The sequence below is a fragment of the Apus apus genome, chromosome 11 (genome assembly GCF_020740795.1).
Source record: "Apus apus isolate bApuApu2 chromosome 11, bApuApu2.pri.cur, whole genome shotgun sequence".
Taxonomy (NCBI): Eukaryota; Metazoa; Chordata; class Aves; order Apodiformes; family Apodidae; genus Apus; species Apus apus.
In genome coordinates this window covers 17,022,439-17,094,527 of record NC_067292.1, presented here as the reverse complement: position 1 = coordinate 17,094,527, position 72,089 = coordinate 17,022,439, and the positions used below count along the sequence as shown (strand labels likewise).

Genomic DNA, 72,089 nt, shown 5'->3' with positions numbered 1-72,089 from the left:
CCCTAGTAATTTTTGTCCAGTTTATTAAGTGATCAGAACATTACTGCAGAATGTCATAAAAAGCAGCTTGCTGTCAGATAACTGTACTGATCTATATAAAGTATTTGACTCGTTTTGTTTTATGGAAAGTTGGGGCTGGGCTCTGTTAATTTCATGCCACTATAGGTCATACTGTCAGTAAAAACTAGACTTGAAATAGGTATTTATAATATTCCCCTCACTACAAATGCAAGTGTTTTCTTAATCCTAAAGTACTTTAGTACTTTTATACTTACAAGTGTTAAATTCAGGTGAATGTCAAGTGTCTCAAATAATGCAATGTTCAGCATACTCTTTGGGAGAATTTCCCATACCCTAAAGACAGTTGTGTATGTTTATTTCTTCCTCTTAGTGAAACTGTTTCTTTGGTAACCAGAATTTTCAATTTCTTAACTTTAATCCTTTGTTACAACTGAAGTTTCTCTTCTCCTGAATTTCCCCTTTAAATGCAATGTTATTTAATCTAAATACAAGGACCACACGTTTAAGCTTTTTGTGGTGGTAATTTCATTATGGGAAGCAGTATGGGATAGCAAAGTGATTTCTCTGTTTGTGTAGACAATTTTATAATGTATTAGTACACAATTATATTTTTTAATATTTGGATTTATTTCCTTTCACATTCATTGTCTTTCTTAAATAGACTCTGCTTTACATTGTATGGTAAGAATAATCTCAGGAGTTTTGCTTGGGATAAGAGAGAGAACAGCAGGTTCAGAATACCAAATTATTTTGTCTCTGTTGATGTTGCTCGAGTTCATTCCAGCTCCTGTGTTTGAAGGAGGTGGATTCCTTCCAGCTCTAAAATTCCATGACCCAGCCCATGCAATTTTTAAACTATCAGTATTAGAACAAATTCTTAATAATTTACAGTGTGGCCTCTGAAGAATTTTTATGCTCTGATGCCCAGTGTCTCTAGCAATACACTGAGGCTTTTGCTCAAGGTGTTAGTACGACATCCAACTGAGTTTAAGATGCTCTAATTATGTGACTTCCAATATATCCCTTAAAGAATAAGACAAGTGCATGACTTTTAAGGCTGCCACAGGTAGCCAAGACAAAAATACTTTTATATTGTATTTGAACAACTTCAGCAGCTTTTGGTTGCAGAGATTCCATCTTGCTTTGCCCAGGCTCTGATTACCTCAGGCCTGTGGCAGTAGTGAGCTGATAAAAGCAGGTCTACCCATAGCTTATGTATTTTGATATTATTTTGCCTGTAACAACCTTCAAAATTCACCTCCACCCACTCCTCACCCTTGGTTTCAGCAGGGGCTGCATCAGCGCAAGGGCAGAGTTGTCCTTGAGAGTGGCACCCATTCTCTTGCACTATTGGCAGCTGTAGTGAGAACAAGAGAGTGATTGGGCACCAAGTGGAGCTTGAAAGAGATGGAGATTGGAGTTTTGGGAAGAAAAGCTTTACCTTGTTCACTCTTTTTAAGTGAAATTAGAGTCTGCCCTGTTCCTTTCTTAATTACCGGTCAAGGTCTATGGCTTCTTCACTGCTTTTTCTCAGCGCCAGAGCCAAAGGGTTTTAATGGGTGTTTTGCCACAGACACTAGTTCCTAGTTTGGCAGCTCCACTTTAAACACAACCTCCTTCAGGGATATTCTCTTGGTACAGTCAAGCATTTTGGCTGTTTTCATTAAAACCAACATTGTGTAATAAAGCCTTGTGACTGTGCCTGTTGGTTTCCCATCAGGTTTCCTCCAGACAGCAGCAGAGTTCCAGGTGCTTCATTAACATGTTGTAACTAATTTTGAAGATGCAGCCCCAGCTCTGTTATGCATCCAAGGGTGGGAAAGTCTTAACAGGGCAAATTCAATTGTAAATATTATGTATCTTACTGTAATGTATAACTCATGTGTATCCAGCTAAGGAAAACAAACCCTTCTTACCACAACTATGCACCCTCCAGAACTCCATCCATATGTCAGAAAGATACTCAAGTCATATTTTTGTCATATTACTTAAGGTTTTAAATACACCACAATAGCAAGAGAGAAAGAATATAGATGGGCTAATTATTTTTGTATACTTGCAATAAATAAAGAGGAGTTGAGAGAGAAAAAGCAAAAGCAACATACCCAGCCAGCTCACTAACTGACTCAGCTTGGTATCTGAGGAAAGTAAGACATTGATAACTATAATTAAGGGAGGAAGGGAAAGCATGTGATAGACCTTTATTATCTAGCAAATGTAGGAGGTTCCCTCCAGCTGTAGATAGTTTTAGTGAAGTTTATGGTCTTCTTAGAGTGGGTAGGATAATAAAATAATAAAAACTCGCTTTAGCAGTAGAAAGCAGAAGATTCAGTGGTATCACTGACTGAAAAAGAACTAGTTAGAAGCCCAGGACACATCATGGGCTGTGTCAAACTATGAAGTCCATTTTACCTTCTGTGTTGATGTAAGTCTGGATATAACCAAATAGTGTACATTTTGCTCAAACAAGTTTCTGGATGCCTTTTAAAATGTCAACACTGAAACCACCCTAACGTTACTAATACAACGTGGCTGCAAGACTGTAAGAAGAGGAAACAAAAATCAGGTGTGAGAGCTCAACTAAGGCTACTGTAATCTGCTGTTGAATCACAGGGTCCTTTCAAAGGCTGCAGGTGTGTTGCTCATATTGAGGAAGTTGGGTAATTTAAAGCAAGACTAATGATTCAAGCTGTTTGGCAGTCAGGGCCCATGAAGACTGTGGCTGTTTCTTTTCTACACAGGTACTCACAGATATGGTTGCTATGATATAAGGGGGAATAGCCCAGAATTTTGCTATGAAGCACATAAGAGAGACATATTCTCAGCATTGGAACAGAGGTTAAAAGAATTTATTTTTTTTTGAGGAAGAGAGCAGAAAGAGTGGAAACAATGATAGTCTTGTAAAAAAGGTGTGATATAACTTGGTGGTATTCAGGGACCTGCTGTTAGTTGGACATTAAGAACAAATATTTTGCTGACTGTAGCCAGAATTGGTGGCAAGCCAAGAGGCTAGGGAAGCTCTGAGGAAGAGCATGCTTCTAACAGGGACATTTCACATACTGAGTACAGGTGCTTTGTCTAAGTGTTGGACCTTCTTATTTCAAAGAAACTTTGGGACTGGAAATGTGCTTTAGGATTAGAAACCCAGCTGGCTTGGAGAAGCTTTTGGACACTAATATGTGAGGCAGGTTCAACATACTGATATTAGGACTTGGACAGTAAAACAATAACATCTATTTCTCCTGTGGCATCAGATCACAGATGCAGATGTTAACAGAGGATTATGGAGCTGTACCTCCGTTTTTATAAAGAGAAATGGTGATTAGTTACAGATACTTGTCAGCTTCCTTCTTCCCAGCAGCTGAGGGGCATGGACCCGTAGGGCCTGGGTGTTGGAATTTCACCCATGCATCACTGAGCAAATGACAGCAACTCTGTACTGGTTTTCCAGGCTGTATTATGGTGCAGTTATCCTACTGAAGGGATTGAAAGGTATAACCAATTGTAAAATGCATTGAAACAGAAAGTGCTACCTCAGTGCAAAGTGATTTTCTCTACTGCCCAAAGGATTTAATTTTGAGGTGGAGACACATTTCTTAATGCCAATGATTTGTACCAAAATAATAGGAAATAATACAGCCATGTGTTAGTGTTGGATCCTTGCTCGTCTTGAGGTCAGTGGCAATTCCATCACGGATTGCAGCAGGAAGAGGATGAGGCCACTTTATCAGGAAACATTAGGTAAATACAAGAGTTTCTAAAATGAAGAGTCTGGGATTTTAGGAATGCTAAATTGTGCAGTGAAAATCCTCACCCTGGTAGTTCAGTGGTTCAGTCTAGACACTTTATGTCAATCATTTAGTAATGGATTTATTAAATTGAAATTTTAAGGAGCCCCACTAGCTTCATTGCTGTTCACAAACAAAACATGTAGAGTGAAGAATGTTTGAATACCCTAGGAATTTTGGCAGAAAGTGAACATAAGATATGCTAGCTGGACAAAGGAGGGTAATTTGAAAAGATATGTGTCATTAAAATGGGTCATATGATCCATGAAGGTAATCACAAATAAACACAGTGCACCGCTGTAGTGGAAACTGAAAAGTGACAGTAGGTGAGTGAAACCAACAGAAAGAAAAAAATACAGAAAATACTCCCCAAAAAGAAACAAAAAAAAGCCTTGTGGAGATCTGTTGAGATTTGCCCCAACATAAATCTAGTTTAAAATTTGGGATGTGCCTCTGACAGTTCTGAAGTCAAATGAGAAGCATGGCTTTTGCTCTGAAGAATTTCTGAGTGTATAGATCTGCAAACAATTTATATATCAAAGCAGTTACTAAATGGGGTGGAGGGGCAGAGCAACAAATCATTTCCAGAAGCTGCTATTATCAGGATTTAAAATTAATGTTAATCTCAGTGTTGCTACAAAAGCGAATGTTAATGTCTGTATTTTAAGTTAAATCTGATTTTGATTTTGGTATGGGGGCTTAGAGCTCCTTGGGATTGGTCTTGGAAAACTGTGCTGTAGCCCTTTCAGCTGGAGTATTTTGACATACAAATGACAGAAATCTGGAGAGTTTTCTAAGCTATATATACTGCCTTGTTAAATCATGGTGCAGTGTTTCATCTGACTATTGAAGACCTGGCTAGTAAGTAAAGCTAACAAGACAGGTGCATAGGTGACTTTCTTATAAAAATATCAGAATATCCCTTAGTTCTTTCCAATGTTTTTCTAAAGGATTTGTTCTTCCAGATGATTTTATGCTTTTTTTTCATTCAATTCTTATTTCGGAAAGGAAGATCTTTTAATAATGTTTAGCATCAACCTCCTCCACCCATGCAATTTGCTGCTCTGGTAAAAGTGCTGTTCCTCTGCAAAAGCTCATAATGTGCTATTTGAAATGTCAAGAATGATAAAGCAAAACAAAGAACCTGTGAAGGAAAATGTGCTGCCATGAATATCTGAAATCTGCTTTATTTTACTTAAATTTCAATAAACACTTTTCTGAATAGCTTGTGTTTCAGCAGGCAGGGAAATGTGTTTTCTATGTAAATAGCAGTGTTTGGCTTTTCTTTTAAAAATGTCTTTTCACCTCAGTGGTAAATCCTACAAGCAGGCTAATACACAATTTAGGCTGTGAGATGTGGAATGAAATCTCTAAAACCTCTCTCTGTGCTTGTTGGATTGCCATTTGTGGTCATGGAGCAAGAATGCCTTAGAGAGCTGGTTTTCTCCATATTTTTATGTACTTTCAAGTTTTGAAAACAAGGCAGATGTGAGCAAGCCAAAACCTTGAAAAGGACATTAAAAAGCTCCGTTTGCCCCTTCCATGTTTTATGTCTTGCTCCAGATTTTATAGCTGCTCTCTTAGCAGATATGGTGTGGTACAAGATTTATTTTGGAGTACTTATCACTCCTTAGTAGAAAGCATTTAAATTTTTCCATAAGAATGCTTTCTGTTCACCTCTTCCTTGCTAGCATTTTTATCCACTTTACCCTGAAGTATCATTTAGAAAGCTGCTGGGAGGTTGGCAAGGTTACTGTAACCATTAATGCATTAAAGTTGGATGCTGGAGGTGTTAATGTTTTGCTGCCTGTCGAGTTTCAGTGCTAGCTGTCTCTGGTGTCAAAGTTCCTTTCCTGAATGCAAGGCCAGCATTGTCCTTGTCTGAAATCTTCCTCAGTAACTCTACTAACTCTCCCCGTCACCACTTTTAGTTTCCCAAGAAATCAGGCTTAGAGCCTTGAAAGTTTGAAAATGTATCTGCAATTGTTTCAACAGATGTTTGTAAATGCAACTGCATTTCCTTGGTGGTCATTTTGACATGTTTCATTTGCATCTCTGGAGGGCCAGTTTGGGAATCAAGAGGGAAGACTAGTAGTAATAATAATTATGCCTGTATTTTATTGTGTGCTGTGGTGATGGATTAGTTTTGCACAGACTAGAAAAAGGCTGGAGTTGAAGTGCTATTAAAGTCTCCTGGTGGTTTATTTGGTCATGTTGGATTGGTTCTCAAGCTGGCTTAGGAGATCTGTTTCGCTTTGGCTAAAACTGGCAATCACTGACCTTATCCATGAAAGCAAAGTTCCTTGTTTTCACAGAGACCTAAGGCACATCTCTTGGAGGTAATGTTAGAGAAGAAAGTAGCTTAATGAAGGAAGAATGGTAACATTGGAGAATTCTTTAGTTGTTGAGATTTTTGTCTTCCTGTTGTCTATCTCAAAGTAAGCTTCCTGTCTTTACATGAATAAGTTGAATTCTATGCCAAGACCTATAAATATGCTTGGATAACTTAAGAAGAGGCTATGTCATAGCGTCGCTGAGGACAAAGTTTGTGGATGAGTTTAAATGCTTCTGAGGAAAGAATAAACATGTTTAAGGAACTTGGAGATAAAAGGCAAGGGATTTTAGCATGCATAGTTGAGCAACAGTGTTCCAGCTTGTGCTTCACTGAAGAGAAAAAAAGCCATGTGCAAGTTTCCCAATGTCCTTAGACACAGTGGTCTGTGCAAATGCCACCAAGCAGATTCTTGGTACAGCTGGGGTTGAAGTCTTACTGAAACAAAGAAAAAACTCATTGCTGTTTTGGGCCACACTGTTGCATGCTGATTTGATTACCTGAGACATTTGGCAATGTCTTATGGAAGAAGCTAGAACGTACTGCTGCAGGTGCAGAAGTTCCTATCATGTTTTCGGGAGAGCAGTTAATAGTTCTACAAATTTTGTAGATAACTCTGAATACTGAGTCCTCTGACCTGGTCTTCCTGCAAGGGGGAGACTGTGTTCTGTTGTTCTTGTGCGTTCTGGAGAGGCAGAGCCATGACACAGGCTGTGTTCTTTAGTGCTGCTGGATTGGAAAGCTGCTGGCTTTTAGGCCACTAGTAGTCTACCACTGCCTGCCTGTAATTGCACCAAGACTGAGAAGCTCAATAATTATGAAAAGTACAGTCATGCTTGCTTCTACCCTGCCCTGCTCACCATACTTTGAGGGGAAGGGATTAGCAGCTGGCTGTGGGTGTGCTGCAGTTCTTCAGAGAAGGTGCTTTTCTGCATCTGTTGCCTCCTCCTGTGGTAGCTCAGACTCCTCAGCTCCACAGCAAACTCCCCAGTTCCCAGAAGTGCCCCATGAATTAATTAGTCCATGTTTATAATGTACCTGGATGTAGAATGTGTTGTTATTACATAAAGCTTTTAAGCTACTCCTTGGTATAAAGATGCAAGACTAATAGATTTTAATTACAAAAAATGTGTATGCTAGGAAACACAACCCCACTGTCTGCATTGTTTTAATTTTTGGCTTCCTGTTGCCATCCAGTTGACTTTTAAGAACATGCAATTTTTAATATTATTTTTTATTATGCATGTTGCCTGATGTTAAAGTATTTAGATTTATTCTGACTTTCTTTTTAATTACATACAGACCTTTGATTAAAAATACTTAGACTGATGAAACCCATGCCAGTAGACTGTATTTGTGTTTGTGCTCAGCTCTTCAGGAAATTGCTCGTCTGTCTCTGATGCTTGGCTATAATGCACGTAATGAAAACAACTTGTTGTTGTTTTTGCAAGTAAATCTGGTGTAGAGACTTTGGAAAGAAAATGCTGCTGACTTCCTAAATAATTATAACAAAAGTGCAAATCAATTTCTATGTGAGCTGTATTTCTTATTGTATTTCTTTGAGTCACAAGCCTCGGAAAGGTTAGAAGTAGGTTTTGCTGTGGGCAAATTATGTAACTGATACAATGAATAGCAATTAACATGGAGCAATTGTCAGTTCACCAGTTTTAAAGTTATTTTTCCATTATCTGTTGATCACTTGTAACACTACAAACTGATGAAAACAAAAGCTTCTTTTTACTTTTTCCTCTAATGAGGAATCATTGCCTTGACTCTGAGCCCCACTAGGGGTTGACAAGTCCAGACCTCATATGTGTCTGCCTGAAAAGATGGTTGCAGTAATATGGTGGAAACACATTATTTTATTTTAATTTTTTTAAAAATTCAATATTAATAGTTGTGCTATTTTATTTATTTTAACTTGTGAAAATGTGACGTTAACCTTGTCAAATGCTTTGGTTCTAGTTTGACCAAGTAGTTGTAGCTTTTGCTTAGGGCGCCAGGGTTAGCCTGAGTTAGTGAATACTATAAAACTGAGTTGCCATCCATGAACAAACCAGAAGCACTTTTTAAGAAACACATCTGCAATCAATAATCATGAAGGATAAAGAGCATTGTGGACAAATTTGTTGAAAGCATATTTTATATGGGATATGAAATTCTTGTGCACATGTATGAAGAGTGTACTTCTCGGGCTCTGGAGGTCTGACGCAGGGCTCTGGATAGATACACAGCTACCAGGGTTTGTCTGTTTGCACAGAGTTCGTAAACAGCGTGATTTGGAAGCCAGTCATGTCCTGTGGTTTCCTCATATCCTTCATGTCACATGAAATAGAAATTGTCATTCACGGCATTTTGGAAACAGAACTACCAAAAAAGACAGCCATTGGATGTGGTAACTTTTCCATTGTTTATAGCATTTGAATCAAGAGTTGTTTCCTATCTAAAAGTGACTGTGACAGATGTAGTAATCAGTGGCTGAAATTTGAGGGGACATTCAAGGAGATCAGGCTAAATTATCACAATGTTTCTTCAAGAGTAAAAGCTGCTCAAGCAATACTGAACATATACACAATCAGAATATTATGTACACATTTATGTTTAAATGTTCTAAAGCACTTTGGGGGAGGTTAGGGGGGGCCTTCACTTTAACACTTCCTTGCCTGAAGTCAGCAGGAGGATAGAGTTTTTTAACATTAAATGCAAATAGCAAGGGAGAGACAAACATTCCTCTTCCATTCATAATGCAAAGCTGTTTTGTTTAATTCTAGGTCAATGAACAAGAGAATCCTGCATTTTGATAAACTAAAAATATGTTTGCAAATAGCCAGTACTGTGATACAGATAAAACCTTTTCACGTTCATAGTGTGCACCCATCCCATCAGAGAAATGGAGAGGTCTTGCCAATATAGATTAGATCATGATGGATGATGGACAGTAAGGGAGGATAGATTAATCTATATAAATGTGAAGTATTTAGTGGTATTCTTCATCTCCAGATAACAAAATGTCATCAAAGCACAGTTACATTTCTGTTTGTTGACAAACATCTGCTACAGTAAAGAGCCTGCCAGGAGCATGGTCTATGTTTTGAATTGATTTTATATCCTGATTAACTCTCTGTAGTTGTGTGAAACATGCCCAAATGCTGGAATGGAATCCAGTAGTTCTGTTTTTAGTAATAATTTATCTGTTGCCTTGTCTGTGATTATTCCTCTTCTGGTGACACACATACCCCACAACCACAAATAATAGCCAAAGGAAGACCTCAGCTTTGCCCCTCTAGTGACAAGATAGTTCATCTTACAGTTTTGAAGTGCTTGAATATTTATTTTATACAGTCAATACTTTGTTAATATTTGTGTGATGCTCAAGTATTTGGTATCTGCCTGAGTGCAGCAATGACTGTGAAAGCTGCTTGGTCTAGAAGAATAATTTTTTGGACTTTATGTTGCTACCCCTCAGGATCTGACAGCGAGTGGTGAATGATGTACAGGGTGGGATGGCATGGAGATGTGACCAGTGCTGGTTTCTCAAGGGTGAAACAGAGCCATAATCTCTGTGGAGATGAACCATATGGCTGCTTATCTCAGACATCCATATACTTTACCACTTCCCTTGCTCTTTTTCTATGATCATCCTCATTTAGGGCCTCTATACCTTTCATAATTCCTATGAAATTATTGGCTAGCAGCCAATAATGTACTTTCATTGTTAATCCAGACTAGATTGCACTGCCCTTCCTCCTCTGTTGTTTCTCCAGAGATGTTAAGGGTGTGAGTGTGCAGCAATTGTTGCTCCTAATTAACAGGACTTCTCTCTGTATCTATTCTCAAGCACACAAAGATATTTCAGTCTATATTTACATTGTGATGCCATAGTTGTGCCATACCTTTTATTCGTAGATGCCAGGCCAGGTCTGCCTAAATTCCCATTCTCCAAGCTGAGAAGTTGGCATGCTAGTCACATGCCAAAATCTCTAAATAATGACTTTTCAAAGGGAATTCTATAGTTAAATAAACAGCTTCATGTGTTGAATTATACTAGAGAGTTGCAATAAGGTGACCACTAAAATTATATTCAGCTGGTATCAGTTTAAAGAAAAAAATAATTTAACATTGTGCACATCTGAAAAAAAATACAGATAATGGGTTGGAATATAAATAGTGCATGGCTGAGATACTGCTGAGATGCAGGCCAGAGAAGAGGTTTACTGGCAGCACACTGTGCTGCTATAAAGACGATCTTTGCTCTTCAGGCTGGCAGGAATTGCTGTGGGGGACTTACCTCCTACAATGAGGAAATGCCTTGAACCCGACTCAATCACTCCCCACCCTCTCCTGGCCGAAGGCTGTGCGGCTTTGGATGACTTTCCTCCTTTGGCTTGCAGGGATAGTCGCTAAAATGCGGAGCCTGAGGACCATGGAGGAGGGAGGGACTGGCAAACTCAAGAAAAAAAGCTTCCCCTATAGAGAGTGTATATAGCAGAGTATTGATCATGTATAGGGTTGTGGAAGATGGTACAACAGTTCTCCATCTCTTTAAAGAAATGCCTTTGTAAATGCATTTCACACTTATTCCAAACAAAATATGCTTTCCTTTTGATGTTTAAATACCCTTTAATCTTTATGAAAAGCTTGGTATTACCCCAAAATAACTGACTGAAAGACAACAAAATCCTGCAAGCCTCCTGCTTGGCAGTCTCTTGCTCTGCATAGAGAGCTGAGGCGTACAGCTATTTTCTGCTACTTTTGGTACACAGGCTTGCTCTGGGGCCATGAATTTGCTGGAGGGGGGCAGTGGGTTTGGGCTTGATGAAGGCGCTTTTCATTAGTTGTCACTAAAGGAGCGCTCTATGGGGGGCTGGTGCAGTGATTCCTTTTAGCCTGCAAGTGGCATTGTTTGTCTGGTTACTGAACTCGATACTCCAGTTAATCTGAAAATCTTACCTGAAGTGAAGCATTTCAGAATCGCTTTTTCTTTTCAAATGTGTGTGTATGACAGCCTGTTTGCTGACTCTGGAAATAAAATCAAACTAGAAGCAATGCTGTGTCAACTGCAGTAACTCTGCCTCGGTTTTCTTTAAACCCATGAAATATTATAAACCCCCTTGTTGGCACTGCGGAGGCTTTTGTCTCCGTGAACTTCAGGATCACTTCCAGTTTACATCCACATTTCATAAATGCACTTTGTGTAAGATGCTTCCTTTGGGATCGTACATAGGGATCTAGTGGGGGTGCAGCCTATTTCCAAACTTAAGAGAAAGTAGGACTGCATGAGTGTCATGAACTTTAGTTATACTAATTTCACTGTAACGTCTGCAGGGGCTCCTTTGGTATTTTCTGTGTGCCATGACGTGTCTACAGCAGCTCAGCTCCTGCCACAGTTATTTGGGTCATACTCTGTTACTTAAACATGGTTTTCAATAATTTTAGCATTGCCAACCAAGGGAGCTATGTCTTCTATGAAGATACAGGTATTAAAACAGTGTCTCTATTTCTAGGAGCCACTTCTTTACCTGCTGCAGTTAATTTTATTCATTCATCTCCTCAATGAGAAAATGGAAAAGGAATTCTGAATAGTTTGCTAATCATGGCATTCCAGATACACCTGAAAACAGTATATTTCCCATGGGTCCATTTTGGTTGGTTTTTTTTAGGTTTGAAAAACTGGACTGTATTCCTACAATGAATGTGAAACCCAAGAAGGGCCTCTTTTCTCATAAAATGTTGATTAGGAAATGTGGGAAGGTGGTTCTCCTATGGGGCTCTGTTGTACTGAGGAAGGAATATGGAGCTGGCAGTCTGGATTATTTTATGGCTTTGAGAGATCTTTGCACTTAGATAAGAAAGTATTTATATATTAAACTCCATTATTCTGAATTCAGAATAAAAAGTAGATAATAAGGGGCTGCATAGAAGATTTGGTAACAGCCAAGAGGTGCTGAGATTTAAGTGGAAAATCTCTATTTAAGCTTATGTTTTCACTAAAAAATAATATAGCAAGTCAAGCACAGAATCTGCTTGCAACTTCTGCCATCTGATATTTCCCAGTTTTTCTGTCCTTAGTACAGAATTTCTATGCAAAAATAAAGAGTGTCTATAGTCAAAAACACCTGAAAGTGACATGGTTTTTCCTAGGGTGGGTTTGAAATAATTTACAGGTAATGGCTAACTCTCCCTGCATATTTAGGTTTTTGGTCCCAGTGCCTAGTTGTTTATGTTAGAAACAAAGCTGAAAGAACAAAAGCATAAAGAGGTGATAAAAGTGCAGTGAAACCAAAGCAAAGTCTAAAGGCCACAAGTGCTTTCATATATTACACATTTCCTCAAAGGACTTGCTTGAAGCAAAAGCCGAAATAAAATCTGCAAGCTGAAGATCTGCTAGGAAGGCCTTTTGGGTTAGGAACTTAGTCCCTTTTAGCTTCAGGGTGTTCCTAGTTTCAAAAATGCAGCCTGAAAGTGAGAGGAACTGGAATTTACCTATTTGAGCATAGAATCAAGCTGTAATTGTACACATATATAACCAGTGAAACACAAGAGAGAGAGCCTGAGGCAGTGCTATGCAGTACTACACAGCAAGGTGTCTAAGTAGAAGAGTGGATGAAAAGCATTATTCACAAAGAGAGTCCTACCAGTCCTACAAATGAGGATTTTAAAAGGACATAAATAGAAGCTTCTTTGACCACATGGGAAACAACAGAAAACTCTTCCTACTCTATAATTTTGAGTTCTTGAACAAGAGAATTGTCTGTGGCCTTGAAAAGTACATTTCTTAATGGGAAAAGAGAGCGTGAAAATGCAAGAATTAAATGAGCCTTACCGAGTCTTCAAATAGTGAGAAATCACTCTTTCTTTAGAGGAGTAGGTTCAGTGGCTAGTGCATTGACCACAGAGAAAACGCAGACTGATTGTCTTCCTTCTGCATGCAAGACTTGCCTCCTGGTAAATTGCTTCAACTTGCTTTGCCTACTACATCTAATACAGCTGCTCCTGTAGCAGTGAACTCTACTGCCTAAGTCAAATTAAGGGACTTGAAAAGGAGAGCAATGGTGAGAGACAGTGGCCAGAACTGTCTATTACAGGTACAACCACAGAAGTAACAATGTTTCCAGGGCTTAACTAACTGATGAGACACTGGATGGAGGCGTGTAGTTGAATTTCCTAATTCTTTGGTTGGTGGTGATTAGCCATTTTGTGCAGTGGAGACACTGGGTATTCATCATTGTCTGGCATCCAGCTGCAGGGATCAGAGACCCAAAAAACAAGCCCACTTGAATAGCTTAATATTGTGAATTCTTTTCCTGCAGGAAAGGGAGTCCACCTCCATATAACTCCAGGGACAGACTGCCAAGCTGCAGGCTGAGGTAAATTCAACTAATTTTCACAATGCTAGTAAAGTCTTAAAAGCAAAGGGAGTTAGTCACTCAGGACTGGTTCTGAGAACTCCCTGGGAAAAGCACTGGACAGTAACAGCTGAAATCTCAACACTTTCCTGTTTTGTCACCCTATGTTTCCTCATGCAGAGTCTGCAGCAGAGTTAGCAAGGGAAATGCAGATCTATAGCAACATGAGGCATTTTATTCCTATCTCCCTTTTTCAGAGTGCCTTGTTGGTTGTCTGGTAGAGTCTGAGCAGGCATGTGGTGAGGCTGGCTGAAGCTGAGCTTTAGCAGTATACTAGGAGTTTGGGGATTTGCAAAAAGAGGTGAAAGAATGAACCAGCAGTTACATTGGCAGGCAGTGTGTGTACAGGCCTCCTGGCGTTGGTTAGGCTGACCAACCTGGTGGTGTTGGTGGAAGCTGCTATGACTGAATGGTCACTTGGTCAGCTACAGCACTATGAAGAAATTATTTGTTGTCTGAGCAATAAAACTAAATAAACTACTGATTATCTAGAAATTCTTGACTGTTACCACTAGTGCTACCAATGAAGAACACCTGTGCTTTTACAAGAATACTTGTATTTTTATCTCACTGTATTGTCCTTTGCTCAGTGTGTGGTATATTTTATGGAGAAGGGAAAAACTGATGCAATGTCCTGAGCAGGTTAAGGTCAATTAGAATCCAGGCACACTAATAGAGTGTGCATTTTTTCAAATTTTGTTATTTTCTAAACAGTGGTTCATGTCATATCTTCATTAGAGTTCTGAGATAATAACAGGGGTTTTTGATACTTGTCTCAATTAAGAAAAGACTAATTGGAGATCTTATTAAAAAAACCTTGTAAATGTGATTATGAGAATGAATGTTACTGAATTGTCTTATTTATACTGAATATCATACACTTGAGCCCATTTGTTTTTGCAGGCAGATACTTGCTGTTGCAGTTGGGGTAGAGGGAAGCCATGCGCTCGACTTCCTGACTAGTTGTGTGTGAAATCATGACTATTTGTGTGCAAGTGTAAATCTCAGAGCTTGATAGTTTATCCTAAGATGCCATTTTGCTCTCACTTTTAAAAGTCAATGGCAGAAGGAAATGTATTTCAAGGGCCAGCATGTGACTTTGACAGGCTTGGTATGCAGGAACTTTGCTGGCAGCTTTTGAGATGCCTCCAGTTCTGCCTGGCTGTGTTATTTCTCTGATAGATTCTCAGAGTTGTGGGTTTTGTTGTGGTTTTCAGGGATTTTTCCTGGTTTTTTGTTTTTGTCCTTACTGCAGTTCCCTCTGTTGAAATACCTTAGTACTTATGAGTGTTTTAGGTAACCAGTGTGGAACAGACTGTTTCCCCTTGCAGGTATGAATCTCTGCATTTGCAGTGATCCCACAGAGCCCAGTGCCTGCTCATTTGTTGGCTTCATCTCTTCCAAAAGCAGACAAGTGTTCATTCACTTCGTCTTTGCGGCTCAAAACACGAATGTCTGGGTTTGTAAATAGAAATAATTTGTCCAAAATGGGCCCAAAGGGCCTACTTCCCCCTTACTTAATGAACAGCACATTTACAGTCAGTTGCTTAAATTTATGGGTAACTGGTGCTTTGTAAAATCGTGACAAAATAGCAGGAAGAAAATGTATTTTTAACAAACACAGTGTTAGTGAGACACAATCTGTTAAGCATGATTCACAGTTCAGGCTGTTATGTCTATTAAGAATTTAAACTGTGGAATTTCATTATAGCCTTGGCTGCCCTTATGTAGAGCCCTTATAGAGCTGTTACTAAACCACTGCCCTTTACTCCATTGGATTGGAAATGCCTTGCTGGGTGCGTGCAGGCTGCTCTGCTCATAACTGATAGAAAATTTCCTTCAGCTTGAGGAGCAGGAGTGTCTCATCTCCATCCATGTTGTAATAAGCCCTCCATGCTGTATGTGTGCTACTCTACCCTGATAACAAAAAGTCCTAAGTGAGCCTGACTTCAATAAATATTTAGAAGAACAAGTTACGAAAGGGTTTGCTAGAGTTTTTTGCTGGGTTTACATGGCTATGAGATAAACACATATGCTTTTTTTTCTTCCTCTGTAGAGAAGGGAGGTAAAAATCTTTATTCCATTCTGAAAATGTATTGGGAGAAACATGCTGAAGGCAGGAAAGGCAAGGGCAGTAGCCTTACTGACAAGGACACAGTGTCACAGTGCCTGAGAATGATGAAAAGAGAAGGCTTGGGGAGGATAATCTGGTTCAGTCAAGAGTCCAGGAATCACCAGAAAAGTCCCTAGTGCTGAAGCAAGTCCAAAGTCACACAGGAAAGAGAGTCAGATGGACTTCAGCCCTCAAAATAGTGGTCGTTAAAGCCGCAGAATATTTTCAGCATTAAAGTAGGAAGATGTTTATAGTCAGGACAGAACAATCCCTGCAATAACACAATAGATTCTGCAATCCTGATAAGGTCACCAGGTGTCTGTGAACTGGAACACAAACATTTTGCAATTACAGCTACTTTGTTGTGTGCCTTACTTTGTTGATTCTGGTGCAGGGCTAATTGAGAAGGAGATTAACGGTTTCTGAAGAGATGCTGTGTTAGAGGATGCTCAGAAGGAGACAGACATCTTGTCTTTTGGCATAGGTGAATATGGTGCTGGTTCATCCAGGTGAAAATTGTCAGTAGTAATCAAAAGCTTCCCAAAGTGGGATTATATCTGGATAGTGTGCAATGGAAAGAAAAATGATTTGACAAATGCAGCCACTTCAGAAGTGGTATCTTTTCATAATACCATAGTCACAAAACTCTGCTTAGAACAGTAAAACAATGAAAGTAAACATTAAATTGTAGAGGACATGGGAAGAAACCGAGTGATCTTTGGTTCAGGTATTAGTTGGCTACTAGCCAGTTCTATGCATCATGGGCCCTATGTGAGCTATGTGTTGAGAAGGGTCTGGGTTGACCACTTGCATGGTGCCCTCTACAGTCTCACAATGTTTTGTGCTCTTGAAGCTGGATAAGACCCTTGGCTAGATGGTGTCTGATTTCATGGGCAGGAATAAGGTTTTATGTCACTGTTTCCGAATCTTAGTGTCCCTATAGGATGCATATACCACTGTGACTATGCTGACTTTTTCTGTCTGCGTTACTATACTACTGAATTTCTAATTTCAAATGACAGAAGGAAGCCTGGCCATGAGAAGTATTGACAGTGTAATTTAATTTTATTTGTATTATTGGCACTTCATGTGTGGGACATTCTTTTCTGTTTTATTTTTTTCATGAGAAACATTCCTTCAGATTGTGAGAAGAACATTTTCTGTTGCCCAAGGCATAAGCAAAAAAATCTAACCAAACCCCCAATATTATAAAGAACAGAAAAATTAAACAAGTTGAACAATAATACTTGGCTTTTATGTATAAAGCATTGACTTAAAAAATCTGAGTCCATCCATATAAACAAGTTATATAGTAGTAACAAAGTGCATGAAGCAAATTGCTAAATTTAACTAAGGTATTAAAATAAAAAGTACTTTAAAACAATACTTTAACACAGTTTCTTGCCATGATTCCATCATGCATCAACACAAATCAAATCCTGAGGCAACCTGTGCCTTTGACAGTCTTTCTGTATCATTATGTAAATAAATGGAAGTAATGATCAAACTCGCAGTGGGTGGAAAAACATCAGTAAACCATCTATTTATAACAGAGTTGTATTTAAAAAAAAAAAGTCAAAGTGCACTGCTGGTACATCTCATTTTAGCCTATTTGGGATGTGTATAACACAGGGACATGGTCCAATGCTTTGTTTAAGCACCAGGAGAATAAAGAATTATGGATGTTCTGTTACTAGCATTACTATGACTAGCATGAAACTGACAAATTGTACCAGAGTATAGATGTAAACATCTTTTGTATGCTGAGGAGGCAAACTCTTAAATTATCTGATGTGTACAGTACTGGTACTTAATGTTTTGGTGCCAGTACCAGACTGGTCCAGTAATTAGCATTCAGATCTATTTCTAATTACAGATAAGGCATATAACAAAAAAGTAAATATTTGGTTATTAGTATTTCATACAGTTCAGCAACCCAACCAATCAGAATTTATCTTGCCAATTTTAACAATCTTCAAACTCTTGTCTTCCATTTGTAGATAGTACTGATCTTTGAAAAAGTAGGTGTACCCTGTGAAAGTAAACAAGAAAGCATAATCATATTATGGAGCATGTAATTCCTAATCAAAGCTTTTTTTGTCTTGTTTGATTTCATGAAGCTTAATGAACTGGAAGACTTTTTTTTTTCCCTGAAATACTTGTACACAATGAAAAAGATCAATTTTAAAAAAATACATAAAAATTCACATCCTGGAGAAGAGAGGTTTTGTTACATGGAGCCTGAGGTCAGGTTGTATTTTTCTGAGCCAGAATTTTCTGGGAAGAAATGTTTGCTGGCAAAATAGATGTTGAACGTGTAATTGAGTCAAGACTCATGTGATACCAGAAGTTCTTCCAGACATTTATGCATATCTGTGCAAAATATGAGGCCACTTAAAAACACAGGCCAGGCTCTAAGTAGCATTTGCTAGGAGGTTAAAAAAAGGGGGCAAAATACAACCCATTTATGCCTGTGATCAAGGAAATTATCATACTTGAGTTCTGGCTGTGCTAGAGCAGGATGATGCTGAAATGGTGCTGAGTGTGCATGCTGACACTAAGGAACCTATGGAGCTGGGAAGAAGGGAAAATTCCCAGGGACTGTCCTGGGCATGCCTTTGGGTGTTAGGACAACCTGACATCAGGCTTTGTGTGGCAGGAGTTGCTTCAGTCTCTATCTCAAACTACACTAGAAAGACAGTTTCCCACAGAGCTAATTTTTCCCCATGCCCAAAGTGGAAAACCAACACGAACCCAAATCTGAGCCTCAGGGACATCTTGACATAAAAGTGATTGCATCATGGAGTATTTTTCTCCATGTCCTAGCTGATGTGTACAGCAGGTTTCTAGACCTGTACAACATAGCAGTGGAAAACAATAAGATGCTTCAAGACTTAAATAAGACAGTATATAGCCTTTTTTAAAAGAAAAAAAGCAAGGCGAGAAAGGGGGAAGATGCTGATAAAAGCTGTTTCTTGCCTTGTTAAGCTTTGCAAAGTGTTCAGCATAAAGGAAGTGATACAGAGTAGTAGCAGATTAAAATTAAATGAGCTTCGAGAGAAGGAAAACTAGTATAGCCATTATAATTATTTGCTTGGATAAAAATATTCAGGAGAGATTGTATCCCTGAAATGCTTAATTTTAAAAAGTTTAAGCTGAGATTTGTAGGGTATTTATCAACTGATTTTTGATGGCAAAACAAAGAGACAAAAAAGTTTGCTTGAACCAGTAACCAGGATGATAACTTGGCTCAATTTGGTCTTTCTTATGAACCTCACGAAATTAAAGCCTGCATTAATTTTCACAGCAGAGAAATGAGAGAGTTTGTTAGTGACTTAGATCAGAATTACAGCTTACCACTGTCACCAAGACCCAGGACAGCATCGAGGTTATCTGGAACTCCATTCCAAGAGTCAGCAATGAATTTAGGGGACGCAAGTTCCATTTTCTTCTTTTCTTCATTGTACCTGAAGAAAATTATATCCCTGAATTACAAATCTGTATTTAATGTTAAAATTTAAAGTAATTTTTCAGGGAATTCCTCAGCTGATGAGACAATATAAAACAATCAAACAAGTATAATAACTGAGATTTGTAGCATTGTTTCTCTGTCGTCATAATTCTTTCCAACTCCTTTAAATGGAATCTTGCATCTTTCCTTTTGAAAATGCAATTCTTGCTGAATTAAAAATACACTTTCTAAGCAAAACCCTATTCAGAAATGTACCTTAAAATTCCAAACATAAATCTAGGAAAGGTAACTTTTTGAGGTGGCAGCCAACATCTGAAGATAGCAGATTTTCATGGAAAATGGCTGTATTTTTTAAATCTTACTTTGAAATATCCTTGTAGCCCATGTAACTGGTATTAAATTACTAATTACTTTCCGTAATGTTTCATTAAAACCCTGTAGTGTTTTTGCACAACCTCTCAGTGATGATCAAGTTGTATTCCCCTCTGCACGTATCTTTAAGGCTCAGGATGAAGTCCAGTTTGTGATAGGTAACACCTATTCCATCTCCAGACTGCTTTTATTATTGAAGTGCTGGGACACCAAGGCAACAAACTCCAGTAGAAATCAGATTTTTTCCAGCAAATAAACACAGTAAATGTCAAGTTTTTTTTAAAAAAAAGCTTTCTTTGGGGAAGAAGAACCCAAAGCTACAATGGCTTTCACACTCTGTGCTTTGAGGAGGGAAAACTCAGTGGATGTAAATTGACCTAATTCCATGGCAGTCAGATCTAGTTTGCATTGTCTTTCAGAAGGGAGTGGTTCCGTCTGTATTCACATCTGCAGATGATCATTTGTCTCATTTACTCTCTGGGCTTTCCACTGTCATATGCAAAGACAGATTTGTGCATAGCCAGTTTTACACTCCCACAAACAAGTAGTTCAGTATCTCCTTTTCCATATACAGAAAATGAATGTCCCAGGGATACAAGGTCCTTGAGAGTGAAGACAGAAGGAGCAAGATTGGCCTGGTTTCATCATTTTTCTGATTCCTAGGTGGGAGTCAGGGCTGAGCAGGAGGAGTGGAGATGTCCTGAGGAGCAGTGACATGGAATATAGTTTAATCCAGGCTTCCAGTGCATGTGAGGCCTCAGTCACCCTAGTAGCACCTCGTCAGGAGCAGTGGACTTCAGAGAGGTCATCTTTGACTAGTACTGGAAGGAAGGAAGCATTTATGTTCTTGATTTCTATTTATCCATATCTGTATGTATCTTGGGTTAAGTTTCCCCCATTTTTTTATGGAACTACTTGGATTATATCCACAGTTATACCAGCACAAATGAGCAGCAGGTTGGTAAAAAAATAGAATTTATTAATTTAAATTACTTACTATCATTTTCCTTGGATATTTAAAGAAAATCAATTTCTTTGCTGGTAGCTTGAAAGCTTCAGCTGTGGAGTTTGAGCCAGCTTCTCTTCCTCTCTCTCACAAAACTTTGCTTTGCTTAGCAATCTTGTTATAGTTATACCAAAATAGCATGGGGCTGGAAGGAGGGAGAGGAGAAGGCTTCCAAAAAATCCATTTAAAGTAAGTGTGATAATGGCACAGGAAGTATGTAACTATTTTGATTCCATGTGGCAGAGTCTTTGTATAAAATAATACAGCCACATACTTAAGGGTCATAGCCTGTGTGAAACAGACATGCTTTTTTTTTCTTGAAATATGTGTCAACTGGTTGCTCTCCTCTTTGCACAGATAGAAATGACTTAAGCTTACTTTGATTTCTTAACAATAAATTATGCATTCTGCAGTGACTGCAGTTGATAAGGTACTTCGATAGAAATATTGTCTGTGATTAGATTGATGGATTACTTGGAGGCCCTGGTGTACAGTTAATCAAAACAACAGTTGGTACAGAGACCAGCAGTTTAGCTAACTTGCAGTCTGTAGGTTTTGTTAGGAATCCAAAGTATTGCCAATGGCTGTATTAGAACTACTTGCAATTGTTTAAGATTATCTCTACAATGCAACACTAAAAAGTGAATAATATTCTCTAGCTTTTAAGTTCCTTTTTCTTCTCCTTCAGATAATGGAGTGCTGTCCTCAAAGTAATTGAAAGTTATGATCATGTGGCAGTTGTGAAAGGGTATTTTATTTATTTACAGGAATTCACAGCCATTAGGAGATAAGACACTCTTCCAGTTTGATCATAACATTAAATTAATGTTCGTATAAAATTGACTCAATTATATTGAGACCTCCTTTGATATTTTATATAGAGCATCTCTCAGAGAGAGCTCTTAAATCTTGGAGAATCTTTTAGATTTCTGGTGGGTGTTTCTGATGTTTAGCTTTCCTCTAAATTGTCAGTTAATGAATGGTTTTACTTTCAGCCTGTTGTGTAATGTCTGCATTCCTGGTAAAGTCCTGTTCCTGGAAGAGACCTCTGATGGTGAAAGCAGTTTTGTTCTCATGCTGTTCTGACAGGCAGCAAGGAGATAACTCACAAAGTTCCTCAAAGCACCAAAGTGCCTCTGCTTTTTAGGATGATCTTTTGTGCCACATCTTCCTGCCAGTTATTATAATGAAATTTTGTTAAATACAATTAGTAGAATCTTCATCAGGTGTAACGTAGGATATTTGTATCTACCACAGTAATAGCCTTCAGACATTTTAAGGACATTTCTTCCTAATCTAAGAGTCCAAGATCTTTCCGGGCCAGAGCTTGGTAGCAGGGTACCTGAGTTTGGTTACTTACATTACATCATATTTTGCTTCTCATACAGTCTTTCAAACAGGAACCTTAGTGCAAACACAGAGTGACCTGCATTTGCAGAATACCACATTTGTGGTGCTCTTTGCAACAAAAGCTTCTCTGAGCATGTACTGGAAACATGAGAAGTATTGTAGAAACTGTCACAATGAGTTGAAGCTGTAAATTTTTTCCCCAAAGTACTAACAGATATGCTTCCTGTGGTTTGTTCAGCTCTCCTGAGTACCAACTCTCTTAGTAGACCAAATGTGTTAGTGAGGAGCCCATCACCTGCTGAAAGGAATCGCAGGCGTACCAAGCACACTTTGCTGGTCACATTGCTGTTTCTTCTACATCCAGCTCTTCCAAACATGATGGCTTAGTGAAAGAATTTCGAAGGCAATCTGGTCAGTCTTTGGGTTCAAGTGACTGGACATCAGCCCGTTTTAAAGGATTCCTTTCAGAGTTTTGTCCTAGCAGTTGTGAGCTGTGACAGCCAGGATAGTCTGCCTCTCTCAGCAGCCTGAGACTCATGTGGGGCAGCTGCTGTTACACAGGGGCTGAGGGATGGGTTGTTAGTGAAGAGCAGCCTGAGAGACTCTCAGATACCCTCTTCACTTACAACCTGTTTTACCCTGTATTAAACTACTTTCCCAGTTATGCTCCTTGGTTCAGCACCCTCCCTCACCACTCCTGTCAGTGTGAACTTTGTATTCCCGAGGAATGGAACCCCTGTGCTTGGTTCCTGTCTCCTGAACCTCAGTGTGCATTCAGCCCTAGAGACACAGCTTGGCCAAGAGAGTACTGCTACCACTTCAATGCTTCTTACTTCCAGTATCTGTCTCCAGCAAAAATGTAGGTCTTCTTGTTTCTGTCCCAGTTAAAGGCTGCATCAACACGTTGCACATCAGGGGGTAGTCCCAAGTTGGTGAGTTTCTTTGGATAGCCCCTTTCCAAGTTACTGGCTGAATAAACCCAGTACTCATTTCCTAAGTAGGGGAGAAAACAAAGCAAACAAACACTGTTTATTAATCAGATACAGAGGAGAATTTCTTCCTTTATGCTCTATTATGTGACTTTTTATTGCACTAGCTGTACTAGTAGTCTTTCTAGTAGTTTACCATCTGTGAAGCACTAGAGTGCAGGTGTACTTGTGATTACAGTTTCTGCTTTTGCTTAAGTGTTGCTTACCTCTCAGCAAAAGACATCACCTGAGCATGCTCTTGCTTCCTCCCTTCTTAGCTGTCTCATCTGTGAGGCAGAAACTTAGTATAATTGAGGTTGTGTTAAATAGTTAATATTGGTAATTTTTTTGTATAATGAAGATGGTCTGAAACTAAGCATGAGCTTTTTATTTTTTTGTGTGTGGAGTGTCTTTGAGTGATTCACAGGAAGTTTCTGCCCAGAGCTCCTGCTTCTATTGCCCTTCTCATAAAACATTTCCTAATGTCTCTCCAAATATGTTCTTGTGGAAGATGTACTAGTATTCTGCATTCTTTATGTGGAATTATAATTGACTTAGTAAATGCCCTTACTTGATTTACTGAAAGCCACAGAAAAATTCATTCATAAAAGGACATTTCTTTATTATATATAGCATATGTAATATGTAAATTGTTTTGACTTGCCAGAAATAGTGGTTTTTTTAAGCTTCCCCCCCCCCTCCATATAAACAAAAGCAAGTAGCCTTTGAGACCTGGAATTGATTATCATTACTTTTTTCCCATCTTGTACAGAAAATGCACAGCAACATCAGCCATACGGTTTTTACATGATTTAGTCATGTTTTCAGTAGACACTGGAGCCCAGTTTTTGCTGGCTGTTTTTCATGTTTGAAAATAGCTAATTTGGCCAGTACATCTGAACCATATGAGTGACTGAGGATGGACAGAGTGGTGCTTCCTCTTCTCCTCTCCCATGGAGGCAGCCAGCACGGCTGCCTGTGTCTTCTGCTTGGTGAGCAACCAAGGCAGATGCTTGGAAACCACAGTGGAAGTTAAGTCTTTGACAAAAGAGGGGGAGACAAGAAAAGGCATGGAAGGAAATAAGGTCTGATCTTCTCAAGCAACATGTACAGAGACAAGAGCTTAAGATGAGAGTAAACAGAAGAAGAATAGATCAGTGAGGAATGAAACAGAGCTCCCACTCTTGCTGCTTTTTGTTATAAATTAATCACTCCTTTGATCTTGCTTATTGTTGAATGTATCTTTCTAGATGCCTATAGCTCCCCTTTGTTAGAGGTTGAATGGTGTTCAAAGTCTTCCAGATCCAGCCTTTGTTCTAAAATCCTCAGGATGGGATGTTTGAGAGATGTCACCCATATCTGCTGGCTATGCTCTCTGGTTGTGTTACAACTTAAAAGGAAACTTAACCTGAATGCAAGTTTTGCAAATGGCTACTTACATTTTTTAACTTAAAAACAATACCTGAAAAAAATACAGCCTTCTCATCCTGAGGGGCCTCATAGACAGCATCGATTTTCTCTGGCAGATCAGGCCAGAATGTAGCAACAAGAAGAGGACCTGTGGGTTTTCCTCGGGGGTTTACAGTCCTCCACATGAATCTGTGCAGAACAGAAAAATGTACAAGATTTACAATGAACTAATTCACCCACACATCTGTTTCTCATCACTTCTGGCAAAGGCTGCAACAGGCATGCATGTACACACATGCGCACACAGAAGGCTGCAGCAACACATACTTGTAAATATTTTCCTACAGTAAACATTTTCCTGACAGAAAAGCCAAATAATTCATTTAGAATCATGGTGCTTAAAGAGTTGCACAATAAGATGCATGCTAGACTGCAGGTGACATTGTTTGCACTGATTGCTTTGGAGTTCCTGTTGCTTTTTGTTCCAGGGTGAAATGTATTCTGTGCTTTGAGTATACAAATACCTTTATTTACAAGGCATTTAAACTGTTAAGAGTTCTGCTGTTGTGTGTGGGGCAGATGGATGAGTGCTTGACAAAAGCAGAGAATTGTATTCTCTGAATTGCTCTTACAATTACTATTGTAGTGACTAAAAGTTCAGATTTAATAACAGTATATCAAACTGCTTGGAAGTGAGCTTGGCTGTAAAAGAAACTGCTAACACTAAAAATGTTCATTAGAGAAATGCAAAGGGTAATTTATTGGCTATTTTATGTATAAGTAGGATCATAATTTGATTTAAGATTTAAAAAGCTGTAATTATCTTTAAATGGCAGAGCTTTGTGCTGAGGGCTTTTGGTACTAAAAAAGGCACTGTGATTTCCTCCTCCATGGAATGAACAGCTTCTTTCCCTACAGAACAAAATTTTGCCATGGTCATAAAATGGAAAGTCAGCAGGCTGGTGGAATCACTCTTGCTCAGGCTCTGACTGTTCAATCTTCAGGTCAAACAGCTTTTAGCATTGTTATGTTTGCTGAAGCTCAAGGTGCTGCTGGAATCTTTTTTGCAGAGTATAAATCGTCATTACCTGTTCTTATCTAGAATAATTATTAATTTGAGCAACCAGGGATCTGAAACTGAATTTTGGTTTTGCCCACAACCTGGGGGGGTGGTCCTAAAGTAACTTAATAAATTGCTATATTTTTATCAACACAATTTTGATTGCATTAATTCCAAACTTCCCAGAGCCAGCACAGCCTTAAGCACAAGGTTTTTAATAAATCACAAATTTCAAGGGACTTGTTGAAATAGTGAGATTTTCTTGTGGAAAGGAAAACTATGTCAAAGCTGAATTTTCTTTTGTTTCTGAATCAGGTAGGAGGGATTTTTATTTCTACTCATCTTATTGAGGAAATGGTGAAATCGGTTATTTGGCTTTCTTATTTCAATTTGAACATGTTAATGCGTTAACTCATTCAGATAAATTTTAATCCTGCATTCACAGACAGATTTAATACTTTGTTACAGTAAGTAGTTTACCTTATATTTTAACATAAGATTTGCCATTATTGTTGTTATTATTATATGCAGTTATTTAAAGGGACCAAATCAGTTAGTCTTTTTTAATGTCTTGGGAAACTTCAGAAGCTTGAATTTGTATTCACTTTCAGAAGCAAAATGTGTGTGAATGTTGTACTTTGACACTCTGGTTACTTGGAGGATTCTGTGCCCTGTGGAAAGGCTTAGCTGTTCTTTATGGCCAACAGCATCTCCAGTAATTCCCCTTTATTTCTCTGGTTGGAGATGCAATTTGAGAGGAGAGGGGAAAACACTTTTATGAAAAAATAAATCTAATCTGACCTAAATTTTGCTATTTAGTTCTTATGCCTGTGTAATAGGACAGTTGGATGCTATGGTAATTTTAATGACTCATAGAAGTCACACGACACGTGGCAGACATTTGGTTTTTGAATTACAAAAGTGAATCATAGTGCTGCTTGCTTGGTATTTGGAAAGCTGCAAGACTGACAGGCAAAGCCATTCCAGAGCAAAACAATTAAACAGTTGTCTGGGTTTGCTGCATGTTAGATAAAGCATGAGTCAGTTTGAATAGATTGTTATGGTCTTTGCATAGTTCTTTGACCAACACTATCTGAATGTGGAATGCTTCTGTTTTGTTGGTGTTATACAGACTACTGAACTGCTTTGCTGATTTAGGAATAGATTTAAGTTGTCCCTTGTTGAATCAAGCCTTGTGTGATTACCAGTTTACAACAGCAAAAGCAAGGTGGAGGTCTGGCTGAAAACCAAGGCCCACAGCTGAGCAGAAGGTGATCAGCACACATGGAGTACTGTGGAACTAGAAAGGTTTTTTACTGCTGTGAGATGTTTTTTCTTTTGAAGGCACTGAGCTGAGATGAACACTTTAGCTCTGACTCTTTATGAACATGGGAGAGGAATGGATCCTCTTTGGACCAGGACATCATAATGGAAGTTTTGCTAAAGCTGACGGTCTGCTAAAACAGTGTATTCATGGTGGAAGTAGCATTTTAGATTGCTGCCATCAAGTTTGGAAGAGCAGCTTTTTGGATGGTTGTTGTTAAAAGCAGAGATTGAAAATTGTCCTGCAATCAGATTTGAATCTTTCTCCCAGAGTGGAAACTCCATGGAATGCAATCAGAAAGTATAGTACCTCCAGAGCTCTACTCCACTGAAAGTGATGGAATTTCCATTCCTGAATTACAATCCTTGTAGGTTTTACTACGAAATGCATTGGGAAATATTTTATGGGGAATGAATCTTTCCTTGGCAGGCAATAGACTCACTAATGCATCTCTTCCATTGCTAATTATGTGATTAACATTACAGATGGGTAAATCTCTAGAGATTTTGGGGGTCATATCTGGCTTGCATAATAATTTAGAAGTTTGGATGCATCTCCCAGCAACTTCATCCTTTTCAGCAACCCTCACGTGACTCTGTAGGAAGCCAGAAGGGTAGACACCAGGGTTAATTTTAGTGCTTCAATCTGTAAATTTGGGCAGAAAATAAGAGAACAAGCTTTTTTTTGAGGTTTCTGGCATTTCCTTGTTCTGATTTTAGCTAGAATTATCACCATCCCAGTTGTCATAGCATTTTGTCATAAACAATCCCAGTGTAGGGCAGAAACCTGAAATGAAAAACCACCACAGAAGTGCCTAAAATGATGACTAAAGTTGAAAATTCAACTCTTGAAGTTGGAGAGTAGCTCTAAGAAGCAATTAATTTATGGCATTATCATCTCACCCCCATCCAGGGGGACCTCGACCTCTTGGAGAAATGGGGTGACAGGAAACACACAGTTCAGCAAAGGCCAGTTCCAAGACCTGCACCTGTGGAGGAAAAGCCCCAAACACCAGTACACACAGGGGGCCCACAGGCTGGAAAGCAGATTTGTAAAAAAGAACCTAGGCGTCCAAGTCAACCACGAGCCAACAGTGTACCCTGGTGGCAAAGATGGCGACATTATTTAACCATAAAACCAGAATTTATCATCTCTTTCCCTTAGAAGTTAATTAGGACATTTTGTCATCTCTGAACACATAGAAGAAAGGGCAGAGATTGTGCTTTATGCCTCATAATACATTTCTGGAATTTGATGAATAGGTCTGACAGATTCCTCCACTTGAGACCCCACTGGTAAGCTATTTATCTCACTTACCTATCTTTGAAGAAAAACGTTTCCCCTCTAATCTGTGCAACTCCATCAAATACAATGTCGTGCTTGCAGAGCTCTGGAGTGACAGGCCCAAGGGTTGGACGTGGGCCTGGTCCTGGTCCAGGTTCGACATCAGGTGATACTTCTGTAATAGTGAACAGAGAGATTCTGTGACAGTGAGATACAGCGCTGCATAGGTAACATAGGGCATGAGCTATCAACAGTCATAGAAGGGGAATAGTTGGGAGGCAGTGCTTGAAGGGGAAAGGAAGTTAAAGTAAAATCTCTTCAGAAGGGTGGTTGAGTACAGCTGAGAAGACTTTAGCTTCTAGAACTGCCTAAATCTTCTGTGTGGCCCCGTTCACGAGACTGTCTGTGAATGCCTATTCTTGTTGAGCTGCCTATTTAACTTGAAAGAAATTCAGAAGTTGTTACAGTGGGTTAAAATGTTAATGTTACAATTCTTATTTTACTGGCTTCTAAAAAGTAAGAGAAATGCATTTCAAAGTCCTTCTATTCGGAATTATCTGCAATTCTGCTGAGAGAGACATCAAAGCAAATTTCTTTCTAGAAGTGCTAATATTTTAGAAGTTACAAAGTTCTATTTCGAGGCAGTTGTATGATCTTTCTGCCCTCATCAAATAATCAAAATGTGCTCTTCAGAACATGCACTTTGCCATCTGTTTTTTTTAATTGTTTTATCATTTGGCCGCTGCTCTATTGCCTTATGAGGCATTTGCCTTTTTGTCTTAGACATCAGGTTGATTTACTGTACAAAACAAAGTAAGTGTAGCTGATTTGAGATAATAATGGTGGAAGAAAACAAGGGCTATTTTAATACTACTTTTATGTAGAAAGCAGATTGTAAAGGGTTATAGCAGTTATAAAGAGGCAAACAATAGTTTTGTCCCAGGTTTTGACTTGTGCACTGAAAGAACTGGGTTAAAATAAAATAAATAAAAAACCTGATACCCAAAGATGTGTGCCATGCAGGCTTAGAAAATTCATGTAACCTTGCCCATGTCTCAATTCCTAGTATTAATTAAAGCAGTCAAGAATAGGGGAAAAAATGAAAATTCAAATAAAATTTTTGATAAAAAAGTTTCTTGAGGTAATAATTTTGTTATATTCTCATTATCATTTTTAAGGTGTTGAATACTTTAGAGAATAGTCACGGACAATTAAGATAATATCTCAGTAGAAAAGTGAAAAGCACAGAAAGAGAAATGGCATAGATTTTCTTTTACTGCTTAATTGACTGTAGGATACTTTTGCCTCTGTAAGATATATAGGCATATACATAGGGGGAACTTTAATTGTAATAATTCCTATGCATTTCACTAAGGGTTTTGGTGGATAAAATAATAAATTTTAAAGATGTACTGACATAAAAATACTTAAACCCACTTTATTATCCTCAGGAGCTTGCCAAATACACTTGCATGGAAGTATCAACTCCCGTGCACTGTCTGGAAGTGTTATTGTGATGGTGCAGCTTGAATTGTTGTGAGAAGGCCATGTGAACTGTTCCCAAGCTGGGACAGGAAACAAAGCCCTTTCATTCTTACAGGAAGTTCCAATCTGGGAAGCTCAGTCTGATATAGACCAAAAAAACGCCCCAAATGACCAGGAGTTATTTCATGTTAGAGAAAAGCTTGGCATTCATTGTCCCAGTAAAGGCATTAGAGATTTCATCAAAAGTTTTGGTTATCAGGGGATATTTTGGTGCCCCTGTTAGTTCATTAAATTTAGTGACTCTGCATCCTTATGTTGTTACATTTATTTGAAATAGGAGCCCTGGCAATTACATGAAGAAAGCAAGGAAAGGAACAAAGGATGCTTCTGGCATTTGTGATACTGTGCAGGATGTAATTTACTGCAAGTTCTGAGTCCCAGATTCCAACCTGTGCTGCCTGCCTTTCGGATGCATACTGCTGGCGGGGGAAGACTTTACCATATAGCTCCTGGATCCCTTTAATGTCATCCTGAGAAAGTCTAAAGTTCTTGGTGTAGGTGTAGATTGGTGCCATAAGGGCTCCTGGGTCCTCGGAGTGCTCCAATCCCATAGCATGGCCAAATTCATGAGCAGCAACCAAGAAGAGACTGTAACCTGAATAACACAGCAGGATAGTATTAGCTGCTTGCATCCAAATAGAAGTGTACCACGCAGGTTATTCATAGTCTTATAATTGTATTCTCCCATCAAAAAGATCCCAATAAGAAATATCATCATTAACATTTACAGCCTCCAATGGTGTATCTGGTACATATAGAAATGACATTTCATTAGAGAGGTTCTGAAACCTCATCTGTAGCTGACGTTTGCTACTGTCTCACATGTGTGTGACTGTGACCACAGTTTGTTAATAATTCTGTGAAAAAAGGAAGTGTAATTAATTAAAAACAAACAAACAAAAACCCAAGATGACTTAAACTTGCAATCCAGACTTTAAATCTTTTTTTTTTTCCATCAGTAAATGGCATGCAAGTGGTAAACAGGTCTGTAGATCTGTGAGTCTGGGAACAGAGCATGAATCAGCACAGTTATACCAATTATTGTTAGGTTAAATATTTTCTTCCCAAGGGCAGCATTTTATCAATTATACCCAAGCAGTCTCTGAAATTTGGCAGTTATTTTCCTCCTAAAAGAAAAACCTGACTATAGCACCTGTTTGTAAATATGCAAAAAGCCTTTTGCTTAATTTAATTTTATTCATGTTACAAAAAGGTAGTAATGTCTCTCTCTTTTAAACATTTTTCGTCTTTGTCAGTATCAGTCACGAGCGTATTTGCTGTTTACATTTAGCATTTGTTCCTAATTTGGCCAATATCGGAATATAGTTCTTAGGTACCAGTGAAATTCTATAGTACGTGTGGGTTTTAGCCTTGGAAGGAAAAACTGAGGTGAGGAGTGAAGCATTTTTTCCTTGATTTTTTTTTTTAAGGTTTTTGTTTTTTATATTTTGCAAAGATACTTAATCGTTATGATTTTAGGAAACTTGAATGTTTCGGGCAGATGAGCTCTGTGACAGACTTCATGTTTGCTCAGGTTTTGGGCTGGGGACATGCCCAGTAGCCAGCCAGGAGTGACAATACGTACAAGAATGAAATAATGAGTGTGATGTTACCGTGTGGTCAGGGTGCTGCCACCCTTGTGCTGCTCTGACAAACTCTGTTACCTTGGTCTGGACAAAAACCCCACTTGCGGTCATCATCGTAGCTGCTGGTAGAAGCACACCACAGCTTGCCATCATTGCGACCTGCACTCGTGCAGGATTCATATTTATTTCCAAGGAAGATGAAGGGGAATACACAAGGGGCTCCTTCTGAATTGCCACCAACTGTTGACATGGCTGTGGAAAATGACAGAAAAGCACAGTGAGAGGAATCCCTTTTGTGAGATTAATCTGATGCGTCTTCTCCTAAACTACACGTTACAACTAGAAAGCAAGCAGAAACCCTGCAGTCCTCTTAAAAACATGAGGAGTAAGTTTATTAGTAGTATTTGACAACAAAATTGTATGGCACAGGAGAAAAAAAAAAAAAGGAAAATGTCTAGGCATTGCCATTGTAACGAGCTTGTGGTTAGTTTTGCGAAAGTAAAGTGTGAGCCCCAGACTCATGTTCACAGCTCTGAGAAAGCAGCTGTTAACAGCATTTTTTTAAAAAAGGACTGCATAGCAAGTATCTTTTTGTTGTCATTGTTATGGTCTTTCCTGGTAATATCTTAAAGTGTGTCTCAAATAGGTCAGAGGTAGGTTTAGTGTCAGAAAGGAGAAAGGGCTGTTGAGTATCCAGCTAGTAGTGTGACTTTGGATATATAGATTCCAGACATATTGGTGCTTTTGTTGAACCATCCTTTCCAGTCTTCTCTTCATAACTACATAGTGAGTTATCATGAATCGGATACTCTTTTTTAACATCTGTGTAGTAAAATTGAAGGGTTACATGTGGTTGTCAAAAGTAACAGGAAGCCAAATACCAATACATCAAATCCTTCTTACAAATGGTTAGGGTATTTTCAAAAGACTCCAAAACCAGAGTGCGAGTAGGTTTGAATGTAGCTTCAGGGTGCTACAGGGTGACTGCAGCATCATCTTGGCTCTGTTCAAAGCCTGAGATTTTAGAACTGCCATAACTAACATAGCCTCAATACGTGTGGCTCTGGTCTGTATCCAAAAATTGAACACTTGCTATACAAGGCTTTAAATTAATTTTTGTTCTTTTATGTAATAAAACTCAAAAAGTATAAAAAATTGTGAAGAAAGCAGAAATCTATTTTTCTGGCTAAGCCATTTCACTTAATGTCTTTTGAATTGCTGAAATATCTATTAACTCAAGCTGAACATACTAAACAGGATTTTGTATTTTCAAGGGAAACTAGTAAGTATATAAGCTTAAATAATATTCCTGCTTTCTTCTGTCGCATGAGTCTTCTCTTCCAAGGCCATTAACAAATGGTAATCTACCTGTAATTATCCTGCAGTGGTAGACATTTAGTCCTGTGGTTCCATGACATTTGTATATCCCTGATAAACTTGGTGTGCTCTTGCATACAGCACCATTTATATACCTCACTCCTCTTCTGGTAATTTCCTTGGTCCCCTATGCTGAAACTGTGCCTAACTCCTAACTTTTGTATGCTCTAGTGAAGGTGTAAAAAAGGAGACTTGTGTTACTTAAAACAATGACAAATTAGATTGTGTTATGCAAACCAAATTCCTCATACCAGTCTCTGGACAGAATCCATATTTCTTATCTCTGTCGTAGTCCTCAGTGGTTCCACACCATCGGTATCCATCTGTCCTGCCTTCTGTTGTACACTGGTCATAGGATTGGCCTTGAAATTTAAAGGGAAATTTGCAGGGCTGCCCATCACCGTTGCCACCCATCGTAAAAAGTGCTGTAGGGAAAATGAAAAACGTTAATACACAATGCTCAGTATCAATGAGGAATCACAGTGGGCCAATGGAAACTTGGGGGGCTCTTGGCAGATTAGACAGCCATTGTGCGTGGTGCTGTTCTTGTGTATAATCTCTATTTTACATCAACAATTAAATGCTTTTGCAAGATAGGGGATGTTGCCTTCTCACAAGTGTATGGAAAGGAATGACTGATCTTTATAAATGAACTGGGAACGAAGAACATTCTACCAAGCTGCTTGAATGTGGTTTGAATAGTGTGAATCCTTTATAGCCTGTCTTATAACATAAAAGTAATATCCCTCCTTGACAAAACATTTAGAAAGAGGATGCTGGGAAAGTCACTAATATTCCTTAGTGCTTTGGTGATTAATTTACCTTGCAACAAAAATGTTAGCTGGAATGGCCAAGTTAGTACAGAGCCATGGACAGGCCTGATCAGTTTTTCCTAAAGGCCATCTGTGTGCATTTTCAGTTTCTTCAAGAGGCTGATATACAGTAGAGGTAGTCAGATAATACCCTTTAGGCTTTTTCTCTAGGCTTTGCTTCTCCTTTCTGAGAACCCATGCAGCTGGGCTCAGGCACTCAATAAATAAGCAAGAGAGGACAAAAGTACTCCTCTAACAAAGCTGAGCCCTGGAGGCTTCTCCTGACTTTTGTTCTGTTAGCCTTCCTGAATGTGTAGTGTATTGGTTTTCTAGGGATGGTTTATACACAAACAAAGGGCCCCATGATTCAGCCCTTAGAAGATGATGAAAGAATATAGAATAAACCGAGTTAAGAGTTCTGGGATCTCATTTAGGTTTTTACTGAACTTTCTTGGAACATCTGGAAGAAGGTAGATACAATTTATTCTGCTGCTGTTTAAAAAATGCATGTCCAAATTGAATTATATGAAAATGCAGGTGGCACAGAGCATCTGACATCTTGTGAATCTGCCTGTGTCTTCTCTTGGCTGCTGTGTCCATGGGAATCCTCAATGGTTGGACACTGGTGAGTGCCATGTGCTGGTGAGAGGGAACCATGAAGGCTACAAACTGAGTTTGTAGCTCAGGCCTTGCACTGAACAGAGACAAAAGTATCTTTCATGCAGCTGTGCACCAGTTTCCCTTGAGATTAACAACAGCACCTCAGGATGAAACATGCCTGTTTGAATTCCATGTAAAGCATGCATGATTTGACCTTTATTCAGGTGCCCGAGGAGACACCTTTTTCTTCCTCCTTCCAACAGTTGCAAGCTAAGCTAAAACCCAAACGTGTGTGTGAAGGCTTGGCAGGCTATTTCTAGCTTTGCTGTTGTAATTTCTGATGACCAAAAAGCCATTGTAGCCTCTGTGCCTTATGTAGGATTTGAGGGGTTTTGCCTTTGCTTAGTCAATGGGAAGAGACAGTGTTTATGAGTGTGCTTCATGTTTTAGAGTAGTAATAAAAACCCAAGACCTCTCTGGCTGAAGGGTGAATGGGACCGGTTCTGACGATGGGCTGTTGTGACACAGATGACTCATTTTGTCTTTTCCACTTAAATCAGTAATTGGCCGCAGTATCAGGGGCATGAACCAGTAAGTTGCTGAGGTAAGTTCCAGTTCCACTAAGGAGAGGATCTGGAGCTTTGCAGGCCTGGCTCTCACACACAAGTTCACTGAACTTCTGATCTGCCCAAGCTGTCATTTGTATCCTACTACATCCTGGACATCTAAGTAGCCACACAGAGGTGTGGCTAGACACAAAGTGCTCATCAAGATAACTACAACACATGCTCTGCTTCCCCAAGTGAGCAAGCTGCAAATGTTTGTCTTGGATACTGTCATAAGTTAGGAAATGTGCATTAACTAGGACTGTAGCTATTGTGATTGGAGAGAGACTTTATTTTTTTTTTTTTTGGTAAGGAAATTATAGAATTGGAAGGCAAAATTAAACTGAGTTGTTTAGATGACTCATTTATCACATGAGCTACTTCAAGCTCTAGATCTGGCAAGCTCTGTATTTTAATAGTCTTTTTTTACTGGTTTAAATATGGCTAAGTTCCAAAAACCTTATGGAAAGTCAGTCTCTTGCTGCTTTGTGTGGAGCCTGAGTCACAGTAAAAAATGCCGTTTTTAATTTTGCTTGAGGTAACATCATGTGATGGTAACAATAACAGTTTATTAAGTTTTCAAATCCTCTACCTCCTCAGAAAGTTCTTGAATGTAAATGAATGTTAGAGACTAGGTCAGTTTCCCCAAAAACAAAACAAAGCTTTATTTACTTGTAAGTGGATTTTAGAGGGCCTGACTTGTGTTCTGCATCATGGTAAGCTCAGCAACTTAAAAATCAGTGAAGATATTCAAATGTGAGAGCAGATTCAGACTGGACATTGCTAATCTGTGAGGTGCACTGCAGTGTTTGCTCTTCCCAGAATAATCAGCCAGTTGTGATGTAAGGAAACTTCAGGCTGGAAGGCGGCTAAAAACCCAGGGCATGGATCCAAGGTGAAGGTAGCTGCAGCCACATGAGGTCTCTGCCTGGGAGAGCAGTGAAGCTGCAGCCTATGAGAACTATGATGAGCATGTGGAAGGTACAGGCTGTGTACAGGTGTCAGTAACATTAGATTTCAAAGGACCAAAGAATCCTGGACTTCCTGTAGTGTCAGTGGAGTTTGATAGAGAGATTAGATCCCTTCATCCCATATGGCAAAGGAGAGGTTCAGCACACCTGTTTAAGAGATTTGGGTAGTAGGTGCTTTCTGCTTTGACAAATTATAGTTGAATCAGTCTACAAAATTAAGGTGCAGATCTGGGATGAACTTTAGAAAAGCTTGTCGCAGTGTCATAGCTTTAAAAATGTTGCCAAATTTAAAAAGCTTCAGTGAACTAAATGAGGGAGAAACAAGCATTGACAACCAGGAATGTCACCCCCAGTTCACAGTCTATCGTGTAAATCCTTCCCTAGCTGAATTGATTAGCCAGGTTTTAGCAAATGATGTCTTGGAATAATGAGTGAACAATGCTGCTCTGGATTTAATAAGAAACATCTGTGCATAACTGTTCAAGGATCTTGCAAAACAATTACATCAGAAACAAAAGGCTGAAACCCTTCTGTTCCGTTTCAGAAACCCTGACACAAGCATTTCCAGGATCATCAGCTTCCAGATCTAACTCTCCATGAGAGTGCTTCACTGCTTAAATTTTTTGTCTTGTATGACTTTGGGATTTTACAAAGGTATCAGTCAGGATATGTGAATCTTGGTTTCTCCAGCTACCTGTAATCCAGGCTTCATCTCAACCATATCTGAACATTTGGGGTATTTTAAACAAGTAAGACTGCTCTTTTCCAGCTGGAAAGATTAACCTGAGGGAGAGGAGATGTGGGGGAAGGTGGAGAGTGAAGGAGATGGCAAAGTTTTAGGAAAGAATGATTGTGAGTATGTGTGCATGTGCTAGGCTGAAGAAGCAAGTTCTGAAAGTCATGTAACTAATGACAACTTTTATTGACTGAAGTCTGTTAAAAGTTAACACTTCAGCTTGTTCATCCCCTATAGTCATATAAAAGCTGTCACCATGGTAGATCCCAGCTCTATAACAGGCAATTAGGGTTTTGGTAATTAAATAATATTTTTTTTATCACATTAGGGCGAGAAGACTGGTATGTTCTACAACAGATTATCTTTGCAAACCACTAGAACCCTGATGCAGAAAACATGTAATCTTGGATTGGAAATGGTCTTGCAAACGAACTTGAGAAATCCCCCAAATTTGTCAAGTAGGAATCTGTTTAGTGCTTGGCTACAAGAGAATACCAGAGAAATCTTGAAGACAGAGTATCTGAACTTCATTTGCATGTATTTATCTGTGGTCTTTCAAAAAATTACTTAACTGACACGTCCATGTTAATGCACATACCTGTGTATTTACACAGGTTTTTTTAGGCTTAATAGGACACATTGGGATGTGCTTGTGCACTTGTGGCAAAACCCTGAACATGTCCTTGTTTTGTTAGCTTTTCATCATAAGCATCAATAATTTCCTTTCAGCAATCTGCATTGTCTTTCCTTCTGACTGTGTGTAGCCCTAGCATTATAAATAAGTTTAGTTCCAAGCAGGGTTAGCATGCATCCAACAAAAGCTCCATTATTGTGTTCTCTTTCATAACTCTCATATTATTTGTTATGACACAGCAGTAGCAGGCAGGAATTTTAGTGACCCTGTGGGTCCATTGCTCCAGACATAAGGTAACAAGAGTGATGAAACATGCCCCACTGCCAAAGGCTTGCAGCAATCTGTTCTGTACAAAGGGAAATAAGTGAATGTAAAGGGAAATAAGTGAATGTGGGGAACTGCAGTACTGGGAATGTCCATGAATATAGGTCCCAGCACTGGAGCTGGCAAACAAGAGGTGGAACAAGCAGCTAAAAGCCCCTTGCCTTCTTTACTCTCCTCACTACACAATTAGCAGCAGTAGGCTACAGGCAATTATACCTAATTGCTTCTCTAAAGCTTTCCTGCTGTGATATACAGGAGATCAAATAAACACTCATATCATAATAAATTGTCTGAAATCTTGTATCCAGTAGACTCATCAAAATTTCCAAGCATATAAATACAAGTTCCTGATGTTTAACAGGAAACATTGTCATAATTTAATTTGAAAGATGATAATAATATTATGTATATTTTAAAAAGTTATGGCTACATGAAAGGATTATACACATTGTTTAATTTATAAATGAATGTTTTCAAATATGAAGTAAATTGTTTGTGACACACAGGAGTCTGTTCACATTCCAAAGAGGTACAAATTGAGTATGATCTTAGCTTTCCTAGACCCTCTAACAGATTTGTACAGATACTGATACAGAGTTATGATTTCTCAGATATTGTCATTCCTGTATCTGAAGGGAGCTGTTGGAACTGCTTCATGAGTAAGAGTCTGAAGACCTGTGTTAAAATTGAAAACCTAAATTCTAAAAATGTGAGTGCTCTCCTCGGTAGCAATTTGCAATGTACCAACATATAAACAGCTTTGTACTGGTATAGATACAATTCAATAATTTTTATTTTGAAAAGTAGTACGAGGTCATTTTAAGGGTGATTTGTGACAGTAATTGTGCCATGTTGCACTGCCAGGCTTAGAGGACCTGGGTCACTAGTTGGTAAAATTGGTGTGCAAAAGTTATGGAGGTTTGGCTTAGTGGGTTTCATCCTGAACTGCTAGTTTTTGTCAGTTACTGCTTATAAAGGAGAGGCAATTGCACATGTGAGTGGAATGACCTGCAATATAGGGAGATATTTCTGTCATTTAATGTGTTCCATCTCCAAATGTGGGTCTATCCTTACTCTAAAAGTTGGTTGACTTTCTTGGATCATGAAACTGAACCTGCAGTGTCTCTGATGTATACATGGGGCCAACATTGTTTCTGACACATCTTCAATATATCCTTGTTTTTAGAGATATGCCTCTGCCTGGGTCATCATCAGTTACAAACTCTCCTACACTAAGGGAAGCATTTAGGGAGTTTTGTCTGCTTAGATACTGAGGAGATATTAAAGAGCAGTAAATCTAAATCTGCCAGAAAGGAAGTGGAAAAAGTACAAGGAGAAGTGGATGGACAAACTAGTCAAGGGACAGTTTACTAGGAAAAAAAACAGTAGAAACAAAAATGATCTGCTTACATTCATGGGGACAAAAGCCATATTTGCCATCCGCATCGAAGTCTTTGGTTGTGGAACACCAGAGGAATCCATCGTTGCGTCCTGCATCTGTGCAGCTGTTGTATTCCTTGCCATTGAACCAGAAGGGAAATTTGCAGTATTCACCATCTGCATTTCCATACTTCACTCTAACCACTATAAAGAGAACAAATGCAGTGGTGAAATAATCCACCAAGTGATATATAAAAAAATTAGCTTCTGGACATCCTCTTTTCCTGGAGGACATTGGTATAGAAATGCAGTCTGAGTTTCCACTTTGAAATTCAATATACTGCTGGTCTCTCTACTGGCAAAATGACCATAGCTGAAATAATAACTGGTAATTTTGAACGAATTACATGGATATTACTCATGGTGAAGTGTTAGAATGAACAGTCCTTAGAATCAGCCCAGAAAAAACATATATGTTGTTACTATGGCAATGCAGACTTATAAACATGCAGTTAATACATTTAATAATTTAGTTTCTTTGGTAATAGTCTAAAGTGTTCAGTATGGTTTGAGAGACTCCAAGCAGGAGCTGAGCATGAGCTGAACATGCTTTGTGCCTCAAACCATTTTGCTATTTCCACTTTGACTTAAATGAGATCTGCTGTAGCACTGGGGTGATAGGGTGGTAATGCAGGCACACCCAGATCCTGCTTTTTATTTCAGTTTGTCACATATGGTCCTGAGGCTACAGTGCTGATGCTGCAACATATGTTAATGTCTAGATAATTCACTTATCCATAGCCTTTCTTTTAATGGCAGTAACTAACTGGATGTTTGTGCAGTTAACAGAAAACAGTTTCCCCAGTTCATTGTTAATCTAAGGCAGGGATCTGCTCCACTTAGTACATGTGCTGGTCAGTCCTTCTGCTGAAGTGAAAAGCAAGCCCAGCAGAAGGAAGCTGACTATTTTGGTATTAAAAGTCAAGTGTTTTTTATATAGGAGCTGAGAAAACTAGAATTTTAAATGAAAGGCAAACATGATTTTCAATTTCTATTATGTTTTCCAAATTATTTTCATTAGAAGAATTATAATTAGAAATGTGATTTTGGCAAAGTTCAAGCAGAGAAAAGAAAAATTATGTTCCAAGCTACTAATACTTGGTTTTGTTTGTTATACTATGGACACTATCTGGACTTTAGTTGCCTTGTTCTAAGGGGTAAGGCAAACTGCCTGTTAAAGATTCTTGGAGATGTTCCTAATCCACTGTTTGATATCAATTTTGTTTCAGTCACCAGCATGAGGGATTTATATTCCATCAGCTTTTGACAGATATTGTGAGTGTATAAATCTTTGTTCTGTTTTTAACAACAGGATCCATAGCTTATGTCATCTTAAAAGGGTATGTCAGCAGAAATGCACGGGCCAGTCTGCCTCTTCCGAATAAACACAAAGATGATGTAGGCTGGGTACCTGAGAAGTGAAGCATTTGATGTCATAGCTGTGGCGTTGTACTTATCCCACAATTTATGAAGGTTGCACAGCATCAGGCCCTTTATTAATTCAGTTTTTCAAGAGGCAACAGTAGAGAACAGAAAAGGAAATCCTAGGTAGCATTTATTTAGGGATAGCATTGAAACATAGCAGCCAGCAGGCTATGTGCTCTGAAACATTAAAAACTCTGATACCTTGTCCTTCTCCAAGAGTCCACAGTTCATCATCATCAAAATGCGAGTCTCCTCCAATTCCTGGCCCTGGTGCAAAGGCATGAGCCAGGAGACCATCTTTGCCATCGAATGGGTAGCCATCTCCGTGCTCTGCGGGACGAAGCAGGCAAAACCGGCAGTTACCAGTGACCTCAGCTCTGTCAGAGTCTACACATGAATGATGATTATCACATGTACTTTCCCATCCAAGACAACAGCAGAACATGCCAGTGAGTGAGTGTATTGGTATGGGTTGTGCTGCCAAGGCTGAACCAGGAGAAGCCAGTTCTTGCAAAGAACATTAAGTGTCAATACTGCAGTTGTTCCGGCCTGTTATGTCTCCTAAGTATTGTGGAAAGGAATCAAAGACAGTGAAATACTATACATGAGCTGTATGACTGCATACATGCTGCTATTTCTCAATAGAGCTGTAAAATAAATATTGTAGATGAGAGGCATTTTTCAGATAATTCATATCAGTCTCCAACTCGGAGATTGGAAAGTAAAGGCAAATTTCTTTTTGAAGGCTACTCTTTTCTGCTGCACCTCAGACTGCTGTGCTCACTTCTTTGTGCAGGACTCTACTTTAAGCAGAAAAGCAAATCAGCTGAGTGTGTCAGTAGTGAGGCTCTGGAAAGTTACCTCCTATTCAGTTCTCAGAGTCCTGTGATTGAGTCTATTCCTTCTCCACATGAACCCCTCAGACTCAGGCAGCTCACAGGGCAACAGCAGGTTAAGTATCTCTCCTGTTATTACACTGTAGGCTTTTCTTGGAAGTACACCACATGTGGGCAAGACAGGCTGGCAAGGGCATAACCCTGGTATTCATAACTTTCCCACCACATTGACTTGTGCATCAAAGCTGGCTGCCAGCACCTCCAGTTGCATCATTTCAGGCCTTTTGGTCTGATGTCTTGCCATTTAACAGAAGCCCTAAATACACAGGCTTGATTTTCTACTGCCTTACACTGATTTCATGCTGGTGTCATTCTCCTGTTGCAAGTTCAGTTCATTCATTTTAGTAGTGTGTCAGTTGTCATGAAGATTTTGACATGTATTAGTTGTTTTAGTCCCATTTATTTCCAAGTACATCCTTAGCTTAAGAGAATGTTTAAAAATGAAAAAAAAAATTGTGGAAGTCCCAGCTCATGTGAATCTGACATGCAGTAAAGTCATAAGAATGAATTAACGTGGAAGAAGTTCTTCACCCACTGTTTCTGAGCAGACTATAACCAGTAAGTACAAAAACCAGCAGACACACTTGTGCTTTTGTGAGACTGCCTGGATGAGGATCTGAAGTTTTGAGTTCTGTACAGAATCTCTGAAGCTTTTGAGGTCAACTCATTGGTAGCTAAAGTAAAGAAAATGAGCTTCAAATGGAGGCTTTTATGAAGAGCTCAGTTATTCTTTGAAGTGTTCACTTCCAAAGTCTACCTCCCAAGTGACTGGCTGCACTAGTATCTTCATTAGTATTAAAAATTCTGTGACTGCCTGTAAGAAGTTTAAATGCCCCAGGTTTACTCTGAAAAGCTCTAAACATTTTTTCACAGGAAACCAAAATTAATTCAGAAGGCATGTACAACGAAAATTAATCAAGTCACCTATCATCAGCTGGACTCAAACTGTAATTCAGCTCGGGATCCATATTTTTAAATTCCTCCAGACCAAAGAATGTATTGAAAGCCTGCATTCTGCTACACTAAAGAACAGACACCAGCTATGCAGTCCACAGTGACAGTCACAAATCCATTTTTAAGCTCTGATGTGTTAGAACGTCCACCTCTATCACTGGGAAACTGAGTACAGAGCTATAAATAAGCAGTATGATGGTATTCTCTTCTCTGGCAGAAAGCCAGCTCATAATCTAAAGCTCTGAACCAATATTTCCTAGTTCTATTTAGGATTTGTAAATTTAAAAATGTTGCCTGTAGCGAGTCTCTTTTGGAAAGATAAATATAGTATAAGGATATTGTATAAATACTTTTCTCTCTCTTTCTCTCTCATATAAGAATGAAAAAAAAATCTTACTGAAATTAGATCTTAGCCTGTATAAGCCAAGTGCAAACTAGGACAAGGTTTGCCAGAAAGGCTCATGGGTACTGCTTATTGAGAGTAGATCATTCCAATACTAAGATTTAATGAAAGGAACAAAACCATATGTAAAAGTAGAAAAATATACCCCATCGGCCAAAATTAATCATAATGTCTGCTTCTCCATCGTGTATTCGGTTAAATCTCAGTGGTGTGACATCACTCCAGACTTGAAAGGCTCGAGCAAAGGCATCATCTACTGTCTCTGGATCCAGATCTGGGGTATAGCCTATAATCCTGAGAGGTAAAAGGAAGAGTTAAAGTACACAGAAAGCCCCTCCCCGTGTTTGTTTTTTACTGATCAAAATGCTGAGTAGACTTAGTCGTTAAGCTGGCTAAGAGGTAACACTGCTTCATGTGAGATCTAGACACTTTGATCCAGAAAATGTATTTAGAAGATGTGTTTAGATGTGGTGCTTGGTGTTTGTTTTCCTTGGGAACTGACATAGCAGCATGATGAAAATTACATAGCCTGAGGCTGCAAAGCCTGCGTGGCAGTGGGCCTTGTGCACCACTTTCAGGGATTTGCTGAGCTGCTGGCAGGACAGCACTTTATATTCTTCTGCCCTGTTAGATTTGAGTTTTAAATTTTTGTAGACAACCTAGTTTGCAAGTCATGCCATCACTTTAGACATGAATATGCGAGTACATCTTTATATAAGATTTATTTGCCAGAAAAAGAGCTCAATATTGTTCTGAAAGTTTCAAGTGTGGGTTGTTTTGCTCTTTTATTACAACAAAAAAACCAGCTCATCTCCCTCAGCTTTGTAGTTAGTCATACATTGTTTCATCCCAATTGAATATTAGTCCTTTACTACTGTGTTGATTATGTTGGCAATGGAACACATGAGGAAATAGGAGGGAAAAGCATGTAAGGTAGAGCCATAGGCCTGACATGAGAAAGGGACAAACTCTGGCTTTCTTCTTATAAATGTATTTTAATTTGATGACTTCGTGCCTTGTATTATAGCCAGGTATCCTCTGTGTAAAGATAAGTTCCCAATTCTTTGCTGCTGAAGCTGTGCATAGGGAGGCAAACTGCTAGTTACAGCACAAGGGATGCTTGCAGTGATAACTTGTGAGGAAGCAGAAGACCAAGTCAAGCAGCGAAGACAAAAACGCTGCTTGTTTTCATTGGTGCTGAATGTTTGTTTCTGGACTGTGTACTGTAAGTACTGTGGTCCCTGCTGAGCAGAGGGGCTGGTGAGATACTCCTGCTCCAGTTCCCTTAGGATGCTTGCAGCAGAGCAAAAAACAAACCCAAAATCTCTTTAGTCTCAACCAGAACTGTCAAGTTGAGCTTTAAATTATCATTAATGAAATGTTACAATTTGATGTTTCAAGAGGTGTTTGCTAAAGCCTCAATTACACAAAAAGAAATTCTAATTCCAGAAATCCTGCCTGGGCCTTTAAGCAGCTATTCCACTTCTAAGTGTCTTGCTTGATTGGTTCTTCAAAGGTTATGTAGGAGGAGAAAACCCAGCATCACCAGCCAGTACCTGTATGTTATATGATTCTTTTCCCATTTTGGCTTTCTTGGAAAGAAGTTGTAATTGGCTACGTCTGGGTTACCACAGCGGGGTTTCTTCATTGTCTCAATGGTATTTTGATCCAAATCTCCTGTTTCAGGCAGCCCAAAAAATTTCTGCATTTTCTTCAAAGTATCTTTCAGGACAAATAAGTTGCAATTGTCTTTTGGGCACCCATAGTATTTATTCAGATATTGCTTGAAACAAAAAAAAAAAAGCACAGAACAAAGACTTTAAAATTCATAGAAGAAATAGTTAATCATTACAAATAAATACTGTAATTCCATGTTAGCTTTCCATCTGTAATTTGCAAGGTTTCTTTTCAAAATTACTATTATTAGTAACTGAGAGACCAGCAGAATCTTCTTAATTGACATGAACCATCCTTGATCACACAACATTGCTAATTAAGCAATCATTTCCACTATTAGCTCTCACCTTTACTTAATGAATTGCTTGATTAGTAAGTAGAGCATGGAGCTTTAATGTAGAACTACAAAGTAAAACAGGGTTTATCTTTTCTGGTTTCTTTATGATGTATAAATCTGCTTACAGTTTTAGATTTTGTGTATATTTTTTTTCTGGGAAGACTCTGTGGATTATTGAGAAACTTGTCAAGGTATCAAAGCAACCACACAAATGAGACCACGCTAATTGAAAAGAAAAAAACCCCATTGTCTATTCAAACCACATAGAGCTATTTGAATTATATATGTGTTTGCTTTTGAGTCAACCATTGCAAATAGCTGAGGAAGCTGGTCTTTGGGAACGTGTCAGTTGCTTGGACACTGTGGTCAGTCAGTATCTGTAGACTAAAATCTCCATCAAACTCTCCAGCAGATTCTGGCTGACCAATCTTTCTGATACAACCATGTTGGCAGATCACAAAATTCTTTCCTTAGAAAACAGTGGTCATAAAAGATCAAAAAGGCAGCACAAATCTCTTCTTTTCCTCTCTTGTCTAGAATAATACCTACCCAAGTCTCCTCCACTTTCCATTGGGATCACAATGACCTAATTAGCAGGTGTAATGCAGTTTAAAAAAAAGTCTGTTTCTTGCTGCTGCCTATAATCCCAGAGGAGTAAAGGCTTGGTCTGTTCCCTGGCAGTTGTTCCAGTTTAACAGCCATGTCTTTCAGATGTGTGTTGAGAACTTATGTGTTTACATTAAGCTAAACTGTAGATAAAACAACTGTGGTCATGAATATCCATACATGGTCCCCACCTTCTATGCTATATACACAAGGGAGATACACAAACTATTTAGTCTTAATTCCTTTAAGTTCATTGTTGACTGGCAGAATAACTGTGAACTTCTTGGGGTAGGGATCAGTCCTGAGAGAATGCCTGGCAGTCTCTAGCATGTGATGAAACCTGCCATAGAAAATAGTCAATGCAATATAAAAGTATGACAAGAAGCAAATGAGAGAACCTTCAGTTCTATCTTCAGCAACTGTATAAAATCCCTCATCAACTCTGTTCCTAACTGAAGACTGACAAACATGAACATGGCCACACAACAGACTGCTGGCTCCACCAGTCGGTTTGGATTCAGCTTTTGGACCTACATTGAATTTGAGAAAACCTGTAGCTCAGGCTGCTGCCTTAGCTTGGACTATTGTACAGAGAGACTCAGTCACTCTGTTTTGATTATATACAGCTTTAGATTGTTGAATTTATGTAGTCTTTGAGGAATAGCTTAATTATGATGAAGATATTAGTTTGGATACTTCTCTACTGATGATAACCTATCATTATCTAATTATTTTCATTCACATGTTCTAAAACGCTTGACCAAGCTATCTGGAATTTTAAATTTATCCGTTAAAGTGAATTACTGGTTCTCTTGCACAGAGATTTCAGGAACTCCACACTCAAGTTTGGGTTTGCAATATTTCATGTCTAGCCCTGTCAAAAGGCAGGTGTTTCCAAACTGATGTGTAGGCCACCCACACAGGTGTTAGCATGGCACAGAGCTGAGAGATGCCCTTGGCAATGGTGTTGTTAGACAGGAAGGCTACAAGTTACTGATCTTTTTGATAAAATGGTCTGTAGCAGAGGAAGAAGCACCCTTCAGATATTGTATCCAAAATATTAACTGCAGATCAAAGGTAGAACAGCCTAAATTGGGTAAAGGGATATTTGCAAAAAAATGTATCAAATCTCTGGGACAATGATTTATTACTGAGGATTACAAGAAGCCTGACAAAATGACTGTACATTTTAGTTACTGTGCTAGGAAGTATTCCTCAGGGAAACCTTACCTTATGTATCTAGTTAATTGACTGAAGTTTACCCAGGAGACCAGGGAAAAGACCACTACATCATCAAAATATAACAAAGGATATTTTGATTTTAGTTGGTCAAGCCTGGATTTCACCATCCCTCCTCATTAAGTGCAGGCGTACCTCATCTTCCCAGCATAGGAAATGGGTCAGAGCTTACTCAGAGAAAGGATTTAATCAAGATGTTACACCATTTCCTTTCAGAAAGTCCTCCATCCACCTTCTCACTAAGTACAGGCTCTGCTTAGGTTTTGTGATTTTTATAACTTCCAAGATGGTATTTCTCCAGTGGAGACTGTGGCACTGGCAGATAATGGATGTAGAATGGCTTTGCTACCGCTGAGCTTCTGTCTATAGTTAATGAAGAATGAAGCCTGGTAAAAATTATGTTAAATTCATTAAGGACATAATCAGGCCAGCTTGGAGGATCTGTTCTTATCCCAGTTTTCATTTTAATGTAGTTTGATGTAATTTCTTATGCTTGTGTTTGCACCTCCCAGTGAGGTGCCATGATATTATATAGACTATACAGCAGAAATGAAGTTCACTGAAGAAACAGAATGCTGCTCTTACCACTTCAGATTTGGGAGTAAGACATACAACTGAAAATATAAAATGAGGCATGGTAAATAATTTTACTTCCTAGGGTTCTGAATAGAAAATTAGCCTTTCTTAGTTTTTCCTAAAATGGAGATTTTACTCAAGATGAGAAATGACCATAACCAGCTGTTCTATGAGAAGAATATGTAGTGTCTATATAAACCACATCTTGGCCTAGGCTGCAGAGTTCAGTTTCCCCAGAGTCAGCAGGGAGCTGTGGTGATTTGGAATTTTGATCCAGCCCATTAATGAAACACGGTCCAGCTGCAACATAGCAATTTGTGTTCTGATGCTGAGTGTTGGGGCTGTTCTGATGGAAGGGGTGAGGGGAAGGCAGCCAGTTAGCATTACCCAAGAATACTGCGAGAGAGACTCAGAGGAACTGCAGTGTTAAACCAGCTTGTAATTTTCCTCTGAGTACACATAATAAATAGGTTGTTAGAAAGAAACAGAGATGAGGGGAGATACGGGTTGCTGTTGTTGAATAAAAGCCTGACTGTGTCTAAGAAAATAGATTATTTAAGAGTGGTTAAATTACTGTTAGACACGTGGGGCCCCACTCTCCTCTCTCTCATGCACTGCTCCCCCATCCCCTGGCTCCTGGCTGAATTTGTTTTGTTAAAGGCTGAGGAGTGCCCTTTTTGGGTCAGTTTGTCTGTTTTTCCTAAACTTTCCACCACAGCTCCCATCTGGAAATTCTCTCTCTACCCTCCCCCAGACCTTCTTTAACCTGGCAAGCTTTCCCAAGTTGTATAGCAACTCCTAAAGAAAAGTGACCAACTTTCAAACCTCTGTGTCCTAAAATAAGAATAATTTATCTCCATCTTCCTTAAAATGGACTTACTGTTGAAGAAGAGAAATGTCTATAATTTACATGCTAAAATAAGGATAATCCATCTCAATCTCCTCTTAAATAGACTTTCCCATAATGTCATTTTTATGAAGGTCCACAGGGCTAAAATAAAGTGAGAATAAAATGCTGTACAGTTCTAGCTATAATTTGCTCATGTCATATAAATCCAAACTTTTTTTTTGTTCCAGATTGAATTTGGAAAGAACAAACAAACTTCTTTAAACCTCTGGTGAGATTTTTTTTCTTTTCGAAGTTAAAATTAGTCACAATGGCTCCCGAAACTGGAGCCAGCTTTCAATTGTAATTGTCCCTTAAAGCTGTATTTATGCAAAGCATGGTAAACAATCTGGAGAACAAACTTCTGAAAGTTGCAATACATGCATTGAGTGAGTCTTGACAGCCCTCACTTCTGCTTGATTTCAATAAAAAAATCAGATGGCTCTTACTTGCCTTTCTCCCCTCTTACTATTACAGTCTTTTGATTAAAGTCACAATGATTTAATGAAATTATTTAGTATGTTCTGACTTAAGGGAAAAACAAAAAACTTTCTCTGCTGACTTGAAAAATTTTAAGAGAGGAAACATTACTTGGCTCTGGTTTTAACTTTTGAAAGCTGATACCTTTGTTAGCTCGCTAGCACTTCCAGAGACTCTAGGGAGAGAATGTTACAGTCATTCTTCAGCCTCGGCTGAAACAAGAAAGAAACATCTGCTTATGAAACAACAATATAAATCTGAAGCAAAGATGAAACCAACACTTACCACTGCTAGTTCTTTGTCTGTTTTGGGAGTGCTGTCTCCAGGAAACTTAATGATTGGTGATGGTGCAGCTAAAGTTTTGCTAAAAAGATATACTTGGATTAATAGTACTTTAAAAACGAAGCCACAGACAATGCGAGTCTTCATTCTGACAAAAGTTGTGCTCTCCTCTTTGGAAAAAGCTTTTCCTCGACTGCCTCTCTGTTACTTTAGCTGCACAGTGCACCAGTTGCTTGTCTGCACATCTTAACTCTCTGCAGAGTTTTCTCTTTTGCTTGCTCTAGCAATTCCTTTGTATGTTTAAAACATCCAGATGCGCAGTCTCAAGCTACCACAAGAGGAAGTCTGAAAACTAGTGGAAACATGAGAAAAGGGCAGTTACCAGATGTGATTGCTGTGATTTTAAGGTAGCAACAGGCAGATACTTATTGCTGCTGAAAGAGGCCACAATTTCTCCTCATTTGCATATATGAAAGTGTTTAATTATGCCAGAGAGCAGAAAAAAGCAAAATCTGAAGGTGAAGTTTCTCAGATATATTTTAAATTAACAAACAAACAAACCAACTAAATCCTAAACATTATTTTCCTGGCTAAGCATTTTTACTGCTTTTTAGCCTGTATTTTGCCCCAGACATAATAATCTGCTTTAGACATGTGTGGTTACACTCCTACACAGTGCCTTACAGTGAACATTTTGATTATGGATTTTGAGGCAGACTCTGCATGAGCCGATGCAGCCAAGTGAGGCTTCTTGTCCCCCTCCTGCTCAGGCTACACAAACCATAGGACTGTGGACACAGAGCTCACTTGGTGTGAGTGTTCCTCCCTCCCTCCCTGGTCTGTGCAGAATGTGCAGAGCTCTCAATAAGATTCTTGTGGCTTGTTTGGGTTTGGAACCAGCTGGAGGCTTTGCCACCAACAGGCACGGTGTGTCACCTGAATCTGTGGGGTGAGGGATAATCAGGCAGATTCAGCAATAGAAATTATCCTCAATAATTGACGTCAGGGGAATTGTTCAAAAATCAAGATTTGTTTATGCTGGGGGTTTGGTATGCTGGTGGAGCTGCCTTAGTCTGAAATGTTAAGGTAAATATGGCCATTGTTGTGGACAGACTTTTATCATGTCATTCATCATATTGCCAGCTTTGAGATGTTACTACAAGCAGATTGTTGTTTTTGTTTTGTTTTGTTTTTTAGCTGAATATCCCTAATCTAGAGCCTTGGCTCATGACATTTTAAGATGGGAGGCTGGCAATTCTGCATGAATGCAAACTGTGTTCTGGCCAGCCAGGTGTCACAGAACAGTTTCTATTAAACATGAGTCCAGCCATCACAGTTCCTCTGAGCTGTGTGTCAGCATGAAGGTTGTCACAGCTTTCCACTGTGTGTTCAATGAAAGTTTTCCAGCTATGACTCCTGTTACCAAGTAGGGCTGTTAATGAACAGGAAATACTTTGCTGGCATTTGGTATTTACTTGTAGTATTTTGCTATTTGCGTGTAAATAGTTAATATTGATGGTTCTTTGATTTTGGCTAATATAAAGCTATTTTGCTAACTTGTCATCATCCATGAACAGTCTTATCTAAAGACAAGGATTTCAAAGGGGTTCAGAGGGAAAGCATTAGCAGGAGCTTTTGCTGCCCACACTGTTCCACTGAGAACCCAACACAGCAGCTGTGTGTGCAGCCACTGGGGGAACTAGCCATGGGAAGCAGCACTTCACACTCGAGAGAAAGGAGTGGCAGGAACCTCAGATATGAATGGAGCTTTCTTTATAAGCAAGTAGCTTTGTATTTATGCCCTCTCACCCTTTCATTTATGATTCCAATAGCACTTGGGTTACAGTTAACAACTTTCCCCTAATGGTTTGGCTTTGAAATTACATCTTTTTTAGCTTTTCCCCATCATCAGAATAACTATAGTCTTTTCTAAGAGTTGCCTTAATAAAAGACAGTTGTGAAATTATGATCAAGTTTTTCCACAGCCCTGCACTTGGCTGTGGGGAATGACTCTGCTGCTTTGTTTGTGATGACAGCTTGTATTTGTGTCCAGCCACGTGAGACTGTAAGAGAACAAAGGCAAAGAAAACCTTAACTAGATGTGCCAAGTTACTCAGCTTCTCTTCAATTAAGCAAGTAAAAATGTGTTTTGTAGTAATGTTCTGCAGTTATCTCAGTGCTCTGCATTAGGTCAAGGGCTGCTGTAAATCTAAAAGCATAAGAACCACATCATGTTCATAAGAATTTTATTGTAATTTATGATGGTTTAGTAGCTTTCATTTAGAAGGGCACTTCAGTGAAGCCATTTAAAGCTAGATGTGTCCTGGTGCATTCCCATTGCCTCATTGACATCTAATGGAAGCTTAGCCCTCAGTGTGTCCTAAGGAACATTGAATCAGAAATGGAAGAGCAAACTTTTGAATGGGCTGTGAGATTCATGCAGTTTAAAAATCTTGCTTTATTTTGTTTCTTATCTTCGCTGGCAGTGAGAGTAGGAGGAAATCACCTTCTAAACACATTTCCACAAAAACAATCACTGAAGTAACAGAAACCGTACAGAGCTGCAGGGAAGCCTTGTTCCTCACCTTTGGTTGCAGTTTTGCTGGGAAACACCTTTGCTGGTACTGCTTCAGCTAGTAAGCAGTTAAACAGTTAAGTTATGTTCAATAAAGAAACATAATACATACTGAAAAATTGGATTTATGGGTGCTGGGTCAGAGTTTCTGACTGTCCAGTGAAAAGCATTCTGTGCCATTAGCACATGAGATCAGTAGCAGTTTCTGAGATCCTTGCTGGGGTGATCTCTTTCAGACAAGCAAAGAAAAGTAAACACTGGTGACACTTCTTTGTGAGAGTAGAGTCCCTATTGCATAGTAACTAAATTTGGAGTAAAATGTTTGGGGTTTATTGTTTGTTGTTTTGGGGTTTTTTCATCTCTTTGTATTTCTCTTTAAGCCCTATGGGACCATCCTGTTCTCAGTGTGCTACGGAGGTGCTGCTCTTCCAGGCTAGGAATGCAGTGGTGCTAAATCCTGAAAGTGGGGGAATTCTGCTGCTCAGGCCTCTGCTTAGAGCCAGCAGCTGGGTAGGTGACTTCCTGAGGCCTGTTACAGCCCCACTAAGTCCATGATGCTACTAGTCTTGCTGAGTGTGGGATGACATGGTATGACATGGTTTCAGTTCTCAGACTGGATAGGCTGACAGTCAGCAAGAGACTCTGATGCATCGGAACTGATGTATTTTGGTGTTGATAGATTGACACTTTAACTGCTATCAATGTTTAGTGCATAAATGCTCCTCATGACTTCCTACTCTGAAGATTACCTTTAACATTAATTAGTGACTTCTGAACGGGTTCCTGAAAGTTAGAAATTAAGGAAAGAAGCAAAACAAAACGAAAAATCCCCAGGGACGAGATGGGAACATTAGGCCATCTACCAGCTTTATGGAATAGCTGAAAGAGTAACCTAGACCTCTTTTCACTTGCCTTGATACTCACTCTACAAGGTTAATTTGTCTATGTACATAGATGGTACCTCTGTTTTAGCTACAGAAAATGAGCATGGCTATAACTACAACTACAGCCTTTATGTATTTGCAAAAAAAAGTTCATTGCAATGCTGCCTATAACTTCCATATTAGTTAAGAGACTTACTTGATATATACATTAATTTATCTCTTCTCAGTAATGAAAAGCTCCTCTCTATTACTGTGTTGTGGTGGGTTTTTTTTTCATGTTAAAACCACTCCATACTGAAAGTTTTAAACTACTTTATGAGTAAGATGCCAGGTTTGATTTATAAATGCCTACTTTCATGCATTAATAGGAACTGCATGGCAGAAACCACACACTCTGAGATGGCAAATGCTTCTTTTGAGGACATACTTCAATAATAACAGTAAAAAGAGAATCATGATGTCTTGTGAGTTGTAAGCTATATATCTCAGTAAATCTGGCTATGATAAGAGAGACATGAGCATGTATTAACATGCTGTTTTTATCAAAGGATTTCTCTGTTTTCAGAAAATTATTTTTGAATTTATTCAGGAGCACTCGAGTTTCAGGATTAGACTACAGATGGTGTCCTGGGTAATTTGCTGACAGAGTAGTCATCCCTCCAGAAGTGCAGTGTAGCGATTCCTACTGTCATTAATTCCAAACTTTTATCAAAAGCTGATGATTTCCTGGTGGTTGCAGAGGAATACATTAGGCAGGGTGTTGGTGAGCGCAGTCCACAGGAGAATGATGGATTTATTCTTAGTGAGGTCTCATGTTTGAAATGGAAGCCTGTTCTTAGGCGGAAGAAATAATCATCAGCACAACTAAGATCTCAAGATAGCAGCTGATCCTCTGATTACAGAGTTAGCTGGTTGTAACTGGATGCAGTCGGATGTGTGTCTCCAAGTAAGCAATTGCAGTATGTGTATGTAACCTCTTCTTGTGTTTGTTACTTCTGTGCTGTCAGGTTATAGTTTCTAGTTTAAGAAGGAAAACAAAAGTTGGATAATGTAGATGGACTTGCATTGTTTTCAGCCGGATTAATGAAAAAGAAATAACCTATTAAAATTGTCAGAGCCAATGTGGTATTCTCAGAGTGTTTCATTCAGAACTTTGAAGAGACTCAGAAACCTGAAGCTCAGGTGATGGAAAAGTTTGCATGGCCTTCAGAAAAGCTGCCCATGTGGCTACCCTAGGTCCAGTTTAGCCAGGCCTTTGTCTCCTTCTCAGCTTGCCAGGGTTGCCTTGTGACTTACTTTCCTTTGCACAGATCCTGTTCTGTAATACCTTCTGGATCATCATTCCAGTGCCTTCTTTCTTCCTGTCTGAGGAAAATGAGTTTATAAGGACCAGGAAATGAAAGAGCTTACAGAAGACAGCGTGGGACTGGACTAAGCTGAATGAGGGGATTTGGTGCATTTTGCCACATGTGTGACTTGCAGGGCACTGCAGTAGAAAGTAGCAAGGCTGGCAGCATGGCGCCAGCCTGCAGCCCCACTGAACCTGAGGTGTATACAAATCATCAGTCACTGCTCTTTTTTAGTGGTACCTCTGGTGATAATGGAGTGTCTGTACTAGTAATAGTATTAATATACTAATGGACTGCATTCTTTCTGGTGTTTGGCACTGGCAGGACACTAAACTTCCAGTATCTGCCATTCAGTCCCTGTACCAGAAATAGTGGATGTCTGCTGCAGGTGACTGATGGAGGCACGTGCTCCTGTAGGAATGGAGAAAAGCATCACCTGAGCAGTTTATTTGTTCTAGGTTGTCTCCAGGAAGCAATGATTAGTCACAGTAGTTCCCACTGGAGTTTTAAAGGATTAATAACTTCAGCGAGAAGTCATTCATATTGCAGGCGAGTGAGCTCATCTAAGACGTGTGTTGAAGGGCTGATCCTCACAGAACATGAGCCTGAAACATCCACATCATTTATTATCTGAATATGCTCTCTGCCTGCAATGTGCCTGGCTCTGACTCTTGTGATCTGATCCACAGTACCTGACCACCACATGAGGGAGTCTTTAAACTGTTGGAAACCAGTGTCTGTGTGCATGCACGGAGGGGTGAGTGCAGGACAATGTACAAAAGGTCAACAGTTAGTACCAGATTCAGCCTTTAAGGTCACAATTATATTTTTGCTTTTATTTCTCTTGCCCCTTCTCTTTTGGGAAGTTCCACTGACACATGGATTTCATTTTTTAGCTTGCTGCTAAATTAGACATGAATTTTAAGTAAATCAACAAAGCATTTTTCCATTGCATTTGTTCATTATGCTTCTGCCTGAACCAGAAATTCCTGCTTGTGTCCACAGCTGCTGTTAATTGGCATGGCAAAGCTACTGTTGGATGAATTAGCTCAGCAGAAAGGCAGTGAGCTACTTTGAGCAAAACCCCAGGCCAAGTTTTTACATGTCACCAGGACAAAGTTCTTTGTGCCTTCTTGGCACAACCAGATAGTTTAGAGAAAGTTTAAAATGCAGATTCTTTCATAAATGTATCTCTTGTACCTTCACATTTTCTCAATGCGATTCTTACCTGTTTTAATTATTTTTATTTCAAGTATCTGGTAGGATAAAGTGACATTGTGTGGGTTCTTGTAACATGAATTTGGGGCTTTCTGATAACTCATTGTTGACTGTTCTGGTGGCTATTTAGTTCAGAAATCATAAAACCTTTGGGAATTTAGTTAGAAACTCTTTCCAAGTGAGACTGTTTGAAGTGGGTCATTGCCTGGTTGTGACCCCTGGATTTCAGTCAGAAAATGGATATGATAAACCAATATATTTTAGGTATGTCCATTTAGAGACTGATAGTAAGTAGCATATGCCTGACCTAGTAACTGTTAAGGTCACTAATTGAAGTGTGTCTTCAGTGAAAATTATCCTGGTAAAATGGAAAATATGGTGTCTTCACTAAAAATGACATGATTTAATAATCCACGGGATGTGAATGAGGAAATATTCCTAAAATGCCATAAATGGAGCACAATATAAAGCAGTTCCTTATGCTGAAACTGTGAAAATACTCAGAAGAATAGTTTCTACACAAAGAACAATAATAGAGATTAGGAACTGGGCAGTTAGTGTGGAATATCTGTTTTTCAGAATGAGTCTGAAGAACTTCCTTTTAGCCCAACTATAGGGCAGTTGAATTTACAGGAAATCAGGATGGTGTATTGGTCAAGAGAAGCTGCTTGAAGAAAGAAAAGCTCAGGCGAGGAGATGGCTCTGACTTCCTCCAGGCCTGGAGTTTTGAGTTACTAGGATTCTCTGAGGTGATGTATCTGTAAGGAGTACAGAAAACCTGAGCTGTTTCTGATGTAAACCCAAGCACCCGGCTTTTGTTTAAGTTTGGTAAACTCAACGTGATCTTAACTAGCACTGGGGACAGATCCTGCTCCCTGTAAGGATGCTGGTTCTTGCATCGCATCTTGTCAGTGAGCCTGTTGCTAGTAAAGTAGCCACTACTACACATGCAGTAAGAGCAAGAGCTAAGTTGACATGACTGTGTGATCAACTCCTAAGCCCCATAGTACAGAGCTATGGAATCTCTGCTTTTCAAATTTCAGAGACAGACCCTAAGGAGCTCCTCATCGAGTGACCCATTTCTCATATTCTGGGAAGAGGCACATTACTTACAAACAGTGCTGTGCCAAAGCTAGACTATTCCCCACTGCTGTTCTGTTTGTATTCATGGGAGATCTCTTTGCTGTAACAATTGGCAAGTGCAATCCTGAACGTGTCAGAATAATAGTTCTGCTTGCTTTGCTGCTGCTGCCATGCAGCTGCTTGTTGATAGGCACTGTACATCTCACTTGTCATTATAATGCTGGTATTCAGACACCAAGGGGCCTTAATTAATGACTTTGAAGATCTGGTCTTTTATAATTCATGACAGAGCTTTAATTAAAATCAAATATATAGCAGTAGAACTAGCAAAGGATTTAAAGTGCACAATCTTTGATGGAGATAGTGATTCCCTCTGACCACTAGTGCTGTATGCTGAATGCAAATTCCATTTCATTACTGCAGATTCAGAGAACAGAATGGGCTTTTGTTATAGACATGGGAGAAATTGTAAGGCCAAGGAACCTGCAGTTATTTAATTCCCTGTCCTACCCCCTTTTCTCCTAAAATTCTCATGTACTTAAAATGGCTGTATTGGTGCATCAAAAGAAGCATAGCCAGTAGGTCAAGGGAGGTGATTTTCCCGCCTTACTTGGCTCTCGTGAGACCCCACATGGAGCACTGTATCCAGTTCTGGAGCCCCCAACATAAGAAGGACATGGAGCTCATGGAGAAAGTCCAGAGAAGGACCACCAAGATGATCCAAGGTGTTCCTATAGTGGTTGAATTTGTTTCAGTTGGTTTGATCTTACTGTATCACTTGATTCACCTGCATTTCTAATAAAATATGTTTTTTAGCTAGGGCACTTGTACTGCTGTCTTTTCACTGCTGTGACTTCCATGAAGCTCTTAGAATCGACTTGATAGTCTTGCTTATTACTCAGCCTTCCCAGGCTGAGTATCAGAGGATATTTGTGGCTTTGATTTTTACAACTATGGGCTGTATTTTTAGGTTTCTCATCTGGTCTGTTAAGGGATGGGTCTTCCTTTCTATGGGACTAGGTGATTGATTTGGGTTGCTAAATTTCCTCATCCAGTGTATGGAGGCCAATCTATGATCTTACTATCAGAAGCAAACAAACAAAACCAACCAACAAGAATAACTACCTGTTACATATACAAAAGCTAATAAATTAAACAAAATTTACAGTTTAATAGAACTAAGGCAAATTGGTCAATAAGTCACATCAAGATCTTTCAATAAAATTGCCTTGAGAGGGAGATGAATAATAGGGAAAAAAAACATTTGAATATATTAGTCACTGCAAGCTGGCAAAAATTCAGAAATATCTTATTTACTGGCTAGAGAAATTGTTTAACGGTAGGAAAATACGATTCACAGTTTTTCATAAGTTGCAGAAGAAATGTTTGATAAATTTTTAACATCATTCAATCATCTGTAGTTACCATCGTTACTTTTACAGTGGCAATACTTAGCTGTAAATATAGAAGTATAACTATACCTATAAAATAACTTCCCTGGAAAGAAGTCAGTACTTGATTTCTTCTGTGGTTGCTGTTGCTCTTGGTCATGTTGCAAAAAGTTTGTTGGTTTTATATTACTAACTTTTCACACAATAATTTAACTAACTGCTAAAAAGTACCATTTGTAAACTCTTATAAATTGAGCTCCTGGGCACACTCATGGGGGAGTTTTATCTGGAGTCTCTTAATTTCTATTATTGTCAATTTGCTACAGTAAACTGTTATTCAGATTTGATAATTGAAGGCCATTGGCTGGCAGATAGATTTGGATATGGGTGTGAACAACACTGGGCTGTTCCTGCACATCCAGCTGTTAGGGCAGTTGGAGCTGGGCTTGGGTTGTTTGTGGAACATTAAACCAAAGTAAATGTCACCTAATTGCAGAGTCTCCTCTGGTTGTGCAGTATTTTGTGGCATCATGTCAGAAAAGCTCTGGATTATTTTAAAGCTCGGACGTGCAGAGGTGTGTTCTGTGTCCTTACCAAGATTGTTCAGTTCCCAGCACTGCAGGTGTAGCAGGAGCTGTTTGAGTGGGCTGTGAAAGAAATCAGGCTCGTGGCTTTCATTTAGTGCCTCCCTTTCTTGTGTAATTGGGTATCATGGTTGGCTTCCTTCCCTTGTTCAAGGCACACTAGGTCATCGGTCCATCACGGAGATCTTAGAAACAGAATCACAACCTCAAAGATGCCCAAAAGGAGAATAATCTAAGGGTACCATGGGAATCCCAAAGCAAAGCCTACCAGCCCTCAGTGGGTAAGGGAAAGGTATCAGGTTCAAAGGGAAACCTCCACTAGAGTGAAATCCTGCCCTGGCAGCACCACCTGCCTGCTCTCAGCTGCTAATAAAGGCAGCAATTTAATGGTCAGTGAGAATGTTTCTATAAAGGGATTAAATTCCAACTTTTTGTCTTTCAACATTTTTATTACACTTCCTATGCCTTTTATGAGCTGCTAATTTATTTCATACTTGACCATGATTAATACAGGACAAATAAATGGCTAAACTACTTCCAGAAGCAACTTGATGGGCCACATAGCATGTCTACATTTTCTTGTCAGGAAGACTGATTCTAGGGTCATTGGTGCAGGTTTTATACTGGTTTTTGTTCCTGATTTTAGGATGATATTAAGCAATAGAAGTACTGCTGCACACAAAATAAGGATCACTTCCCCCTCCCCATCTCAAATAATAAAGTGGTTACGGTTTTAAAAAAAATCTAAATGGAGATTTATTTTGCATTTATTTTTTGATTTCCTTTTCTCCCCTCTGCTGTGATGTAAGACAGAAAGATTTGAATTAGGAATTATGATCATAAGCAAATTAATACATGTTTTTTGATGATAGTAAAATAGTGGAAGCTTGTGTACAATGACAGATTAAAAGGCATTACTGAGAACATGCCATCTTCTATGGTGCAGCAGCATCTGTAGAGTATTACTATTGCATTTATTTTTTTAGCATTGCCATCTGTGATGGAGTCATCTTCCTGTTCCAGGAAGGGATATACTTGAAAATGCAGCAAGTCTTCTTCGTTTCAGCTCTTCATATTGAGGGTCTTTGCAACCTCGACAGTCATAGTTAATTATCTTTTTCTGCTTGGACTCCTGAGGAGCTTTGGGAATGGCAGTCCACATGTCACCTGAGATGAGACCTGATGTTTTACCCAGAACACTGGTTATGTTCTGGACACTGCTTTACTGAGGCTTTTGTCCACTCCTCTGGTGCTTGTGCCTGCTGTCTACAATTCTCTCTCAGGTAATTTGCAAATGAGGAATCTTTAACCTTAAAAAAAAAATACTTTCTGTCTCCCCAGGGGGAGGCAGGACATTTAGGCTTCTTTGCAGAATGAAATAGGTGATTTACCATTTATTTTGGTCTACAGAGATCTACAAATTAAAACAAGAAGCTTTTTCACAGTCTTGGTCCCAGACCCCGTTCTGTGTCTACTCTAAGCATAGTGATACTCAGCATTTGCTACTGCCAGTTGTGTGTAAGTTAATCTTCACCATATCTCTAAAAGAATTGACCCAGTACCTTTCCTAATGGCAGAATTTAGTTTGTTTCCAGGAATATTTGTTTATATGTTGCTCATTATTTCAACCTTATTATGACTTATCTATAGACTGTTCTATGCTAGGCTGTTTCATAAGTACATTAGCTTGTGTGCACAGAAACTGCCATTTTCACTTAAGTTCATTAGACTTCTAAAGGTTCCCTGATGCTGTGTGTAGAGCTGTGGCTACGATTCCTTGGCTTGTCAGATCTCAAGATTTCAAAGTTTTGATATGAGGAGGGGAAAAAAAAAAAAAAATCATCCACAGCCTTCTGGATTCAGTTCTGATCAAGAAAACCTGTTTATATTGAAGTCAGATGAAATCCTAGTAACCTGTACTCTTGCACATTACAAACTGCAGCCCAGTGTGAGTCTCTGTCCTGATACAATATCTCAGGAAAATTAGTCAAAGGAGCACTGTTTGTATTGCTTTCTGGTTTATTGCAGATATGAGAACTGATTCATAGCAGTCATTTGGTAGTAATGTGAATATACAGATCTGAATCAATGAAATATGCATGGATATGGCTCATTTCATTGCATGTACTCTAGAGGAATTCATTAATTTACACCTCATAGGCTGCACAAAACTCTTTATGCTCTGGATCAATTTTTTTATTAGGTAAGAAGTTCAACTGCTACTGATGTGTGAAACAGGAAGACAGCAGAAAGGGGCACAGACGTTGTTGGTGTGTCGCTTTTCCTGGCTTCAGGAACTGCACCACACTTTATAACTGCAAAAGGAAACCTGGTCCTTGTAAGGAATGGTGAAGGGAAGAATCTGTCTCTTCCTTCAGACTTATTAGACCTACATTTAGTGCTGATTTCCCCTTCAAAGCTGGAGCAAGGTGTAACAGGGAGTATTGCAGCTCTAGAGAAAAGTCAAAACTATTACGGGAATTATCGTTGGACTTTTTTATTTGTTTATTTAAACCTGTGTTCAGCTACTACACTATGTCCATTTTGTTGGGATAGCAACCAAATTACAGACAGTGTTTTCAAGATCTGGAAGAGAACTTCTTTACTACATTAGAGGGTTCAACTGTCAATTGCTGCTTATTCTTGCAGAAATTCTTATGGCCTGAATTTGATGAAGTACTTGAAGCACTTGTTTTTACTCAGTATTCATGTGAAACAAAAGAGATTAGTCTTATGCCTAAATGCTGAATTGGAATGTCTTTGCTTGAAGAAAATTAAATGCATTTATCATTGCAAAGAATGTAAATTCTATATTGTCAAGTTCGGATGGGCTGGAGTTCAGTCAAAAGAGTAGCACTACTCCTAAACAGCATGAAGAGGAAAGCAGGCATAATAGCAAGAATATTGAATACTTCCAAAGCACCTTTTACCCAATGAGTTCACATTGCTGTGTGCATAAAAATGATCAACATTTCAACACCTCTGTAAGCTAAGCTAAATATCTCCTTTCTCAGATGGGAAAGTCAAAGCACAAAGACTTTGAATGATTTATCTGCATGAATTGGTAGCAGAGCTAAGAATCAAATCTTGGCTTGACTCAATCTGCCATGGTATTATTGCTCATCCCAACTCTTCAGTCACTTATACTGCATAGAAGTGACAAGCTCTGTCATTCAGCTGGATAAAAATAATTTTAAAATATGATTTCTGTAAAGCTCTTACTTGCCATTCTCCAAGTTCCTTTTATAAGTCTGCCTTTTTTCTCTCATGTCACCAAGTCTTGGATTTAAATTTTACTGCATTCGTTCTGCTTTTCACTTCCACCAAACAGTAAGGTTGGGCTGGCCAAGTCATCTTGTCCAGGGTTAGTACCCTGCTATAATAAAAGTGTGATTAGGCAGGGCTGTGTGGAAAATTCATTCCCCTCCTACTGGCATATAATGCCAGTTGTGGTATGTCTCCTAATTGCTTTTCATTCAGAGAGCTGTGCAGCACTGTATATTTAGAAGATGTTGTGTAATATACTCCTCTGAAGCATGGACAGACCCTTTTATCATACCACCCAACAACGCTTCTCTCTTTCCCACCCCCTGTGGGCTAAAGGTGCTGCCTCCCCTCCCCATTGTGAGTCAGAAGAATGAATTTTTTACAGGCCTTTCTGTGTAGAATATCCTGCTAAAATTTTTTTTCTCTCCTTATGCAGTAAGCTGGAATTTCTAGATCCTAAGGAAAACTGCATAACTAAGAACCTTAACATTACAAGTTCTCTACAACAAAAAACTTCTGTTTTGACCTACAACATTTCAAATGTAATAAAACAAAAAGCTGGTGTTTTACTCCTGAAAATTTTGATGGTGGGCTCTTCTTCTTGCAGATCTTGGAAGGCTGGCTATGCTCATCATTGGGGAACAGGACAGGGTTCCTTACTTTAAAGATCTTTAGTTGTTTTAAGTTTTAATTTCTGTTGTATAGAAACCAGATGCTTTTCTTAGTCCAGCTGTCTGTCACACAATGCCCACATGCATATCCTACTTCCACTTTACATGCTGCATGTAAACTCTTAAATGCCATTACAGTGAGGGAAAGGGCTATAAAACAATGGGACCCATCTTGTACACCTACTCCCCATATGTCTGACATCTCTGCTTACTTAATGGAAATGAGCCTTTCTCATTGTTAACAATTAGAGATGCAGTATAGTTGTGGGAAAGTGAGCTGGTTTTCTGCTTCGTCTGGGATTTTTCTTTTGAGCATAGAGAGTTGTTAATGGCGTTTGTAGAAAAACTATGTCAAGGTATCAGAGATGGCATAATGGACTGTGGGCCTTTCTTTTTAAGAGGTGTGACATGCACTTACTCCATTGCCAGTTTTATGATGTGTTTCTCCTCCAGGACTTCAGCCTTGCTGTATCATCTGGTTGCACACACCCATTTTCCTTTCTGCCCTTTCAGAACACTCCAGTGTGGCTTTTCCAAGTACTATCATTTTCATACTATTTCTAATTTTTGTTACTTTACTACAAGTAACTCCCATGGTCAGCACCTTATTTAATTCAGGTTTTTATTATTAAGGTCATAGTCCAAATTGATTCAGAGATTAATTAGTTGTTTCTACAAATTTGGTCAGAATGTTGAGCACCAGCTGTAATAATGAAATCCAAGCTGGTGTGGTTAAATGCTGGGTTGTTGGTGATTTAAGTCAAAGACGCTTGCTAAATGCTTGTTGAGGTGAGTCAGAGGCTTCCTATTCCATGATTTAGCCCCATCCCAGACTTCTAAACAATGTGCACCCACTGCTTCACTCAGATGCAACATCTCCAAAATTGCCTTTCTTCCTATGTTCCTTGGAGTCTCCAGGCTATGGGAAGCAGACACTGCTGTATGCTTAGTGAAATACCTGTCCTCATTCTGAAAAAAATGGAAACAAACCATTTCCACATTCTGGATAGTCAGGGAAATATCTGCTGTACGTTTGCTCTTCAGCACAACTGCAATATATAGAGCTAGAATTGGAAGGTTTAGGTTTTGAGTCTTTTTTTCTGCCTAGTAATGCAAAACAATTGTCAGTGCCATTTAGCCAGCAAGTTCAGCTGAGATTGTGGTGGCAGAGAAACAAATCCCAGTGAAAATTGTCCTGGAGTGTAATACTGCCACCCAAACTTGTAGCTATAATACCTTGAGTATAGGAAATCTTACAGATTTTGCTGGACGTCACTGCCTCTTCTTTCCTGCACTCGAGGATTTGGGGGAACAAACCAGGAGATGATACTAACTTGACAGCAGAGGCAGGTTGGGAAGTAACCTCAGATGTGTACGTGTAGATATGAACAAGAGAGAGCAGAATGTGAAAACTCACATTTTTTACCTACCCATAACAATAACAAAGCAAAAAACAATGGTGCTGGGTGTTTTAAAAACACCCCTACATGGTTGGGGTTGTGATTAGGATAACAGGAGGTGCATTTTGGTTTGGTTTTGCTGGAAATACTGGGGAAAGAACAGTACATAGTCAGCAGGATGATAAAATACCCAGTGTACTCATGTGGCTTGTTTGTCTTCTAAGAAGGGATTTATCTCCCTTCATGAACTGAGGAGCTGCCAGCTCCAGTATTACTGTGTGGAGTGGTGACTGTTGGTAATCTCTCAGGAGGTGGCCCAGAATCCCTCTCAAACTGAACACTGCAGAGGTGCTGTTGTCCCCTCAAGATCACAATTGTATGGATTCTGTGGCTTGGGTATATTGTTGCATCCTCAGCGGGGTGGGCAAAAATCAGGCAAATAGGCAGGTCTTCATCTCTTTCATGAAGCTGTGACTTGCAATCTCAGACCAATCTGTGTTTGGGGTCACCTGTGATCAAGAGCACACAGCTGCTGTGTCCTCCTGACTCTTACCAGGAGCCTCAGCACATCTCGTGCAGCTGCTGATGTTACCTTGCCTTTTGAGCCCGGTGCTGAGGGGTCCCACTACCACCCCTCCAGTTCTTTGACATCAGCCTTTTAAAGTTGACTTTTAAGAAGTCCAAGCTGTTTTGTGTGTTTGTGTGAGGATGCCTGTGGCAATACAGTGGGTATGTCATTAAGCCTGGAGAAAGTCTGAAATGCAGCTTTGACTTCCAGTAGAGGCATGTGGGGTTAAGTAGCATTAATTTATATTTCAGTGGAGAGAGCACAGCATAAAAAAAACTCCTTAAAGATATGCAAAAGAAAGTTGTCATTCTTAGTGCTTTCATTTCTTCTCTAGCAGCACCTGTGATACTGAAAGGGCTGTACCTTGGGGGTTAGCCTGTTAAACAGTGTGTTCAGTTTCTTTGTAATGGACAGGGTTACAAGCAAAATGTGAACTCTCTGTCTCTTCTTTCTAATTCATGATATTCAGGAAGAAATACAGTACCCTACTAGTTAGCCTGGTGTCTGAGGCCGCTTCAGGTGTAAAGCAGCTGCCAAAATGTCACTTGATACAATAACAGTTGTCTGTGGACTACCAATTCTTTGCTAAGTATCAAAATTATTCCTTTAATGAGACATGAGATTACTGACTGTATGATTTGTTTTGTTATCAGTATTAGAATACTGCCATGCTTCATTATTTGCATAAATTAACTCGTCTCTTTCATTAATAGGATGTGCAATGCTAAGATCTTAACTTAGGCTAGAGTTGCTTCTTTCCTCATATTTTATGGAACACTTGATTTTTAAATTTTTAATTCTAACACATCTTGTTAAACGTGCAGGCAGAAAGAAACACCGCTAGTCAAAGACGACATTATTATATGCATGGAGGGTTATCTTCTGCCTTTCTACCCTCATCATTCATTACTGATGCAGAGAAGCTTGTCATTTGTCTTTTCAATTCTTTGACTTTATTTTATTGCTCATATTTTATGACACATGGAGAGCTCTCTAGCAAGCATTCATCATCAGCCTTACATATCTGTGGAAATATCACCTCTGTGAGGCCAGAAAGAGAACCTTTTGTTCTCTTTGAGTTTTGCTGATGAACTTAGTCTAACACTTTGATGCTGTTTCTTTCAGTCTTTAATTTCCTAAGAAAGCTGACCAAGCTCTGCTGTATGTTGAAAAAGAAGCTAGCCCACACAGCCTCACCTTTACTTCATTTCATAGCTGCTGACATACCCCACTACACACCAGGCACTTTCATTTGAACCTCAGTTGTAACTCCAGTTCACCATTCAGATAGTGACCTTAGATGCAATTAAGATGCTGCCTAGTCTTCGTAAAACTGCCAGATAGAAATCTCTTCTGCCAACTCTGTTGGGTGTGTGTCTTTGCAAGGCAAGCTGTGGTCCCCTGGGAACAGAGAGGAGACTATTAAAGCAGTTCTGACTTCTACATGTCACTTTGGAAAGCGCCCCCCAAGATACTCTGATCATAGAGTGTTTGGAGCTTTTTAAGTTTTTCAAGTTCAGTTTAAAGAGCTTAATCAAACTTTCTGACACAACTGGCACACATTAACATTTTTCAGCTGTAAACACACAAAACCAGGAATTTCTAATTGCCAGTAATTAAAGTGTGTGGTTGGTTCTGAAATGTTTTCCCATTTTCAAGAAGTCTGAAGTGGTACAGCTCCCCAGTGACGTTCCCAAGGAGACAGCGGCCTGCCTGAGGCTGCCTTGCTGCCTCCCAAAAGGTAATAGAAAAAACGGAGCTGTGTACTCATCTTGCATAAACATTTGAGCTGGGGCTACTGCTGCTGTGTGTGTTCATTGCAAAAATTTAGTTGGATTACTCCTTTTTATTAAAAAATTAATTAGCTTACCATGCAAAATATCACTTACTGCCCAGCGTGACATTTAGAAGGATCCTGGTGTGCAGCAGTTTTTGCTGAAAGGGGTCAAGAGCTCAGAACCACAAACCTGTACTGTCCGAGCAGCATGTGTGGGTGGCTTCCATTGCTTTATTAAAAACATCTCTGAATGAAATATTTTTTGGATCGGAGCTAACTTTGAATTACTCTGAAAGGATCCAGAGACCTACCAGTGAGTGGCCAAACTCCCTGCATTTCCTCTGAGCTCATGGAGCACAGAGGGAGGCAGTCCTGCTCTGATGCTTCAGTACCTTATCCAAGTGTTGACTATGGGAAACAGAGGGGAAAGGTCTCTGGGGGAATATGATATACTAGAACTGTCTCTGCTTCCTCTGGAGCATCTGGGGCTAATGACAGCTAAGGGGAACTTGACAGGGGACATAGCCTAATCTAATATGGTAATTTCTAGATTTTCATGATAGCTTGATGCTTGACAAAAGCCACTGCTGCTTTTCTCCATCCATGTGCTCACAGAAGATTCTTGCATAATCTAGCTCAATAAAAGAGCAGAGCTGCTGAGCCAGGGCTTGGCAGTCCATTCTCTAGGGATCCACTTGCAAGTATTTTTGCTTCTGAGAGTGGTATTTCTGGTGGCCACATCACAATTCAGTTTTGAAGTGCTTGTCTTTTATTATCTCTCACAGGGTTTCTTGATCTTTGTCTCTTCTAGTCAGTTCAGAAATGTGGTAAGGGCAGCCTTTATTGTGGTATTCTGGCACTTCTGTTTTCAGTTTCAGCTGTAGTGAGGAAGCCCTGAAAGAAAAATGCCTTTTTTAAAAAATGATGATGATGATTATTATTTAAAGATATTAACCATTTGGAGCCTGAATTGGTTCAGCAGCTCAAGAATGGTCATTGTGTTTTATCTTGCATTTCTCCAACAAGGGAGCATTGGGGTGACAGGTTTTGACACCCCAGGATCACCTCTTCTGGGCTAGTGGAGGACATACATTCTGCAGTGCTTTGGGACACTGTGATAAAATGACTCAGGTGTTAGCAATTCTGCTGCTTCCTTTGGAAGACTTGTTTCCCAGCTGAATAAATATTACTATGGGACTTCTTCCTGCTGTGCTTTCATTCAGAGGAGAAGTGAAAAGGATTGTGGTTCTCCTAATTCTGTAGGGCAGAATCATACTGGGGGCTTTGGGAAACAAGGTGAAGGTGTTTGGAGGGGAACATGAGAAAGTCGAAATACGTGGGAGAGAAAATGTGAACTGAGGATTTATGCTTTCAAAACTAAACCAGGCAGTAGTAGAATGAAAGCAAAATATCCATTAAAATGGAGTCAGCTGCAAAATATCAGACAGATGGCAATTGTGGGATGGTGATGTTTTAATTTATACTTCTGCTTCCAGAAGATCCCACTTGTAGGCAGAATCCAGTGAGTGGCAACAGTAAATACTCAGCTTGTAGTCAAGCAAATTGCTTTTTAAACAATAAAATCTTGGAAGACCAGGACTCTAAATGTCCTGCTTAGAGCTTTTCCATGGCATTTTTCAAATTCCAATTCTGACACTTGGAAGTCCAGACCAAAGTTCCCAAATTAGCTTTCCAGAAACCCACAGAATAATTGTACAGAGATTTACTTGGGAAGCAGCTGTGCATCTGCCCCAGCTCTGCACAGACTGGGCTGGAAGCAAGTTCTTGAGAGTCTGAGCTAATTGCTAGAAATACAGGATTACATGGTGTCATGGTAAAAGTTGCTTGCAATGAGGATCCAAGGGGTGTCTGTCCTGCTTCTCTTGTATCCCATGGTAATGGAAATTTTTCCACTTAGAGTATTTTAATGAGCATAATTACACATGCTTGCTGTATGTATTTTGTCATGCTCTGACTTCTCATCTCATGTTTGCAAAGCCACAAATCAGCATGCTATTTTTAGATGGAGACACTATCTTGGATTCATACTGAGTATAAATATTTATAGGAATATGGAGCCCAAATAATTCAAGAATGTTAAATTAATCTAAATACTGCCAACACATGGGCAAAGTTAGTTGGAAAGTAAGAAAAGGTGAAAGTTAATTTCTCCATTCTCTTACAACAGAATTTGCTGAAGTTACAGTTAATATATATTTTTCTAGTCTGGTATTTACACAAAGATCACCTATCCTAATGGCAGAAAAAGAGACACTTGAAAGATTTGTTGTTATAATCTATTGTGTATCCTCTGTGTCAACCAGTGCAAGATAGTTTTCTCTCTGCAGGCAGAAAGTGCTAATGAGGGCATCACAAATGTCTAAGGTGATGCTAAGATCTATCAATGTTTGTTATAGCTGAGGAGTGATTGAGATGGAACTGTGTGTAACAGAAAAGAATTAATGCTTCCAGTCTGGAAGTATCTTAGTCAGGTTTTGTTCTGAAAAAGTTCCTTGCTGAAGTGTCAGGAGAGAGGAACCATGTCAAGTGTTATCAGAGTTGGTAAGTATGCATGGGATTGTGACACAATGAAATAGGGTGAAAGAAGGAAATTGCAACTTAGTCTTCTTGTTCCAAACTTAAAAGTAATCCAAAACAAACCAGACCTTTACTCCACTAACACTGGCAGCAGAAGTACTTCTGGGAGTCCCATAAACATGCTGTACACAGTGAAGGGAACACGTTTGGAGGGCAGCTAGTACTGCCCCTCACTTTTGCAAGCTCTCTCGTGACCCAAATGCCACATTGGTAACTCTGTGCTTCCTTTGACTACATATGGTGAGTGTGCCAAATACCACATCACTTAGCCATACGAAGAAGATCCAAGAATGATGGCTGTTTCTAGCTGCCAAGCAGACTGTGTTTTCTCAGGTGCTTGAGTTGCTCATTAAAAGTACATGTGGTGATGAAAACTCTTCTGCTACAGGTCTGTGAGCTCTTACAAGCAAGAAAAACTATGAATTACCTCAAAATAAGGGTGTCAAGGTGAGCTGGCTGACTGTATATCATTCACTTGCTTTAAGCAGTGAAATGCAGCCTCTGGGATTCATGTTCACAGCCCAGAGATGAGGTAGGAAAGTTATTGTCAATGAATATGCATACAGTCATGGTGAATAAGGCCAGATCTGATCCTAACTCTAGTACTAAACTTACTGAGTTCATACTAAACTTACTAAGTTAATTGATCAATCATTTGCTGTCAAAGTGCTCCTGACCACCAGAGGCAACCACAACACAGCTAGATGGGACTTTTTCTTTGAACTACCATGGCCTTTCTTATGTTCTTGAGCACCCACTAAACTTCAGAGGGGCAGGAGAACCTCCCTTGACCTACTAACCACACCCGTTCTAATGCACCCCAGGATGCCATTGGCCTTCTTGGCCACAAAGGCACATTGCTGGCTCATGGTCATCCTCCTGTCCATGAGGACCCCCAGGTCCCTTTCTCCTACACTGCTCTCCAGCAGGTCAGCCCCCAACCTGTACTGGTACATGGGGTTGTTGACGCTTATATTCTGCTATACAAGCTCAGTGAAATTAATGGACAGGGCAATGTAGAATGAGCAAAAAATAAGGAAGCAAAGGCCTGGCTCACTGCTTGTAACTGGCTGTGAGGGAAGAGCAAGCAGATGAACTCCAGATATGCAGCAGAATGATGATCCCACTTAGGTATTCTGCTGTTGGGTACTATCTGGGATGCAACATCAAAGATGAAAAGCAGCAGTCACCACAAATAGATGATTGTAAAGTTGTTTTCTAACTGCCTATCATAGCTTTTAGTAAATTAGTTAGAGATCCTCTTCTTTAATGACTGGTAACACATGGCACAAAACCCTCAGCACATCTGATTTCTAAGGCTTCAAGTGTTGGCATGTGTTTCTCTGCCACCCAGAACATAAGTAAATATGAAAATGCCTCTTTATCTAATACTGATTATGGTCTCAGTTTTGTGCAATATGGAGGAGATTAAAGCCTGATGCTTCTGTGTACAGCCTAAGGCAGTCTCACAGTGGGAGGACTGCTGTCCCCATGTTCCATGTACTGTTCCAAATTCCACAAATGTCTCTGTCAACTGCTGTCACCTGCTACTATGTAAAGATCAGTCTACTTCTCTGCATCAACTTTGCTAAGTGCTTGTTCTTATTAGTCTGAACAGTGACAATTTGTTATTATGGACTGCTCTGGGATATTTCCCTCTTTAGTAGTAAGTTGTTTGCCAAATCTACATGTTATTGCATTTGTCTGTGCAGTGAAGACTGCTTATGAGGATAAAGCTAGATTTTTAAACATTAATACTTTGTAGCTGTAGGCCAAATTTTGTGCTCAGTTACATCTGATCAGATCAGGGCTAGCTTTTAGTCATGTTGTACAAATATCTCCACTATTTCATTTACACCAGGATAATTGTAAGTAGAATTGATCAGTCAGCCTTGGATGTCTTTTGTTTATTGAAATATAACAAAACATCTTTTTGTTAATTTGATTTGTAGAGTTTCAAATAAACATTAAAATCATCTAGGTGTTTGGAGCATTATTAGAGTCACTTAAGAAAATAAAGTTATTTTCTGTCTCAAGGATAGCAGGGCCATTTGATGGAGCAAATCAAATACTCCTGAGTTACTCCTTTCAGAGGAAGCCTGGGGCAGCTGCATTCCTAGTAATGAGATTTAGCTAGATGCATGGAACTGGACCAGTGAACCTCACACAGGTTTAGGTCCCCAAGAGCACTCTGTTGTGGGGTCTGCTCTGCAGCCTTAGTAATCAGTGGGGATGGAGATGTCCTTAGATGCCTTGTGTCTGCTTTGCTACCTAGTTATCTGGAGAAACAGAGCAATTATCTTACAATGCTTTGATTTTTAAGCAAGCAAGACATCTGTAAACCAAACAATAGTTGCTGGTAGGTTTCTGACTTCCAGCTGTGCAGTCCTCTCAGATGGACCATCATTCCCTAAATGATTTGCTGCATTAGATGCCCCTAAGTAAATGCATTTACAGGGATGTCCTCAGCTGGTGTCACTCAAAATGAGCTTCATTAAAGTCAAAGGGAATTGAACTCACTTGAGCTACCTAGATTTGCAGCAGCTGAAAATGTAAGTGATAATCTGTATTATAAATGGAGCTGAGGTTCCTTTTGCTTTCTTACAGAAAGGTTACTTTGACTTAGGAGCAGCCAGTCTTTCTGAATGTTGGAGTGCATTTGGGTCTTTGTTGAAAGCATTATTTGCTACAAAGTAAGTTTAATTCAGGTATGGGTAGTTTTTTGTGTCAGTTTTCCTGTGTGTTTCAAAATCAATATGAATAAGGAAGAAATTTGCAGAGTGGTTTTACTTTCCTCATTCTTTTCTCCCAGTAGACAACAAGAGCTTTTTACAAATCTCTATAAAATTCCATTTCAAACAGAAATACTTGATTTCCTGTTTAAATATCTGACTAGATTTTCTGTTGCTAATTGACCAAAGTTGTTTATTTGTTGTTGTGGGTTTTTTTGGGGTTTTTTGGTTTGTTGTTTTTTTTTTTTTTAATTTGGGAATATATTAGTATCAATACTTTGTATTGAAAAATGCTGTGAAAATGAAACTCCCTGACATACCCTCACTGAAGCTGGCAGCCCTGTGATAGTTTATGCTGTTTAAAATTCCAGTCTCAAATGTGTCTGGCAAGCACAGAAATTAAGTACTAGGTATTTTTTTTATGGTTTTGTCATTTGGTTGTGTTTTGTTGTTGTTTGTTTTTTTTAATGAGACGTTGCAAGCTTTATGGATCAACATTATAAAACTAGTGGTTAGCTAGTTACTAGCTTCAGGCTACTGAATAATAAACCGTGTTTGGGAATCAAAGGAACTTGTCTGTAATTTTTTTTATCTCTCTCAAAAAGGAGTATTTTGTTTGTGGGTTAGGTTTGTAGGTATCTTGCCTGTTTCTCTTATCTAGCAAGTCCTGTACAAACCTGTAGTACTAGAGAAGAGACCAGTAACAGTGCATTTTTGGGATATCTTGGTGAGAAACTGATCTGACCATTTCGCAACCTTAAACCCTAGAAAGTAAAATAAAAACAAATCTGAAACTTCTGATGTGGTGACTTGAAAATTTGCAGAGTTTTTTTTATTAAGTTGTTCAAATGTTTTGAGGTGTGCAATTCTGCTTAAGGATAAATCACAGTTGTGGCATTTCTTTAACTCCTGATTAAGCCTGGGCTGATTACATATTATATATTGCAGTTCTGCCAGGAGCCCCTGGTGGTACTGCAGACACTGTATATGGACTTCCCGACATTTGAGAGGAAAAGAGAACAAATGTGTGGGGTGGAATGTTTCCTAATGAAATAGAGTGTCTCAAGTATTTGGTTCCTGTTTAAAAGTTGCATCTTGTAGTGGGGGATTGATGTAATCTCAACATAAAGAAGTTCAGACTTGAGTCAAAGGAGCTGATTCTGAACCCATGTGTTTTGATTAGCAACTAGTCCTCATTTCCTCTTAGCAGTTTATTTGGGTTGCTTCTAATTAGGAAAAGTATCAACACTAGGCTGCTTATGTGGGGAGCATAAAAGACGCTATGATCAGACTTGTTGTGGTGTTTTTTTACTGCTTCGAGCTTTGATGTAGATTCCTCTGCCTTTCGCTGTTTGGCCTTTAGGAGCCACTTTAGAATCCATTTAGATTTGCTCTTAAATGATTCTGCCATTGTCCAATAGTGCAGTTTTATTACTTGTCTTCATGGTAGAAGTGGCCATGATGTGCTGTGGCAGGTCTTGTAGTTTTATTTATTTTTATTTTTTTTAAAAAAAGGAAGATTCTACATTCAAAAAGGAAAAAGGGAGAAGGGGTAAATAAAAAGAAAGGTTAATTTGTCAAATGGCCAAATCTGTTAAGAAAGTCTGGGTGTTTCACAGCAAGTGAAGCTAAGCTTTAAATTATAACTGTCCACATAGACAGAGGAAGGGAAGCCAATAAATTAATTTGACCTTA

General features: G+C 39.2%; 1 protein-coding gene across 1 annotated transcript; it reads right to left on the bottom strand.

Moving 5' to 3' along the window:
- Nucleotides 1–16,706: 16,706 nt before the first annotated feature.
- MMP2 (matrix metallopeptidase 2) lies at nucleotides 16,707–48,607 on the bottom strand. Its single transcript, XM_051629606.1, has 13 exons — nucleotides 48,301–48,607; nucleotides 43,771–43,997; nucleotides 42,360–42,508; nucleotides 40,163–40,291; nucleotides 38,507–38,680; nucleotides 32,666–32,839; nucleotides 31,116–31,289; nucleotides 29,891–30,046; nucleotides 27,940–28,081; nucleotides 24,291–24,427; nucleotides 22,694–22,853; nucleotides 19,018–19,127; nucleotides 16,707–17,692 (listed from the first exon to the last, which is right to left on the bottom strand). Exons 1-13 carry the CDS (start codon nucleotides 48,442–48,444, stop codon nucleotides 17,589–17,591), a joined length of 1,980 nt encoding a protein of 659 aa, XP_051485566.1. The 5' UTR covers nucleotides 48,445–48,607; the 3' UTR covers nucleotides 16,707–17,588.
- Between the last annotated feature and the right edge of the window lie 23,482 nt (nucleotides 48,608–72,089).

What these genes read in the sequence shown, in the direction of transcription:
- MMP2 (XM_051629606.1), bottom strand. Translation starts at nt 48,444, where the DNA reads ATGAAGACTCGCATTGTCTGTGGCTTCGTTTTTAAAGTACTATTAATC. An exon ending in TGGATTCTGTCCAGAGACTG is followed by an intron (nt 31,290 to 32,665) that starts GTATGAGGAATT and finishes CATTTTCCACAG; the next exon opens with CCATGTCAACAGTTGGTGGC. An exon ending in CCTGGGTCTTGGTGACAGTG is followed by an intron (nt 17,693 to 19,017) that starts GTAAGCTGTAAT and finishes TTACTTTCACAG; the next exon opens with GGTACACCTACTTTTTCAAA.